This window comes from Coregonus clupeaformis, unplaced genomic scaffold (assembly GCF_020615455.1).
Source record: "Coregonus clupeaformis isolate EN_2021a unplaced genomic scaffold, ASM2061545v1 scaf0750, whole genome shotgun sequence".
Lineage (NCBI taxonomy): Eukaryota > Metazoa > Chordata > Actinopteri > Salmoniformes > Salmonidae > Coregonus > Coregonus clupeaformis.
Genome location: NW_025534205.1, coordinates 49078 through 112236, shown reverse-complemented (window position 1 = coordinate 112236; position 63159 = coordinate 49078). Strand labels below are relative to the sequence as shown.

The following is a 63159-nucleotide window of genomic DNA, read 5'->3' as shown; positions in this document are numbered from 1 at the left end:
CACATCTGCCACCAATACGACTTAACGACGTAGAACGACTTGCTGACAAGTGGTCCCTTACTTCAAGATCGAAGCTTGATAAAGGCTACAAGTTCTTCGTTGAAGGTTACCTGTTTGATTATGAAGGTACGTGTTTATCTTTATTTAGCTTAAATTAGCCCTATGCTAGCGAAGGTTATGAGCTGACGAAGTTTCTGTTTTGCAGCCTCTTTTTAATATTACTGCTGTTTGTATCGACCGTAAAATAAGAGTCAGTAATGTATTAATGGCTAATGCTGCGCCCTTTCTCCCAATCACTGTATTGAAACAGTCTCAAGTGTAGTTAACGGTGAGGTGACAGTGAGAGGGCGATGTTACAGGTCCATGAAGAAAAATGAGGAGGCTCATCGGCTTCAGGTTTCTCAGATAAACAGTTCTCTAACATTATGATAAGATAGGTTAAGATAGATAAGTTTTCTTTTTGTTGTGTTTTGCTGCGGTTGCAGATTTAATAAGAATGATTCCACAAAGTTCCACTGTGGATCAGTTTGTTTCTCAGTCTGAGCTCTGATTTTGTATCATTAAACTTAATACACAACGAAATTCTTACAAACCGATGTGGGTTGTTGACAGCAATAAAGACTGGGAAAGATTCTGTGATAACTCAAAATGTTCAAATTTTCGATAAGTGTTGGCACTACTTGTCAAAGGTTTCAGAACAGCCAATTTTTCTTAATTAAAAAAAAGAAATTGGGTTTTGAAAATTGTGTACAGTAGTTTATAATGAAACGCGAAAAAATGTTTTGTAAGTACAGCACTAATTGTTATGTCTCTATGAACAGGTTACACTAGACTCTGCAGAGGTTCCTGTGGTACTCAATCACATGTCATGTTCCTGCTCTGCTGGGAAAGCACTATGTAATCACATAGTAGCACTTCTTTTTCAAAGTGCTCACTATGTTACCATGGGCTTTAAGACAGTGCCATTGCCTCTGTCATGCACCAGCGCACTGCAGACCTGGCACCGGCCTAGGACACAGGTCAGACATTATTTGTTACACTGATGCAGAACTTTGCAGTTTGTATTGACTTTTGACAATGTATTGTTCATCATTATTATATCACAGGGAATTGTACCAGAGGCCACCAATGATATGGCGGTGTGTAAACCAGCGGCTAAGAAAAAAACAAGTGTCAGAGCTGGTGTGAAGTGCACACTGTACCGAGCCTATGATGGTGAGTCTGAATGAGCCCCCGCCTGTACTAGAGCACAAAGACTTTAGTGCATTTCTAAAATAATACAAACATAAAAGTGATTATTATTTGTTACTTTTTATATAGACTTTCAGTGGATATTTTTTTATTTGTATTAGAAGCATGTACGAGACTGGATGAGTGTGGTTGTCTTTTTAGTGAAAAAGATAAGGTGGCATTTAATGAAATCTAAACTTGACATATCTCACTTTCATGCCAGGGCCTATTCCGGATCCTCACGTCATGGCCAGTGCTGAGAAACTGAAAGACATCCGTCCACAACCAGGGATTTGCAAATTGCTGCACGGGCTTGAGGGCCTTAATTTGGTGGACTCTAAATTTGGCCCTGTGCCATTTGGGTCTGTGCTTTCTTACCAGTGCCCTCTAGAATTAAGTAGAGATATTATTAAACACCCTGGTGCCAGTGAGTTTCCTCAGTTGCCTATTGAAGGTTACAACTTTAAATTTCCCATTGATTTTGAGCCCAACTACATACAACAATGTCATTTGGACAGCCTGATTGTGTCAGAGGAGATGTCTGCTGCTATTGAAGCAGAAACAAGAATGCAGTCAGAATGCCAGCTGTGGAGCCAGGTACGCAAACCCCGACTGACAGCCAGCAGATTCCGTGAAATATGCCATGTTCGTGGGGAGTTGTCTGCCAAGGCTTTGGCAACCCGCATTCTGAGAGGAACTCCTCAGACAGCTGCTATGAGAAGAGGGTTGGATCTGGAACCTGAGATACTGAGGCAATATTCTGATTTTTGTGATGTCTCTCTGAAACAATGCGGGGTCATCATCCACCCTGATTCACCTCACCTTGCAGCCAGCCCGGATGCTAAAGTCTTCTGCCCAACAGAAGCACCACCATTTGGTCTTGCTGAGGTTAAGAGTTGCGATGTTGAAAATGTTACCCAAGTTAAACACCTGATCACAGTTAAAGGCCAGGCCTGCCTTAAGAAGAGCCACAAATACTACTATCAGGTTCAAGGCCAACTCGCCTTAAGCGGACTTCAGTGGTGTGACTTCATTACAGATACCCGCACTGACTTCACAGTTGAGAGAATCTTTAGGGATGAGGAGATTATCCACTCAATGCGACAGAAGCTTGATCATTTCTATTATAACATCTACATGGATGTCTTCTTAAGTTATAAAACATAAGGCAGAATTTTATGTGTAAATAGTGTTAAGGTAAATGTGGAAGGTGAACCTTTGACATTTTTTTCTTTAACTGCAAATTAACTTGTCATATACTGTATATCTCCTATGTACTGAAACACACATTTTGAAAAGGATTGTGATGTAAATGTCGACATGTTTTTCTTTAACTGCAAATGAACTTCATTGTGTTATATACTGTATATCTATGTATTGAAATACAAATTTTGAAAAGGATTGCGATGTTGTAAATGCTCTTACCAAAATCAAAAAGGATTGGAAGCAGTTGCTTGCAAACATATATTTAATAGTTCCATCAGTGCCATGACACATAAGCACATAACATGGTTAATAGTTGGATATTTTTACAATATATCACATTAGGTTCATTAATAGCTATGAAAAAGTTATTACCCTTAACAAAAACATACAGTATAACATTAGATCAATTAAATTACCAACAAAGTTAATTCATATTTACATTTTTTTGTACATACAATACAGCAGAGGTGGGACAAAGTCATTGTTATGCAAGTCACAAGTAAGTCTCAAGTCTTTGCCCTCGAGTCCCGAGTCAAGTCGAGTCAAAGATGAGGCAAGTCCCAAGTCGAGTCAAAAGTCAAAGCCATCAAGTCTCAAGTCGAGTCCAAAGTCCTACATTTTAGTTTCGAGTCATTTCAAGTCCTCTTAGCAAGCCTTTGCAAGTCATTACAAGTCCTCGTAGCAAGTCTTCTCGAGTCATAAGGCGCAAGTCCAAGTCAAGTCACGAGTCATTGATGTTAAAGTCCAAGTCGAGTTGCAAGTCTTTGTACATTTTGTCGAGTCGAGTCTGAAGTCATCAAATTCATGACTCGAGTCTGACTCGAGTCCAAGTCACATGACTCGAGTCCACACCTCTGCAATACAGTAATATAAAAGTACTTCTATTTACAGCCCATCTAGCTTACTCAGGAAATATACAACTTCCAGTTGACAAAAACATCAGACTGGTTTGTCTCCTTTAATGTCAAGAGGTCCCTGATAGTTCGACATGAGGCAGCAGATGGCCCACAGCTGATTCACTGAACCCACTGTGGAAAGAGGAACAAGCCCATCCCAGATATGGTACTCCTTCACCCTCCGTATGGCCCTCTCGACTAAAATCCTCAGCCGGGCGATGGCCTGGGTCTTAAGAGTGTCCTCCCTGCTGAGCTGAGGAGATTTTTTTCAGTGGAGGGATGACGAGTGTTGCCCCCACTTCTGACAACATCCTCTCGATCAGGAAACCCTTGTCCGCCATTAATTCATCTCCGGGCTGAAGTAAATGCAAGATCTGACATTTCCGCTGTTATTTCCATGTCGGAGATGGAGCCTGTGTAGAGCTTTGATACAAATGTGATAACACCACATGGAGCTACACCAATCAGCCCTTTAAAGGTGGTGTGATTTTTGTAGCTCGAAAAGGTTTCTGACTGTAGTGCGAGGGAGGATGGTGTTTCACAGCGGATCTCGGTGCAGTCTACTATAACTCTCACCTGAGGGCAGTAGAGCTTGAACTTATCAGGCATTGTGGCCTGCACCTGCTCTCTTGTCATCCACACCGGCAGTGAGCCAAGAACCTGGTAAAGGTAGCTAGTCCATGTTAAAATGATGCGGCTAACTGTGGACAGGCTGACCTCAAAGATGGTAGACAAGGTTTTCTCCTGAAGCCCAGCTGCAACACGACACAGAAACATAAATAGTTCATCAATAAGTGGAAGTTTTCGGTGAGGGCTAGGTGTCACATGTGCCGCTTTGCTGTGCCTTAGACCAGTATACAAGCCGTGAAGCAGAGGGATAAACAGAATCCCAAAACACGGTGAAGACCTCCTTTGAGCTGAATCGTGTGTAGTAGCGATAGTCCTCATCTGTGACACAAAAATTAAAAAGGAGTGGATGCTGCTTCTTAACTGTCAGGTGCTGGATCTCAATTTCTAGGGACAACACTTGCAGCTCCAACTCTCGAATTCTTTGAGTAGCACTGTCCAGTTTACCTTAAGGGGAAGAAAAAGCATACATGTTGGTAGGTTAGTTATTACTCATCTATCCCATCCCATTTTCAATAAATAAAACTGAAGAAGCTTCTAAGATGGATGAGGTTTAAAACGCCAAGTCTTTTCACAGAGAGACCAGTTACTCCAAATCGTAGTATAAAATAGTATTTTTACTTAACTGCCATATACTTTTACTTTTTTTGCCAAACAGATACATGGTTACTCTTATTTGTAATACTAACCAGGAGAAGGACGGCAGGCATAGTCGTGATCGTTTGTCACTGCAGGCAAAGCACCCTCTGTGCTGTCAGGCATCTCATGATCAGAATCATCCAGGACAGCAACACCAAGACGCTTTCTTGCTCGCTGGTAAACTGACTCCCGAGCTTGTGAGCCGCCTCCTATATGTGTGAAATTAACCATATGCTTGTCATGATACATTTTGGTAATCACTTTTCAGTCCCTAAAATGACAAAATGTAGCAGCTATATTGCATCAGGATTAAATTATTAAACATTTTGTACAAGTAATATATTATTGGATTACAGTAGTATTACGTTTAACGCTGTCTACCTATCCTTACCCCAATCATTCCAGTGGAATCTAGACGGCACTGATCCCTGTTTAATACGGATCCGTCCACTGGCCGATGTGTATCTATCCTCAGGGGGAAAAGTGCTGACTGCAAACAAAGGTGCTCCCACGAAGAATCTTAAAACTTGGTCCCTCATCTCTCCTGATCGCCCTCACCCAACGGGCACGTATTTCTCCATCAACAGGGAAATCGTGAAAACTCAGATACGGGAATTTCTGTTTGTTGTTTGAACAAAATGGTACACTGCAATAGCATCTTCTCGAAGATTGTGCCATGCTTCGGTGTTGGATGGGATACTGTTGCGATACAGACACCGAGAGAAAAGAAACAGCTAAATTAACATTCAGCTTTGACCAGGAATCAATATTTATCTAGCTATCATGCACAACAGTATTTGAATAGGTGAGTTACTATACATTCATGAATAAACTAACTGCCTAACAAAGGGTTAGATAGCTAGCTAAGTAAACTTGTTACATTACAGCCAGGCAGCAATGTAACGCTACCTTTTAACGTTATCGGTATCTGGTACTAAGTTGTTGTTAGCTAACGTTAGCCCACTTTTAAGTAACTAAGGCAGTGAACAATTATGAATTAACAATAACGTTAGCAAGTTACAAACCATTGCATATACGTAAACATTATTACTCTTAACTTTACTAATTTAACTTAAACGTACCTTTTGGAATTTCTTCAAGTAGCTAGCTTGCTAGTTAGTGGTCAACAGTTGTATTTTCGTTGAGAAGTCTCAGGTTACGGGCGAACGGAAGTGAAGTTAACCTGCTACGCGGAAAGGCGGAAGTTAGATGACGTCATCGTGAAAAGGGCCTATTTACCCATGATACATTTAAGCAATGGCCCCGGGGGTGTGGTATATGGCCACTATACCATGGCTAAGGGCTGTTCTTATGCATGACGCAACGTGCCTGGATACAGCCATTAGCCGTGGTATATTGGCCATATTTCACAAACCGTTGAGATGCCTTATTGCTATTATAAACTGGTTAACGTAATTAGAGCAGTAAAAATAAATTGTCATACCCATGGCATAAGGTCTTACATACCACGGCTGTCTGCCAATCATAATTTAGGGCTCGAACCACCCCACATTTAATACTGTTTTGATCCTCTTGAACATGCCCAATGTTATTTCGTCCATGCTATCTGGGATCCTTGGGACATCCCTAACCCCCCATTGAAGTTGAAACGTAAAATAGTTAAGATGAAGGTTAGGGTAGGAACGTCCAAAGGATTCCAGATACCACTGACCACTATTATTTGTAGATCAGTCAGGCAGTCACAATTTACATGACATCACGGTTGATGCACCTTAACAGGGCCAATATCTTATCTAACGGTTTACCGCCTTAGTAATGAGTGTCTTTGCTTTAACAAAACACTAGATAGACAAGTGTTTGTTCAAAAATCTGATTTAATTGATATGCAGAACATTGTAAGACAATTTCATTCAATGACACTGTTACTTTGTCAAAGGTACATTGACCAAAAATATGCAACTCTTCATTGAGCAAGGTAACAACTACATACATCTAATCATCCTGTACTTCATAGAGAGACAAAATAAGGACTAAAACAGGATCTCATCAAAAGGGAATGATTCTCAAATGTATGTACACATTTACATATAAAAACATGAAGTCTTATAAATGCTATCAAGGAATATGTTTGAAGACTTGACTGTGACAATAAATACTTCTCAAAACTCAATTGAAAGGCTTGGCATGCAAAACGATTTTACACAAAATGCCTAGGGAGAAGGGAAAACGGGAAGAATTCAGGGGTGGAATCATTAGTCCAAAACGTTTTGCAACAGAAACAGTTTACTCCAAACGTAAAACAAGTTTCTATTTGTCAAATTCCAGTAGGTCCCTCCCTGTTTGGTTCCTAGTGAATACACCCCAGCATATATACCACTGCCTTGTTGCTATGAGGCTGTTTCATGTGCATCAACACCACAGAGGGAAATACTATATTTGAAATCCTCCACAAAAGACAAAGAAGGAAGGCAGTGGATAGCTATAGTGAGGGGCCTTATTCCATTTTGACTGGTCAATTCAGGAAATCAATTTAAATCAACAATGTGTGAATTCATGCATTGCCTAAGGACATATTTCCATTTACAGTGACCAACCTTGAATCTCTAAACACTGTTCGTTTAGCCTAACACCCTTTGCTTGGGATCAGTAGAAAAACTGTAAAGTTAAGTGTATTAACAGAGCACAGATTATTAACAAGCGATGACTCAAATGCATAAGCCTTAAGTAGCATGTTAAATATGACCTAAGCGAAGTGTGCAGTCAAGTTGGAAATGACATAATACGGAAACATATAAAAACATTTTCATTCAAATAAAAACACATACAGAAGTAAAACTGGGGGTTTGAGCAGTTATAAGAAGGTAGGCACATTCTTTTGATTATCCTTTTCCAGCATTGGAACATTCACACAGTTAATAGTCACAAGGACCGTTCATGTTCTTTAGGAAATCAGCTGCAAAGAAAAAAAACAAAAAAAACACATATGGTTATACAAAAGAAATCAACAGTCTGCCAACAGATAAAACATAATTGAAAAGCATTTAACAACATATTTTTGGGGGTAATGACATATTTTGACAGTCGATAAGGCAAGCACAGTGCTGCTATTCCAGAACACCAAGGGAGGACAGGTTACTCACCGTTTTTACCGTCTGCTTGACATAGTCCTTTCTGCTGGTCAGGTCATGCTCTGGGTATGTGTCGTACACCTGGGACAGAGAAGTTGTTGTGTTAAGAGACTTTTACAGGTAAACCAACCATCACTGTGATATCAAATCAGAGGGGTTTGAGGAGCAAACATACTTTCTGGCAGATCTTCTTCATGGTCATCTCCTCCAGGTTGGCGTCTTTCAGCAGCCTCGTCACAGTCTCCTTCAGCTGCTCATCTGTCGGAGGCTTCTTGATCATCTTGATCAACGGCTCATCGTCATCCGAGCTGTCGAGTGCTGCTATTTAGGAAAACAAGCAGACAAAAACATAACAATAAGCACTAGCCTCCTGTAGCTCAGTTGGTAGAGCATGGCGCTTGCAACGTCAGGGTTGTGGGTTCGTTTCCCATGGGGGGCCAGTATGAAAAATGTATGCACTCACTAACTAAGTCGCTCTGGATAAGAGCGTCTGCTAAATGACTAAAATATCAAATGTAGGCTACAGGTTGCCAATGACGTATGAAATGTGCTATAAAAGTCAATCTACAGATTCTTACCATTGCCCTTGTTGGCAGTCTCTTTCTGTTTGTTACTGCTGCTGTCTGCTTTCTTGGTCTTAGCTGCTGGCTTGGCCGGTGCTGCCCTCTTAGCTGCTGGTTTCTTTTTTGGCTGAGGACAAATCAATCCATGAGTTCACTCCATTACATCGCTCACCATTAGTTCAAGATAAAAAGGCAAATGAGTAAAAACCCTATCCAGAAGACATAATAGACATGATCTATTACATAATAATTACATACAACAAACCATTAAAATATGGACACAAACCCAAACGGTTGACTTTTGTATTCACAAGATTTGCTGTGAGTTTAGCAAATCCAGAATCTGAGACAGATTGACAGAAGAGTCTCACCTTCTCAACTTCACTCTCGCTGTCTTTCTCCTCCTCATCTTCTTCATCCTTGTCTGAATCAGACTCGGACTGGTCGGAATCTTCCTCTTTCGTCTTCTTTTTGGCAGGAGCTGCCTTCTTTGCTGGTTGTGTACGCTTCTTGGCAGGTGTTCTATTGCCCTTGGCTGCTGGATTTGACTTGGGCTCCTGATTGGTAGGAGAGAAGGGACTTCTGTGGTTAATCTTTGAGTGACAGAACAGGCGGACAGTTCACTTTCTACAATATTTATATAGTGGCACTAGTATCGTGCAAGATCAAATAGGGAAAATATCAATTTCCAATGGACAATACCTATCAGTTTACATTACAACATTTCAGTTCTCTTCACCTCTTCGTCGTAGTCATCAGAATCATCGGTATCTTCATCGGTCGTCACCTTTTCCCTCTTTCCCGATTTCCCGCTCTTCTTTTCAGCTTCTGACTCATCTTGTTCTACTGTGACTCCTTGCTCGTCGTCATCATCACTGCTGGAATCAGTGACGATGGCTTTGGACTTGCTCTCTGCTTTGGCCTTCCGGGGGCTGCTGGATGTACTCTTCGCCTTAGCCTTGGTCTTGCTCTTAGAGTCTTTGGTTGAGATATTCTTCTTAGACTTCTTCTTCCTCTTTGAGATCACAGGCTGCAGATGGGAAGGACAGAACTATAGGTAGGGCCTATACATTTTTTTAAGACCTCATTGGTGAACAGACAGTTTGGTTTTGTATTCTGTTTGACAAGACAACAAACTCAAGAAATGTGTATCTATCTAGCTAAAGAGCAAAGACCAGTCACTCACACACACACACATGAAAACTACTGTTAAGGACAGTTTATTTAAAAAATAAAGAAGGCATGTAACTCACTTTTCCTGATATTCTGGGACTCATGAGGAAAGTCATGATCCTGTCGATGAGGACTGACTGGTTTCCACCCTTCTCCAGGTCTAACACTTTGCAGATGGTCCTCAATCTTACGCATGTTATCCTGAATCACAGCACACATAAATACTAGTCATTAGTTTGCTTGTGTATTGTGCAATAATAATGGAGCAAGTTTGATCCACAATCACAATATTTCAGATGTTTAAACAGGTTACTTCATTAAACCTGTTAGATGCAGTTTATCATAGCGCACTGCGCTTTATTACAAGCGACAATTTTAGTACTCATCACTGCATTCTCTACCAGAAAGTTGGTTGGCCCTCTGATGTCACATAGGTTGATACATTGCTGTTTTCATTTATAAAGCCCTTTTACAAAAAGTCCCACTTTGCCCAACATCATTCCTAAACTTTAGACACAAGTTACTTGACCCGGTCTCAGGGATGGTTAACTCTGGAAATTCCTTTGGTCTCTACTGAGTTGGGTAAATCAGCTTTTAGTTTTTGCACCTTATTTGTGGAACAATCTTCAAAATGTTCTTAAATTGGATGTGTTGGTGCCTCTAGGGCAATTCAGAAAGCTGATTGAGGACCTTATTACTGATTAATGTGTTTGTTTTTTATGACCGTGTTTTTCTTTCTGCTTGCATTTTGCATTTATATTTTGACGTGTGTATTTTCTGTAATTTATGTAATTCAGGGCTCATCTGTAAAAGAGACCTTGGTCTCAGTATGACTCCCTGATAAAATAAAAGTACAACATCTATATATACACACACATTCCTACTGTTGTTTCACAAGTCCTAACTGAGCAACCCTTTCTCCTTCTTACTTCATCATCCTCTCCTTCTTCTTTATATAGGGATCACTGTCAACCTCGAACGGGAAGCCATTGAACAGCCGCATGTTTTTCCTCATTGTGGCAATCTGAGGAGAGAACCATCAACAATGACACAACCGACTAAGAACAGCAACTCTAGAGTTGTTCTACCCACACAGGGGTGTCCATTGTGACAGAACTCTTTCCCTTTTAAAAAGTGTAAGATACACTTACCTTACCTGGCATATCAAAGAGAATTGTATGAAGGGGTTTCAGATCTGGAACCTTCAGCTTTCCGAGGTGGTGGTTCACTCGCGCAATGTCTCCCAATTTATCTCCGCCACCTGAGAGGGAGTGAAAATTAGGGTTGTACTGTTAAATGCTGAGCAGAGGGCAAAGTGGTGGTGGGGGCATGATATTAGATCCCAGCAGGGCTGATACATGATACAGTTGCATCCCAATACATAGACTACGAGACTGATGAGAAATTGTTTACAGGCTTCATTCTGTCTCATGTCAACAAAACTTTGGAAAAGTTATCTGTGCTCATCTATAGCCTTTGGTGATAAAGAGACATGTCCGACTTACCATTTTCAACTTTCAGCACCTTCGCAGGTTTTGCAACTTGGAAATCAAGTCTTTGCACCGTCTTCTTCTCCCTCTTCCCTTCAACTATTTGAGATACAGCTGCAAGAAGAACAGAACAGGTCAAATAGAATTCAGTGCTGCTGGCTTCGTCAACTGTAGCAAACCAGGTCTCTGTGCATGCAATAACTAACAAGTTGGACCCATGCAAAGCTGAGGAAGGTAAAGGAGGGATGATAACTAGCTAGATACCTGTCCTGAACTATAAATTAACATAATGTAGGCCTATATTGAGCAAAACTAGTTCATAAATATCATTGACTTATCATACTTATGTCTCTACTCATTTCATTCCGTGGTTTTCGGGCCTTATCTGGTGAGTCGGCCAGGTCTTCAACCTTTGGTTCTTTCTCTACCTCCTCCAACAGGGGACAAACCTCCATCTCTTCATCCATTGTTTCAGTCATGTCAGTGCACTTTGTAACATCTGCTGACATACCCTGTTTTGGGAAGAAAGTAGTTCCACCATCAGTTTAGCCAGATATCCCTGGAGAAGCACCCAACTATAGTCCCTCCTTTTTGTGAACAATATTGACTAAAACATTAAGCTAACGTTAACTAGTCAACAACTTTCCCTCGGACTTGAAAATGTCATGTCTGAGAACATTGTTAGCTAGCTAGTTTTTGTTCTATGACTGTTTGTGATTGCTAACCCCTTGAAAAATCGGATGAAATTAGCTATCTAGCTAGTTAAAATTACAATCAATCACAATTTAACCACCACCAGATTGTTGTCATTATTAGTATACATAGCTAGCCAGCTACAACAGTACATTCAATCTTGTGGAGTTTAACTTTTTAAAGTGTGGCGCCCGGAGACATGATTTGGCGCGCAGGTTTGTTTTGAACACAACAGAGAGCTAACGTTAGCTAACCAGCCAACTACGTACAGTACCCATTTCTCAAAGTTTACCACCACACAGACTGAAAACTAGCTATCTCGATATTTGCTAACCTGTTGAATTGACAATGATGTGGTTTGGTAGAAACCTATCAACAGGATAGTTAGCTAAGTTAGTAAATAAATTCCCGCTGATGCTGCCTGACTTCGCTAGTTAGCTACCGTTAGCTCAGTCTTCTTGTCAGCGTAACAGTGAGCCAGCCAGTCAGGCAGTTCTATTTTAGCTACAGAATGCATCTAAATGTGGATTATTTGTTTCAGTTACAATGACACTTAATATGACCATTCTGGCTCATTCGAAATCTATAGCTAGCTATTACAGTATGCCAATATATTCAATACTTTACCTTGTTTTCAAAGATTAGGTTCCAAATGGCGGGGTTGTTGCAGTGTGGGCGTCACTGGGCAATAATTTAGATGACGTACCACACAACGTTAGAAATGGGTCAATCATGACTAAACTAAACCACACAATATTAGAAATGAGCCAATTAGGACTAATCTAACAGCCAACGTCCTTATTTCCCTGGTTTTATTGGTGGATTGGATAATACACTCAATGAGGGGATTCGATTATCTGGCCCGAGTTACCCCGTGATATACCCCGGTGGGAGGAGTTTGCAGCAGGTGAAAAGTGATTGCATTTGTTTTGGAACTGGGTTGCCTCCCGGGCGTCAGCCAGGTGACCCGTTCAAAGTCCGCAGTGAAGTAGGCTCAAAATTCGTGTTCAAAACAACTGGTTATTCGGGAAAAAAAACACGCTCCAACTGGGAAAAATCGATTTGAATGGCCATCCAACTCCGAATTCAAACTCTTTCTAGAGCTCCGACTTTTCGACCTGAATATCATTGACGTCAAAATTGACCTTGTATTTTTCCGAGTTCCCAGTAGTTTTGAACCAGGCATAAACACTTGGAGTAATGAGTATCATTGTGTTTTTTAATTACATTTTGTACATGCAAAAGTGATTGCTTTTCGAAAATAGATTTGATGGAAAATAGATATGTTTCTGGACGAGGCTGCCTTCTTGACAACATGACCAAGTGGCGCAGATTACTGTTCGAGTTGAGATGGCGCTCCTCCCTCACGGTTTTTGCCCGTTCGCATTGACCGGTGCAACGCGGCTCAGGTTAATAGAACTCCCTCAAGAGTTAACATTTTGGCATGTCAATTCATCAGTTAACTACACTGTACAGTACTTTGAGCTGCTACCATCTTTACCTTGTTGCGCGGGAAAACAGCGGGGGCAAGGGACTCACCTGGTAAAGGGGCTGCAGGTAGCTTAGTGGGTAAGAGCGTAAAATCTGTCGATGTGCCCTTAAGCAAGGCACTTAACCCTAATTGCTCCTGTAAATCGCTCTGGATAAGAGCGTCTGCTAAATGACTAAAATGTAAAGGTAGGCCTAAAACTTGATGACACGATTGCTGTATTTGGGCTATTTCACAATATTAGTGCTTTTTCAGAATGGGATTTTTTCATTCTAGCCCACTGACTATTTTAGGCCGGGTTGCTTTCTGGGGTTAAAATATAGGTTTATTTGACTGGAAATAAAATAGTTTACCTTTATTTTTTTTCTGCATCTTTGATGCATGGTACACTCTTTATGATTTGTATGGTACACTCTTTATGGTTAGCAAAAAGAAGGTGCCATAACCACATGGTACCGTCAAATTAAATCTCTGACCAGGAGTAAAAAGACAATCTCCATCAAAGTTGACAGGCTCGACCCAGACAACGCTATAAATGCCAACTTTTCATGTCACCACATCATTACCACCACTAAACCTGTTAGACCTACCTGCATTTTTGCCAGCTATGCCACTCCCTACTGCTGAACCATGGGAAATGCACAGGAGACTACTCTCCATTCCAACCAGAAAAGCCCCAGGTCCTGACCTCATCAGTGGCAGATTCATCAGGGAAGTTGCTGTTGCAATATCCACCCCCCTGACTTACTTCTTCAACATCTCCCTGTGTGAAGGAGTGGGTCCACATCAATGGAAGGAGACAATAGTGGTACTCCTGCCGAAGAGTAATCCACCAAGCATTGACCAGCTATGGCCCGTCTCGCTCACGCCCCTTCTGGCAAAGGTGTGTGACGGTTTTGTTGCTGAATGGGCACCACAGGATATCCAAAAGAACATCTCCAAACAACAGTTTGGCTGCCTCACGGGATGCTCAACCACCCAGTGCCTTGTAATCATGGCAGACCAGCTGTACAGAACAGCAGACACCAGAGGCACCTCCAGCACATGACTACAGCAAGGCCTTTGATCTTGTGGATCACACCATTGCAATGAAGCACCTTTTGCAATTATCTGTCCGACCAGAGATCATGCCATGGATTTGAAACTTCCATTCCGGCCGTAGCCAGGTGACAAGATCCCATGAGACTCTATTCCAGGCCCAGTAATTCTCCTGTGGCCTCCCCTAGGGCACACGGCTTGGTCCAATTGTATTCGTGGCTCACGTCAATGGCGCATCAGAGGGTACCCTATCCAACTCCTGGGCCTTTGTGGATGACCTGAACCTCAAAGAATCAAGACACATATGTGACACTTCCACCATACAGCAGGACCTCTACCAACTAGCTGACTGGTCAGAACAAAACAAGATGAATCTCAACCCAACAAAGTGCAACGTCATGTACACCTGTTTCAGCCACAATCCTGACTCACCCTCCGCCATAATCCATCTCCGGCCACACACTTGAGGTGGTGTCCAGCGCCAAAGCGCTCAGTGTGACATTCCAAGCCAACCTAAAATGGGACACACATCTCCGACATTACCACCAAAGGGAACCGAAGGCTCTTCATGATGAACCATCTTCGCCACTTCGACCTTCACCCTGAAGACCTTCTGACAGTCTACACCTGCTTTGTCCATCTAGTTTGCGAGTACGCCACTCCAGTATGGCACCCAGGTCTCACAGCCCACCAACACAACCAACTTGAGAAGAGCCAACGACATGCAACCAAAATCATCATGGGCACCACCTATACCTTCTGCATGCAATGACCTGGGCTTGCAGTCCTTGGAGTCCCGTCGCACCCACCTCTGCAGATCCTTTGCCCAGAAGCGTGCAAAATTCAAGGATTACAACAAATCGCTGCCTCAGATGAAAGGTCATGTCAGTGACAGATCTACCCGATCCAGTCACAAACTGAACCTTCCCCCTATTCAGACTGACAGATACTACAACCGCCCTAAACCTTACTTTGTGAAACTGCTTAATGCTGCTTAAATGTAATATTGTATACTACATCTCATATTTTTTATTTGATTGTATTTACATAGGCCTATGTATGCTGCAATTCAGCTTTTTAGCTGATAATGTGACAATTCAAAATAAACCTTTAAATATAATATATAACCATACATTATTATTAGGATGTCCCTTTAGGATAACTTTTTTGGTTCCTATACCTTTCTACCTGGAACCAACCTTTACCTGGAAGCAAAAAGGGTTCTCCTAAAGGGATACTATTAGTCAAAGAACCCTTTATAGTTCTAGGTAGGTAGCCCCTATTTTCTAAGAGCGGTAGGCTTTCTTGGATTTATTTTACAATGTCTTCCATGCAGGACCCCAGTTGAGAAGAGAATGGTCGCATTCGGACAGGTACTCCCAGTAGTTGGTGAGTTTGGAGCATTTCAAAATCGCCTGTTGGTGGCAATATCGATACCCAACATATTCATGGCCTTTCACATGTTCAGCAAAGTTTTCACAGGTATGAATTTTCCTCACCACTGCAACACCGACTGGATACTCGCCCGTGGACCTGAATTGACCTATGACCAACAGAAAAACCTCACACTTCCAATGAATGATGTCGGGGAATATGAGAGCTGTGGTATGTTCACACCGGTGGACTTGGACTTGGAAACAATTCAAGAGCAAGGAATCAACAGCACCATATATTGTACAGATGGGTGGGTTTATGACACACCCCAAGGAAACCCCACTCTGGTGACAGAGGTAGGGATGAAAGCAGTCATTGCATTACCCCAGCCCAACTCCTATTTAACTCTATGCACTACCTGGTGAGAAGTTCAGTTTTGTGCAGATAACCCAAGGTAGTTTGGTTCTGTTTACGCTATTTGATTTGGCAGCTTGACAATAGTTTTCATAATGTCATTCATTTTCTCCTAAAAGCTTCATCAATCACTATGTTCTGCGTTTTAAATCCTGTGTCCCTTGAATGCAATTGTTGTATATCAGAGTTGGCACCTTAGTTATGCAAGTATGGCCTTGCCTTGTTCATGAAGTCAATGCTTAGGTCTTGTTTTGAACCTTATTCACATTTATATCCACGGATATCTGCTAAATTGTGAGATTAGGCATGTATGGCGCTTTTATTATGAAAAGAAGCAATCCATTTCCTGATTCTCAAAGGCAACTAAATTCTCTCCTCTTTCCCTTCCTCCTCATCAGTTTAACCTGGTGTGTGACAACAAAGCTGTGAGTGAGGCATCACAGTCCATCTACATGGCCGGCCTCCTAATAGGGTCCCTGGTGTTTGGTCCTATGGCAGACAGGTAAAACACACACACACAACCCACTTTTAAATTGTCAAGAGTTTAGTGAGGAGGTCACCCCAAAAATGTGAAATACCCCCGCAGGTTTGGTCGTCGCTTCGCCATCCTCGTTTCCCTGCTCTTCCAGTTGCTGTTGGGCGTGGCCGCTGCCTTCTCCCCCAACATCTATGTCTACATCGCCCTTCGGTTTGTGGTCGGCATGACAATATCAGGCATTGCCATGAACACATTTGTGCTAGGTGGGGCAATACTCCCAGGTTGTCTCGAGAGTTGTCTCTTACCACAGAAGCACCAATCTCTAATCTCAATTAGCCAAAATATAACACCTTGTACTGTCTACAATCATCAAACAGTGTGTTTGACTATTGAGCGTGCTGACAGCCCCAAACTGTGTGATAGTTATTTTCCTATTTTGAAGGGGCTGAGTGGACCAGTACATCTAAGCGGGCCCTCTTCACCATCCTCTCACAATGTTGCTATGCCGTGGGGCTGATGCTGCTGCCGGGGATCGCCTATGGGGTCCACAACTGGAGGGCCCTGCAGCTGGTGCTCTCCAGCCCCGTCTTCCTACTGGCTGTCTACTTCCGGTGAGCCTGACCTTCATACCTTATGGTGGCTTGTGCATGGGCAGTGGGTGAAGGGAAGGAACAATTAAATTGCCACCAGATATTGACGTAAGGTCAGATTTTTTGATTTATTTCTATGAGTTTGTGTCTTCTCATCATAGGCTTATTTATGTATTGTGTAGTTACCTCTTTGGAAGTGATATGTGGATGACCACACACGTTTTTGATTTGTAGACCAATATTGTGTGTGTGTGTGTGTGTGTGTGTGTGTGTGTGTGTGTGTGTGTACGTACGTGCTAGGATTCTCCCAGAGTCAGCCCGTTGGCTACTTACTCAAGGCAGGCAGATGGAGGCCAGGCAGGAGCTCCAAAGGGCAGCTGCGGTCAACAGGAGAGAGGTCCCCCAGTCACTACTCGACATGGAATAAATTCACTTTGGAGATACATAATGCAAGCATGTAAAAAAACAAAACAATGAAGTTGCATTTGTGGTATATATTATTTAGTTGCATCTTCTTCTAGCTGGAGGCTGAGAACACGTCTACAACGGGCAGTATGATGGACCTCTTCAAGATACCCAACCTGAGGAAACGTGCTCTCACCATGAACTACATTTGGTTAGTATGACCCACGACTTTGTATTTAACTAACTTAACATCTGTTATGATCAATATTCAAAATACTGTTTAAATGCATTAATTCACAACCATTCCAGGTCATTTTATTGAAATGTATCAAGAGTTTACTGTATTGACATGTAGTGCATTCCTTCATGCCCCATCTTGTTTTTACAAGCAGTTTTTCCCCCCTCTCCCTTGGGGCAGGTTTGTGACCAGCCTGGTCTACTTTGGCGTGAGTCTTAACGTGGGCCATTTAGGCCTGGACATCTACCTGACCCAGTTCATCTTTGGCCTGGCAGAGATCCTTGCTCGCCTGGGCTGCTACACCCTCCTGGAGAGCCTAGGCAGGAGGCCCTGTCAGGCAGGCGCTCTCTTCTTTGGCGGAGCAGCTTGTCTCCTAATTCTTGCTATTCCGGAAGGTGACTACCGAAGCCTTTTGCCAGTTATGCAAATGATCAAACACCTACCCTATCTGGGTTTATAGTGTGTAGTATTCAAATTTTTTATCTTTGTCGAATTTCCCTGAACTTGGTGTAGTTGGCGTTATATTCTGAAACATACCTGTTGGTGGTACTTGTTTGTCTTATTTTGACCCTTAGACCTTCCAGTATTGGTGACAGTCATTGCAGTGACTGGAAAGTTTGCTATAGCAGTCTCCTTCACTATTGTCTATGTATATACTGCTGAGCTCTATCCCACCGTTGTAAGGTTAGTTAAATTCCCAATGTATACTGTTTATTACAGCAGAATAATATCCTAATTCTTCATACTGTGTATACATGTCAAGTTTTCTCCTCATCCGCTTTTGGATACATTTATTGCAACGTCCTTCTTTATGTCATCCTTGCAGACAGAACGGTGTGGGTCTGAACTCCATGTGTGCCCGTGGGGCGGGGATCCTGGCCCCTCTGATGCGTCTGCTGGAGGTTTACCACCAGGCCCTGCCCATGCTCATCTGTGGCATTCTTCCCTTCATTGGCGGGGGGCTGTGCTTTCTACTGCCGGAGACCCTCAACACTGAGCTCCAGGACTACACAGACCCACTCGTGGAGAAGACCATGTGGGTAACCCCTCAGTTTTAGAAATTTAGCTGTTTTAATTGTGAAGTATGTGAATTGAAGCAAGCGCCATACTTACTGATTTTTACTTGTTGATCTTAGAACATCTGAGAGCGGGACTATTGAAAATGGACTCGGTGAGGAGGAGAAACCAACCGAATTGAGGAGCTCAATTCTGATCACTGTCTGGTCCATACTCTCTGGAGGTGTGAGTTAGTTAGTTATTACTCTAAAATATCCCTTATTTTTTTGTAAATGATACCACCTTTTGGGACTGATAAAATGTTTTATGAATTAATAATAAAAATAATTGATGTTGTGTATAAAATAAAACGGACCTGTCACAATATTAATCTTGGTGATACCTCTCATGAACAGCAGATGGTGCCAAGTAACTTAGCAATGGGAGAAATGGTACAGATATTACAGTGCCTCTGGAAACTGCCCCCAAATTGCATAGATAAATGTTAGTGGGACTGCAGGTACAGTGGGGAAAAAAAGTATTTAGTCAGCCACCAATTGTGCAAGTTCTCCCACTTAAAAAGATGAGAGAGGCCTGTAATTTTCATCATAGGTACACGTCAACTATGACAGACAAAATGAGAATTTTTTTCTCCAGAAAATCACATTGTAGGATTTTTTATGAATTTATTTGCAAATTATGGTGGAAAATAAGTATTTGGTCAATAACAAAAGTTTCTCAATACTTTGTTATATACCCTTTGTTGGCAATGACACAGGTCAAACGTTTTCTGTAAGTCTTCACAAGGTTTTCACACACTGTTGCTGGTATTTTGGCCCATTCCTCCATGCAGATCTCCTCTAGAGCAGTGATGTTTTGGGGCTGTCGCTGGGCAACACGGACTTTCAACTCCCTCCAAAGATTTTCTATGGGGTTGAGATCTGGAGACTGGCTAGGCCACTCCAGGACCTTGAAATGCTTCTTACGAAGCCACTCCTTCGTTGCCCGGGCGGTGTGTTTGGGATCATTGTCATGCTGAAAGACCCAGCCACGTTTCATCTTCAATGCCCTTGCTGATGGAAGGAGGTTTTCACTCAAAATCTCACAATACATGGCCCCATTCATTCTTTCCTTTACACGGATCAGTCGTCCTGGTCCCTTTGCAGAAAAACAGCCCCAAAGCATGATGTTTCCACCCCCATGCTTCACAGTAGGTATGGTGTTCTTTGGATGCAACTAAGCATTCTTTGTCCTCCAAACACGACGAGTTGAGTTTTTACCAAAAAGTTATATTTTGGTTTCATCTGACCATATGACATTCTCCCAATCCTCTTCTGGATCATCCATATGCATTCTAGCAAACTTCAGACGGGCCTGGACATGTACTGGCTTAAGCAGGGGGACACATCTGGCACTGCAGGATTTGAGTCCCTGGCGGCGTAGTGTGTTGCTGATGGTAGGCTTTGTTACTTTGGTCCCAACTCTCTGCAGGTCATTCACTAGGTCCCCCCGTGTGGTTCTGGGATTTTTGCTCACCGTTCTTGTGATCATTTTGACCCCACGGGGTGAGATCTTGCGTGGAGCCCCAGATCGAGGGAGATTATCAGTGGTCTTGTAATAATAATAATAATAATAATAATAATAATAATATGCCATTTAGCAGACGCTTTTATCCAAAGCGACTTACAATCATGTGTGCATACATTTTTACGTATGGGTGGTCCCGGGGATCGAACCCACTACCCTGGCGTTACAAGCGCCATGCTCTACCAATTGAGCTACAGAGGACCCACGTATGTCTTCCATTTCCTAATAATTGCTCCAACAGTTGATTTCTTCAAACCAAGCTGCTTACCTATTGCAGATTCAGTCTTCCCAGCCTGGTGCAGGTCTACAATTTTGTTTCTGGTGTCCTTTGACAGCTCTTTGGTCTTGGCCATAGTGGAGTTTGGAGTGTGACTGTTTGAGGTTGTGGACAGGTGTCTTTTTATACTGATAACAAGTTCAAACAGGTGCCATTAATACAGGTAACGAGTGGAGGACAGAGGAGCCTCTTAAAGAAGAAGTTACAGGTCTGTGAGAGCCAGAAATCTTGCTTGTTTGTAGGTGACCAAATACTTATTTTCCACCATAATTTGCAAATAAATTCATTAAAAATCCTACAATGTGATTTTCTGGAATTTTTTTCCTCAATTTGTCTGTCATAGTTGACGTGTACCTATGATGAAAATGACAGGCCTCTCTCATCTTTTTAAGTGGGAGAACTTGCACAATTGGTGGCTGACTAAATGCTTTTTTCCCCCACTGTAAATAAAAAGTCTCAATAGAACAATAGTATACTATTGATATATTAACTCTGTAGCCATATGAAAGTGTAATTTGTTGTAGACACTGAACAGATAAACCTGGATCCTGATGTCCTGCATGTCACATAGGACCAATGGTATCCTATTTTATACATATTCTTTCCATGCACATTGGTGAACAATGTGAAAAACGCCACCAATAGATGGACAGTAATTGCATGTCTGGAGAGCTGTGGAGGTGCAGTCACAGCAGACAAAGCCTGTCACAACACTTCCATAATTGCCAATAGAAAGTGAAGAAAATAACTGAGGGCTCTCTGGGGTCAACGGAAGGTGAACTGTGACAAGTCAAAATGGGAATTCAGGAACCTACTTTTCAAAATAGTGTCCTGGATCTGTACAAATAGATGTGGATATTTTAAGCACCAACATCCTACAAAAATGTACTTTGACATTTCCCCCCTGCCTTGGCTTCCTCTCATAGAACAAGGAAGGGAAATAAATCTCATTACAGAACTGAAATTGCAGGTAAAAATTAAATTGAGGACCCCTGGCTCTGTATGATTCAAAGCATATGATTGGGGGACTTTTGCAAATGCAAATGACCTGAGAACATTCAATGGTGCATGGAGATGTGCCCTTTTTTACTCATGAGCAGCTTTATCAGAGACATGTTTGAATGGACAAAAATATGTGTTGCAGTTAGAAAACCTTTGAGATGGGCCACATTTTCTGATGGAAGAATTTTGTGAAATTGTCTAAAATGCCATCTCTCTGGAAATATCAATCTGCATAACATATCATTGATGATAGGCCAGCGTTCAAAACTCTCATGAAATATTTATTTTCAAGGTTTCTAATATGAATAGGCTACATTTTATTTTTAAAGACCCATAAGACATTTATATGCGGTATATTCAGAAAAGCAGAATTCGCTCCTAGCACCACTCCTTGCGTGTGTTCGTTGCTACTCAACATTTTGAAAAGCACCACGAGCCAAGAGGGTTAGTACTATCCGGAATCCTTGGGACGTCCATACCCTTAACCCTAACCATAACATTAACCCCTACCCTTAACCATAACCCTTACCTAATCCTTAACCATTTATTATTTCAACTTCAATGGGGGGTAGGGACGTCCAAAGGATCCCGGATACAAGAACCGAGCCAAGAGGGTCTAGTGCGCGGTGCGCATCTGCGGTCTTAGAGCTGTTAGAAACGCACGGAGTTTTTTCATGTTTTCTTCGAATAACTGGCGCTCTTTTTCACTTATGCTCGCAAGAAGATAAGAATCATGACCAACACTAGTGTCAAAACACATAACTGTTTGTTTTACGCAGAGTATAAAAAGGAACTTGGCTGACGGAAAACCCAATTATCCCCTTTTATCAAGATGACAACTCTCGATATATAGACAGGTAAGACCAATCTTCTCCCCTAGTTATGTTAAGTCGGCTATTCTATTAGTTGGGCTAGTTTCGTGGCTACTACTGTAGTTTGGTGGTCCACTTGATACAGTACAGCCTAATCTTTCAGAAATAATCCATTCCAGTAACCTACTATCTCGGACAACAAATAACTATTTAATACAAAACATATTAATACTTTAATTCAATGTAATACATTATTGACAGCAACTTGTATATTGCATATTTATTAATGATTCATATAATAACCAGAACATCTGCAGCTATTTTTCATTCGAAACACTCATGTGTTGCTCTGTTATTACATAAGCCAAACTGTTCACCCCCCTTACAAAATGTAGGTAGTTGTTATTTTATTTGGGAGTGAAATTAAAACCATTAATACATTTCGTTTTCATTATGATGTTGTGCCAGTAATATAGTATTGTTATGTAGTTAGTGTGTAATAGGATGCCATTTTACAATGTTATTGTCTTGACGCCCCCATTTATCCTGCTTTTTCTGTCATGTATGCTCATCAAATATATACCAAATTATTCTGCAATGACCACATATTCATTAATGTGATTTCTTGGATGAAAATCCAATTTACTCATGATTCTACAGTTTTATTTTAATGTCTCATTATATGCATTTGCTCACACAGCCATGTAGAGACATTAGAAACATGTAGAGTAAACATAATCACTATCTCCATACCCAGTAACTTGTGTGGTAGGACCATTACGTTTTTGATTTAAATAGCAATTTACATTTTGCCCCTTTTGGATTTGTTATAATATCAATTGGTATAGGCAGTATTCTCTTCCTCCTCTCACTTAAAATGGAGGAAAATCATCATCCTTCACTATATGGTAGTTCCTTTCAATCATGACAGGTGAGCAATCATGACAGGTGAGCATATTCTACAGTATCTGCTCTGATATCCATTTTTCAGGATTCATCTTTTAAATATGTGCGACTTAAAATGACCACTATGACGTTGTTAGATAGCAGATAGTCTTACCAAAGGGAATGAATGATTACAGGAATAGGAACATTAGTTATATTAATTAGGTAGGCCAGCTAAAATATTTAAATCTCCACAAAGAACTTTGAAGAAGTAGGACACGGCTAGAGGCTCTTTCCCTGTCTTCATTCCCTGTCTTCCCCCTCTCTTTCTCTCTCTCTCCCCCTTTCACTCATCTGATGTCAGACACCCTCTGCTCTTGGTAGGAGCCGCCAAAGAAATGTGGATTCCTTCAGGAGCAGAGGGAGTTTAACTGAGGATTAGAGATAACTAATGGCTGCTTCTAGCCAAGTTGTACATTGTATTCCCTTGCCACATGGCTAATAGGCTACACATGGGATAGATCAAGCAGGGACAGAGTAGAGAATTCCTCTTGGAATGATTATGAAGATTCTGACTGACATGTTAACTATTCTCTATGTGGTCTTAATTGGCTTCGTGCCAGTCACTATTTTGAACCTAAACAAATGTTGACCTCAGTGTTTTACCCTTTCCTTGACACCCAACTGCACTCCTGGTCCCCTTCAGGTTTTCCCCTCCACCCCAGGCAGGCCTGTGCCCGCCATGATGAGCAGCTCATCCAGCCCAGCTGAGTTCTACGGGGACAGCACCTCCCTCCTGTCCATAGACTCCAGCGTCTTCTACAGCGAGCCCCCTCCTGTCTGTGACGGCCCACTGGACTTCTTCACCATCAACGTGGGTGGCAGCCGCTACGTTCTCTCCCAGGAGCTGCTGGCATCCCACCCAGAAACCCGGCTGGGCAAGCTGGCCCTGTCCACACGGGACTCTGCCCTGGAGCTCTGCGACGACGCTGACTTCCTGGAGAACGAGTTCTTCTTCGACCGCAGCTCACAAACCTTCCAGTATGTGATAAACTTCTACCGCACAGGCCACCTGCATGTCAGGGAGGAGCTGTGCGTGCTCTCCTTCCTTCAGGAGATTGAGTACTGGGGCATCGATGAGCTCCGCATCGATCCCTGCTGCCGTGACCGCTACTACCGCCGCAAGGAGCTCAAGAAGAGCCTGGATGTACGGAACGAGGCTGAGGCCGACGAAAGCGAGGACGAAGAGTTCAACGGCGCTGCGTGCCCGGATCTCCGGCGGCGCCTGTGGGACCTGCTGGAGAAGCCAGAGTCTTCACGAGCGGCACGCACCTTTGGCACGCTGTCCATCATCTTCGTGGCGGTGTCCATTGTCAACATTGTGCTCATCTCGCTGGACCTGGGGGATGTGGGAGGGAACGGGATCGGTGACGAGAGCGGGGGCGATGACGGGGGTACACCTTTCTTCGTGGACGCACTGGAATATGTGTGCGTGGTGTGGTTCACCGGCGAGCTGGTGCTGCGCTTCGCCTGCGTGCGCGACAAGTGCCGCTTCACCCGTAGCGTTCCCAATGTGATCGACCTGCTAGCCATCCTACCCTTCTACGTGACGCTGGCAGTGGAGAGTCTGCACGGTGGCTCCACAGAGCTGGAGAACATGGGCCGCGTGGTGCAGGTGCTCAGGCTCATGAGGTCCCTCCGCATGCTCAAACTGGGACGCCACTCCACAGGTAATGTAGTCGTCTATCCATACATACAGTATAAGCAGCCATTTTAATCCTGTCATGATTCCTAAACCTGATGCTTCTACCCATCATTTGTCATGCCAAGCTGCAGTAGTCCAGGATGTCAGATTGTCCAGGATCTCAAAGTTGATTTTGAAGGTAGCAATCCAGTCGAGATACATCATTATTTTCAAATGATACAGTGAGGGAAAAAAGTATTTGATTCCCTGCTGATTTTGTACGTTTGCCCACTGACAAAGAAATGATCAGTCTATAATTTTAATGGTAGGTTTATTTGAACAGTGAGAGACAGAATAACAACAAAGAAATCTAGAAAAACACATGTCAAAAATGTTATAAATTGATTTGCATTTTAATGAGGGAAATAAGTATTTGACCCCTCTGCCAGGGACGGCCTGTTCAATAGGGCGATATGGGCGACGCACTGCCAAACGGGAAAAGGAAGGGATTTTTTTTCTAATCAATTATATCACGGCAACAGTAGTTATCAGTGTTCACGTCTGATCTGCCAGCCACTAAATGTCAAATCAGGCTAAAGTCGTGCTTCAAATGGCCCCGCCCGTTTTTGGGGCGATTTCAGTCAAGTTGAAAATCGCCCAGAAGTCTCTCATAGCCTGTCATGTAAAATCTATTTTTTTCAAATTTCAAAGCTTTCAATACATTCTCTATGGGTGTCTGTGGGCTTGCACTTACGCGCTTTCATCATACGTGACGTAACCATGAACGTAACTAAGACAATAGCGGCTAGCAGCGTCTCTGTTGCGACCTGCAGTGTGGCGTTATTTTATGTTTTTAATTTGTAGACTTAGTTTACAAACATTCTGCCAACCATGGATTTCCAGTGGTTGGTTTTGGACTGATCTTGTTGATCGTGTACATACCCGCTACGAACGGACTAAATAATGAAAACGCTGCTGGCAGCGGAATCCCAATACAGCTGGGAGACTTGGCTGGATGACAGAGTCCCGGACAGAGAAGTGGAGCCGGCCGGCTTCACCCTGGTCAGAGCGGACCGCGATCCTGGTAAGAGAGCGACTCTGTACCCCGACATTGAACTGCTTTCTGTGTCATTGCGACCTTACTATCTGCCCCGTGAGTTCCCCCAATTGTTTGTTACCGTTGTGTACTGTTGATAATCACAAGTTTACTGGAGAACTGAGACCAAGTAGAGACTTTGGACAGGGTGGATATGGTATAATAAAGGCAGTTTATTCAGAGGTAAAGATATCTGGAATCGCGTGCACGGACTCGTTCGTCAAACTCTTAGGGAGAAGAGAGCCCCGAAAACATTGTGTGCAGACATTTTATACAATAAATGATGTAGGTTGAATCTAGTAGTTCTGATCTTCTGATTGGTCCTGATGAGTTGGGCGAGGTCCCCTCCACTGTTGCATTGGCTCTGAGTCGGGTTCTCTGTCTTCAAATGTTCAGCCTAAAGAGAGGGGATTTTTGTGTGTGTGTGTGTTTAACAGTGATGATGTGTGTGTGTGTGTGTGTTATCAGTGATGATGTGTGTGTGTGTGTGTGTGTGTGTGTGTGTGTGTGTGTGTCCTCAGAGCAAGAACTCGTGAGTTGGAAGAACTGAGAGACCTATGGCGTGGGTGTTGTCCTTGGCCACCTGCTGACAAGGCTGACAAGATAGGACTCTTTTGTCCATTGTTATAGGATAGGAACAGCATTGATTGAAAACAAACGCCCAACACAAAATGGGTCATGCACAAGATTTTAGTCAGACCAAGCTATAACATTATATATTTACTACGACAGTACATTCAACCAAAAGCTAATATAACAAAGGCATCAGAGATTATTTATAATCTGTCACAGAAACTGGAATCCATCTCCCCAGATCAGTCAATAAATGCTTCTGGTATTGACTTATATGCTGCCCCTGTCTTCATGTTGTTGCTGGACATATCTTTTTTAAAATGTGTGTAGGTCACCTAAATCATCAGAAAAATTGCCCCTCCTGAGAATTTTTTCAGGAGCCGCCACTGCCCTCTGCAAAACATGACTTAATACTTGGTGGCAAAACCCTTGTTGGCAATCACAGAGGTCAGACGTTTCTTGTAGTTGGCCACCAGGTTTGCACACATCTCAGGAGGGATTTTGTCCCACTCCTCTTTGCAGATCTTCTCCAAGTCATTAAGGTTTCGAGGCTGATGTTTGGCAACCTTCAGCTCCCTCCACAGATTTTCTATGGGATTAAGGTCTGGAGACTGGCTAGGCCACTCCAGGACCTTAATGTGCTTCTTCTTGAGCCACTCCTTTGTTGCCTTGGCCGTGTGTTTTGGGTCATTGTCATGCTGGAATACCCATCCACGACCCATTTTCAATGCCCTGGCTGAGGGAAGGAGGTTCTCACCCAAGATTTGACGGTACATGGCCCCGTCCATCGTCCCTTTGATGTGGTGAAGTTGTCCTGTCCCCTTAGCAGAAAAAGCATAATGTTTCCACCTCCATGTTTGACGGTGGGGATGGTGTTCTTGGGGTCATAGGCAGCATTCCTCCTCCTCCAAACACGGCGAGTTGAGTTGATGCCAAAGAGCTCCATTTTGGTCTCATCTGACCACAACACCCAGTTCTCCTCTGAATCATTCAGATGTTCATTGGCAAACTTCTGACAGGCATGTATATGTGCTTTCTTGAGCAGGGGGACCTTGCGGGCACTGCAGGATTTCAGTCCTTCACGGTGTAGTGTGTTACCAATTGTTTTCTTGGTGACTATGGTCCCAGCTGCCTTGAGATCATTGACAAGATCCTCCTGTGTAGTTCTGGGCTGATTCCTCACTGTTCTCATGATCATTGCAACTCCATGAGGTGAGATCTTGCATGGAGCCCCAGGCCGAGGGAGATTGACAGTTATTTTGCGTTTCTTCCATTTGCGAATAATCACACCAAATGTTGTCACCTTCTCACCAAGCTGCTTGGCGATGGTCTTGTAGCCCATTCCAGCCTTGTGTAGGTCTACAATCTTGTCCCTGACATCCTTGGAGAGCTCTTTGGTCTTGGCCATGGTGGAGAGTTTGGAATCTGATTGATTGATTGATTGCTTCTGTGGACAGGTGTCTTTTATACAGGTAACAAACTGAGATTAGAAGCACTCCCTTTAAGAGTGTGCTCCTAATCTCAGCTCATTACCTGTATAAAAGACACCTGGGAGCCAGAACTCTTTCTGATTGAGAGGGGGTCAAATACTTATTTCCCTCATTAAAATGCAAATCAATTTATAATATTTTTGACATGCGTTTTTCTAGATTTTGTTGTTGTTGTTCTGTCTCTCACTGTTCAAATAAACCTACCATTAAAATTATAGACTGATCATTTCTTTGTCAGTGGGCAAACGTACAAAATCAGCAGGGGATCAAATACTTTTTTCCCTCACTGTATATCACACCTTATTTTTTCTTCCAGCAACTCATTAGGTGATTGTAGATGTGTGAGAGTAACCAGGATGTAAAAAGTACAGCAGAGAGTAACCAGGATGTAAAAAGTACAGCAGAGTAGTCGGACAAGATGTCTGGTGTTACTTGTAAAACAGTGTGTTGTTGTAGCCTGTAGGCAAAACATTCTGAAGAATCTGTTGAAACTATAAGAATAGAAAGATTCAGAACTTTTGTGAAACATCACAGCACAGTGGAAAAATATATGGCAGCTAGAAATCAAAACAGGATGGTCTTCAGAGATAGATGGGAGGGGTTGAGGTTAGCTGAAGGCTGGGACAAAAAACAAACAAAAGATAACTAATGTAAAATATACTGTTGTGAAATGTATGTAGTCTGTCTAAGCTGGAAGTATTGTTGTCCATTAGTTTACTCCAATTAGGGGAGGGGTGGTAGGGTTAGGGGAATATAATAAAGAAGGAAAATATATTTTTTTAAAGTATCTTTAAAATAATATATATATTTACAAAAAAATATATATATGGGGATTGGAAATTATGCAGACAATTACATAGATAGAAGCCACAATCTATCTGCAATATTAAAGCTGATCTACCCCCTAAAAAAATATCAAGATATAATCTGAAGTTGTAATCCAATTCTTAGTTTTTCTGTGATAAAACTAGCTTCTGACCCAGGAGAGATTATACTGTGAAGTCTCTTGGAGTCTGAGAGATTTTTCAGGGTAATAGAAAGCCTGGGAGAGAACTAAATAGCAAAGGTGAGAAATGGAACCAGTTGGGCTGACAGATGGGGGCCTGACAGATGAGTCCATTTGTGTATGTCTGTGTACGTTTGCGTGCGTGCGCGTGAATGGCTTTGTTTTTGGGGAGGAGTGATCTTGCCAATAACTGTAACATTTTGTAAACAAAGATATGTTTTCTATACTGTTTGACCACTATAGAAAAAACGTTATACTTATCTCCTATTTTAATATAATATAATTATTTCCTCTGCTCCTGAAGCTCTCTGGGCACAGCACTCAGGGTGTGTTCCAATCTGATTAGATAAAGGAAAAACAGATCAAACAAAAGCAATATGAAAACCTGAAGCTCAGAGAGACCGTCAAGCTGGCATTGTCCTTGAGAGTGTATTATTATTATTATTATTATTATTATTATTATTATTATTATTATTATTATGAACCCTCCTTGTTTGTGCTCTTGGAAAGCACCCATATAATCTAATAAAGGACCCAGCTAGCACATAACGTTCTGAGAACCATATGTTTCTTAGAGCTTGGTGAGAGTGTGGTTGTCCTATGGTTATTTTGCATACAACCTTCCCACAAACTTCTGTGAATGGTGCAGGATAGTTGCTTGACTTTGTAACATTCTCAGCACTTTTATGAAACTTGACAAAAAAAAGTTATTTTATTACTTTAACAAAACATGTCCTAAAAGTTCAAACATTTCATTTACATTTTGGTAATGTTCTAGGAACGTTCTCCAACTTGTTTGAAATTGTGAATGTTCTCAAATAGTTCAGAGAACGTTAAGAAACAACATTATTCTGTGGGAATTTCAGTAGTTCAGCATAACGTTTCCTACATGTTTCTTCATGGTTCTATTTAAAGTCATGTTCTCAAATTGTTCCGAGAACGTTATGAAAACTTTCCATAAAAACCACAAGAAAACTTTAGTAACGTTCAGAGAACATTTCAAGAATGTGAATGAAAAACATATACATTCTGTTCTCAGCATCAACAAAACTCACTGTATCATCCATCTTGTTAAGTGTTCCTTTAAAAGGTTTGAATAGACTAAAATGAACTGCTTTGTGTGGGTAAAAAAAACATGGCATGCTAGCTCCCTCCTGGTGGCACAATGGACTAATTCCATGGATAGAGATCAGATGAACATAGGTATGAATCACACTGATGCCGTGCCATAATAAAAAATACATTTGTTTGCATGATTAATGCCTAAGCAAATAAATGTCCATGTGTCCTATCTGTGCTTGGAATTCAAAACAGTTAACCCAAACTAAGCTAGCAGTGTTGTCTTATTGAAACATGTTCTCAGAACATTATTTAATTACCTTCAAATAACCTATAATTTCCATTCTCAGAACGTTAATAAAAGCTCCCAAGAAAACTTTCAGTGAACCATAGTAAAACATTATCAGAACCTCCCTGCTACCTAAAAATGTAAGTTCCCAGAACAGGCAACATTTTCACTTCCGTTCTCAGAACGTTTATAAAACGTTCAGTTTTACCGGTCAGGAAATGTATGGCTTCATTTGCAGAACCAATGGGAAACCAAAATCGTGCGTTCCCACAACTTCCAAAGAACCAAATGTACTAGCTGGGGGGTCCTTGCCTGCAAAACCAAATGGGCTCAAAGACAGACAATATGATATGAGAATGTAATATCAATATCATTTCTATTCATCTTTCAGTGGATTTATTTTCCATAGATCTCATTTTGATCCCATATAGTTTCACAATAGTGTTTCAGCACATCAAAAGAACATAAAAAGTATACTTACTTGGCAAACTTCACCCAATATATATTTTCTACTTGAGGAGTTTGGAGAGCTTACAAGCAATTTCATCGCGTGAATATTCCTACCACCTGCTCAGTTGTGTATATTTCGAGTTTTGCAGTTTTTTTAACTGCCAGCTTGCTGTTACATTTCCCCCACTAAATTCTCAGTCATGAGTTTCACACATCATCACTTGTCGTTTTTTACATGAGCTGTTTGTGGAATATAAGTTGGATAGATGCACTACAGTATCTTCAAGTTAGGCAAGTGAAAAGGTATTAAGACTGACTTACAGTGCCTTGCAAAAGTATTCATCCCCCTTGGCGTTTTTCCTATTTTGTTGCATTACAACCTGTAATTTAAATGGATTTTTATTTGGATTTCATGTAATGGACATACACAAAATAGTCCAAATTGGTGAAGTGCAATGAAAAAAATAACTTGTTTCAAAAAATTCAAAAAAATAAATAACGGAAAAGTGGTGCGTGCATATGTATTCACCCCCTTTTCTATGAAGCCCCTAAAAATGATCTGGTGCAACCAATTACCTTCAGAAGTCACATAATAAGTTAAATAAAGTCCACCTGTGTGAAATCTAAGTGTCATATTATCTCAGTGTATATATACACCTGTTCCGAAAGGCCCCAGAGTCTGCAACACCACTAAGCAAGGGGCACCACCAAGCAAGCGGCACCATGAAGACCAAGGAGCTCTCCATACAGGTCAGGGACAAAGTTGTGGAGAAGTACAGATCAGGGTTGGGTTATAAAAAAATATCTGAAACTTTGAACATCCCACGGAGCACCATTAAATCCATTATTAAGAAATTGAAAGAATATGGCACCACAACAAACCTGCCAAGAGAGGGCCACCCACCAAAACTCACAGACCAGGCAAGGACGGCATTAATCAGAGAGGCAACAAAGAGACCAAAGATAATCCTGAAGGAGCTGCAAAGCTCCACAGCAGAGATTGGAGTATCTGTCCATAGGACCACTTTAAGCCGTACACTCCACAGAGTTGGGCTTTACGGAAGAGTGGCCAGAAAAAAGCCATTGCTTAAAGAACAAAATAAGCAAACACATTTGGTGTTCGCCAAAAGGCATGTGGGAGACTCCCCAAACATATGGAAGAAGGTACTCTGGTCAGATGAGACTAAAATTGAGCTTTCTGGCCATCAAGGAAAACGCTATGTCTGGCGCAAACTCACGGACCAGGCAAGGAGGGCATTAATCAGAGAGGCAACAGAGAGACCAAAGATAACCCTGAAGGAGCTGCAAAGCTTTTTGGCCATCAAGCAAAACGCAATGTCTGGTGCAAACCCAACACCTCTCATCACCCCGAGAACACCATCCCCAAAGTGAAGCATGGTGGTGGCAGCATCATGCTGTGGGGATGTTTTTCATCGGCAGGGACTGGGAAACTGCTCAGAATTGAAGGAATGATGGACGGTGCTAAATACAGGGACATTCTTGAAGGAAACCTGTTTCAGTCTTCCAGAGATTTGAGACTGGGACGGAGGTTCCCCTTCCAGCAGGACAATGACCCTAAGCATACTGCTAAAGCAACACTCGAGTGGTTTAAGGGGAAACATGTAAATGTCTTGGAATGGCCTAGTCAAAGCCCAGACCTCAATCCAAATGAGAATCTGTGGTATGACTTAAAGATTGCTGTACACCAGCGGAACCCATCCAACTTGAAGGAGCTGGAGCAGTTTTGCCTTGAAGAATGGGCAAAGATCCCAGTGGCTAGATGTGCCAAGCTTATAGAGACATACCCCAATAGACTTGCAGCTGTAATTGCTGCAAAAGGTGGCTGTACAAAGTATTTACTTTCGGGGGGGGGGGTATATCAACTGATACAAACCCCCAAAAATTCCATTTCAAATTCCAGGTTGTAAGGCAACTAAATAGGAAAAATGCCAAGGGGGGTGAATACTTTCGCAAGCCACTGTAAGAGTTAATTATTAAGGTAAATTATTCTACACTTGAAAGTGTGCACCTGCCACACTCTGTAAGATTTGCATACCATCAAAGAGTGTATACTTTCAGCATTCTCTTCCAACAGATGGCGTCATTCTAACGCATCAGTGCAGACAGCCGTCAGACTATCTGACATTAGACAATGCACTTTCAGGTGTATGACCTGAATAAGTAATCTGTCATTTAATCTCCTGAACTGATGTATAATTGACCCCAGCCCTCTGTATCCCTGTGTCCCCCAGGCCTCAAGTCCCTGGGTCTGACCATCACCCAGTGCTACGAGGAGGTGGGTCTCCTGCTCCTCTTCCTCTCTGTGGGCATCTCCATCTTCGCCACGGTGGAGTTCGCCCTGGAGCATGAGATCCCCGGCACCACCTTCAGAAGCGTGCCCTGTGCCTGGTGGTGGGCCACCACCTCCATGACCACGGTTGGCTACGGAGACATCTGCCCCGACACCACCCTGGGCAAGGTTCTGGCCTTTCTCTGCATCCTGTCTGGCATCCTCATCTTGGCACTGCCCATCGCTATCATCAACGACCGCTTCTCTGCCTGCTACTTCACCCTCAAGATGAAGGAGGCGGCGCTGCGGCACGGGGAGGCGCTCAAGAGGCTGGCGCGGGGTTCGCTGGGTGACGCGGAGGTGGGTGGGGCAGCAGGGGGAGGAGGGATGAACCTGAGGGATGCTTACGCCAGGAGTGTGATGGAGATGCTGAGGCTGCAGGGGAGGGAGAGGGCCAGCACACGGAGTAGTGGAGGGGGCGAGCTCTGGTGGTAGTGTGGAGGACGGACCACAAGGGCAGCTGTGGAGAAAAAGCTATGGAAAAGTCAAGTGGGTTAAAGATGGAATCCGCAGTAGGGGGAAACAACGCTACTGGCTGCCTCACCACTGCTGTTATTGTTTTTGTTGCTGAGCTGAGGAGCGTCGAGCAGCATGGTAAAAATAAAAATCGGTACATATTGTGCTCTTTTATCGCACGTGCAATGATGTCAGAGGGGGGAAAACAGTGCAAATGGACGTGGGTGTTTCACCATTAAGGATTCCAGCTTTAAGAAACCATCAGAATATGACAACAATGTGTACAATGTATAGGACATATCTAAAGGATGATGGGTGGACAATTACTTTTATGTCACCTGAAAGATTCGCCACAACTTTCATGGCTAACCTTTCTTCAGTGTTATGTTCTCTGACACAACTGTTGCATGTTCTGTCTCCTCTGTATGTCACATAGACAAGATGTACAGTATAGACTGAATGTTGTTATATTGTGTTTGATATTTTATAATTTCTCTCCATTGAAAGATGCAGTATAGAACAGCACAACATGATTTCATTGGAGAGCAATAAACAGATTTTCCTTCTTCTTCACCCCTGTCTCTATTTCCTGCGGGTCACAGGAAACAGTCAGGTACTTCTGCTTCCATCACCACAGGAGTTCATCAAGTAGTCTCTCTCTTTCTCTCTCTCTATCTCTCTCCCTCCCTCCCTTCAGCCTTTCTATTTGTGTCAAATGCGGAGAGATCATCCAGCTCATTTATATCCGTGATCATTTCATTTGAGATGTGGAGTTGTGCTTTGGCACAGCGGATGTACTCCTAAATGGCACTTAAAGTGTGATGTCAGGAAAATGGTGTGCCAGTGTAGGTGATTTTGTAAGTGATTTTCCTTGTTGGTGAGAGGACAGGTCGTGACTGACAACCCACAGGGCACAAACTGGTTAAATCAGCGTTGTTGCAACTTAATTTGCCAAAGTATTGTGACATAGAATCTATGTGGAAAATACATTGGATTTGACAAAAGTAATCAATTGTTGTTTTGAGGGTAAAATGTTTGTGAAATTTCAACCACAGGATTATGTTATCATGGTAACCAATTTTCAACACACACAAACCAAATGTTGAATTTGTAACTTTGAAACAACGTCAGATCTTCAACATAATATCCACTATAAGAAAAAAACTATAGGCTGGGTAGCACCTCCTACTGGAGAGTTGATCTATCTACAGCTATCCTTTTGGTCTCCCATCCAAGTTATTATTTTTTTTACCAAGCCCTGCTTAGCTTTGATATTTGTCACTGACTATTACCAATGTGCTATGAGAATGCTTGTTGAGAAATCTCCACTTTAATAGATTCACTGTTGCTATCAAAGTCATTCCAAAGGGTAGTTTTAACAGAGCAAATGAAATGTAACCATACTTTTTCAATCATATATCATCAGTGATGCTATTGAGGCCTATATAGCATTTGGGAAGTAATTGTTTAAACTAAAAATAGACAAATGAAGGCCTAGGGTTTCAAGCTGTGGTTGATTTCAAATGGAATTTTGATTAGTAATATAATAATATATATATATTGGATTCACGTCAAAATCAAAGTTAAAGAATAAGACTAAATCAAATCAAACTGTATTTAATTTGATTTAGTCCCATTCTTTAACTTCGATGTTTGGTTGAAATGGAGATGTGAATCCAACATATCAATTATGAATTTGTAGACTAAATGGAAATAATGTCAGACTCGTTGGCACAGATAAAACTATCCAAGCAGAAGATACATCTCCTTCAAATGTTGATATTTGGTTGCGTTGACAACCAAACAATATTCAATATCACTTTTGCAGTACAATAAAAACCCTATTAATTCCGCTCCAGCCATTACCACGAGCCTGTCCTCCCCAATTAAGGCGCCACCAACCTCCTGTGATTCTTATGTAATCATAGAAAGCATGCAAGTTCAAGATAGCATGTAAATGTTACAGGTCTGTGGAGATTTTCACAATTGCTATAATAATCTGTGCAAAATCTCAAACAGCTCTGACCACTTGTACCATGTATTTAAATAATCTCAATTGCAATCCAGGTCATTTGGTTGTGCTAGTAGATGAAGCACAGTGATAACACATTAAATTGTATAAATAAATAAACAAAATATCTAACCTTGTATTCCCATTTGAACATTGTTGTGCTTTTAAATGGTTGAAAGCACAGTGATAACTCATTTTGGTGACAACTAAACCAAAAATCGGACATTGATTTTCCATTGGAATTTGGTTGTGCTTTTAGAAGTTGAAAGCATTGTGATACCACATTAGGAATTCAACAAACTTTCTGAGTGGGTGAACATAGGTTGTAATCTCATTGATCAACGTATCAACCAAATATTACCCAATTCTCCACGTTGAAATGAAGTGATGTGCCCAGTGGGAAGAGACTGTGCCATCTCCATAACACAATCCAACCTGCCCTCAGAGTATAATATTTTCTCTATGTGGCACTAAAACAAAATGTTTTTCTCACATTCCTTCCCTGCAGTCACCTATAAATACTGTAAATGATATACTGTACTTACATAGGGATTATATTTAAGCATATAGGGAAAACCTTTCCAGACCATAGGCTTTTTAGCCTATTCCAAACCTCTCCTTCAGCTTTCTCCGAAACTGAAGAGCTTTTTCCGAACATTCTCAAGAAAGTATTGTTTTTACTCCTGACAGTCACAGAAAATCATTTGGCCACTTAGATTCCCTTACATGGCTATTGGGCCCCAGAGCCAGCCCCTTATCTCTTGGACATGTAGGGGAAGCTGTCTGGGTGACTAACTCCCATGTAGGAGTCCCTGATATCATGGCCAACCTGCACAGATGTCAATGCATCATGGGCCGGTCAACATATGAGGACAGTCTAAATATTATGCCTGAGACATTGGGCATACAGTACTGAAGTAGTGATGAATGTTTTCATTAAATGGAACAGAATGGATTGCATGCATATTGTAAAACTACATGGTATGGCAGCCATTTTGAGATAAGATGTAGAAGAAAATTGATGCACAGTGAACCCTTTCCCAAATATTTCTGGCCAAACACACACACAAACAAAATAGCAGTAGTTCTCACTTTGCAGAGCAAATGTTTTGTATTTGAATTGTGATACATTGTTTTATCACAAGGGACCTCTGGCCTACGTATTTGTCTAGACCAGTGGTTCCCAACCTTATTTTTAACCTTAGCACACCTTGATGGGATATCAAATTCTGTGGCACACCTAAAATCTCCCTATTAATTTAGTGGTAATGACCTCCATTTCATCTGAGCCATACTGCAAATCATCTATTTTCTGTGACAATTTTTTGTAAATATAGGTTAAATTGTGTTTATTTGAAATATTTTCATAGTTTTGATAGTTCCTTTCTCATGATGGTTAATTTATGTGTTCCCCTTTATGAGTATCCGCTAATCTGAAATACTGTAGGTCTTTAGTTTTTTTTTACGGTTTGGGCTACAGACGAGCGGTTTTCTGCATTGCAAATGTGCAACCACGGACACAAAGCCATGCTCCATTTGTTTTTATGGCAGACGCTGTGGTATAGCCAAGCACAGAGCTATAATAAATAAATGCCTCTGGCTAAGCCTAATCAGACTTGACTGTTCTAACGTTTTTCACAGATGAAGCAAAATTATACAACTGACTTTGGTTGTGATGCGCACCCCTTCCAATTATACAAATGTAACAACAGCCTGAGAAACAAGTTAGGATACAGATCCCATTTCATGTATTATCCAATCAAATCAAATCAAATTTTATTGGCCACATGCGCCGAATACAACAGGTGGAGACATTACAGTGAAATGCTTACTTACAGCCCTTAACCAACAGTGCATGTATTTTTTATAAAAAAGTAGAATAAAACAACAAAAAAGTGTTGAGAAAAAAAGTAAAATAAAATAACAGTAGGGAGGCTATATATACAGGGGGGTACCGGTGCAGAGTCAATGTGCGGGGGCACCAGCTAGTTGAGGTAGTTGAAGTAATATGTACATGTGGGTAGAGTTAAAGTGACTATGCATAAATAATTAACAGAGTAGCAGCAGCGTAAAAAGATGGGGTGGGGGGGCAGTGCAAATAGTCTGGGTAGCCATGATTAGCTGTTCAGGAGTCTTATGGCTTGGGGGTAGAAGCTGTTGAGAAGTCTTTTGGACCTAGACTTGGCACTCCGGTACCGCTTGCCATGCGGTAGCAGAGAGAACAGTCTATGACTAGGGTGGCTGGAGTCTTTGACAATTTAGAGGTATAGAGGTCCTGGATGGCAGGAAGCTTGGCCCCAGTGATGTACTGGGCCGTACGCACTACCCTCTGTAGTGCCTTGCGGTCGGAGGCCAAGCAGTTGCCATACCAGGCGGTGATGCAACCAGTCAGGATGCTCTCGATGGTGCAGCTGTAGAATTTTTTGAGGATCTGAGGACCCATGCCAAATCTTTTCAGTCTCCTGAGGGGGAATAGGCTTTGTCGTGCCCTCTTCACGACTGTCTTGGTGTGTTTGGACCATGATAGTTCGTTGGTGATGTGGACACCAAGGAACTTGAAGCTCTCAACCTGTTCCACTACAGCCCCATCGATGAGAATGGGGGTGTGCTCAGTCCTCTTTTTTTCCTGTAGTCCACAATCATCTCCTTTGTCTTGGTCACTTTGAGGGAGAGGTTGTTATCCTGGCACCATATGCATGCTGGCATGCTATTTTAGGCTTAGGGGTTAGGTTTAGGGTTAGGGTTACAATTAGGGTTAGGGTTAGGGGTTAGGTTTAGGGTTAGTCTTAGGTTTAAGGTTAGGGTTATGGTTAGGTTATCTGACCGGCACTAGTGCTCCTAAATCAAAATTCTATGTGCATTCCACATGTCACGTTTAGCCTATAATTGACTGTTAAAAAAATTATCAAGATTAGTTTCAAGGCACACCTTTGAGTTCCTCAAGGCACACCAGTGTGCTGCAGCACACCGGTTGGGAACCACCTGTCTAGACAAGAGAATCAAGGAAAATAATCCACATCCATTTCCAGAGTGCATCTCAGTACACTCATTCAATATTATTGGAGGGATTGTATAATTTCGACAATGCTCTATCCTCTGTATTTGGGGAATAAATGACAAATAGGACTGGCATCAACCCCAGTAAAATGTTTTGTGTTGTCAGGAAATTAATCAACATGAGGGTGATAATAGTCCTTTTGATGCCGCATCAGATGAGTCCCGTTTGAACAGGCCCTGTGAATTTTTATAAAACACACATGAATCTCAAATAATAAGGGAGTCAATCAGACAGAGAGCACCAGTCAGCATGCTCTCCGGTGAGGCGATAGGAATATAATTAATTTGCATGTGTTTGATCTACAGAGATGAGAACACTATCCATGTCCCAGCTGGACACGTACTCCCAAACCTCTGGAAAAACGCACACACACACACACACACACACACACACACACACACACACACGCAGTCAGGCAAGCTAATTAGTAGGGGATGTGTGTGTTTTTGTTGAATTATCCTTGTGGGCCCCATGAGGAAAAATGCTATTTTAGGCTTAGGGGTTAGGTTTAGGGTTAGGGTTACAATTAGGGTTAGGGTTAGGGGTTAGGTTTAGGGTTAGTCTTAGGTTTAAGGTTAGGGTTATGGTTAGGTTAAGGGTTAAGTTTAGGGAAAACAAGATTTGGGATTGGAATAAATTATTTGGTCCCCACAAGGATATCAAAACAAAACTGTGTGTGTGTGCGTGCATGCATGTGTGTGTGTGGGTGTGTGTGAGAAAGACGGTTAAGAGAAGGGAGAGAGCTGTTTATTTTACTGCATCCTTTTCCTGGATTCTTTTTAGAGGATAAATCTCTTGGGTTTTGCTAGCAGGCCCAGTACAAGTTACTTACACTAAACAGACATACACCACTCAACAGATGTTACCTTTTAAAAGAGTAACTATCGAACATAGCCAATAGCCACTTTTAGTTTCTCATACAGGATGATAGTAAAGAGGAATATAAACTGTTTTAGTTTGAATGCTAGTTGTGTCTAAGTACTTGGACCCCAAACTCAATTCCTATTTCATGGTTCTGGAAGCATATTCACTAACAGTTCTTTCCCTGGGGTAAATCTTTCTGCCTGAGGGGAACGGTTACACATCCTGCAGCCCTGCAGCTGTGTTTAACATACAGCAGGTTTATTCAGGAAACACTGATAGTGAATATAGTTTACATTACTGATCACAATATCATACTTTCTTACTATAATGTATGTGAAATGTATGTCGAGATATTTTAGTTTCTATAAAAAAAGATTCCATTTGATAAACAATCCTGCCTTCTCTGCTTTTACTTTCCCCGTATATCTCTGCCATATTCTCTCTCACTCGTTCTTACTATTTTAAGATGACCATAGAGTGGTTCAAGGAGGGATATCGTTGCTTGGACTGGCAGAAGGACACGGGCCGGGCTATGTAGTACATCTTATTTTAGGGGTTATGGGGTGAAAGTGAGACATGAGAAGAGATTGACCAGTCATTTCTGGTATTATTTCACAAATAAGTCAGAGTAGCAGAGGACAGATGTGAGTATTCAGTGTGTGTGAGATCAATAGGATATTTATTTTACCACGTTCCCCCCTTTCCTCCCTCCTACTCATCTCTCATTTTGCTGTACTAAAGCCGTGTTGGAAATATGACACACATTCTACTGTAGGTGAGTAAAGTAACAATATTAAAGCAAAAGGGCCTTGTTACACCATTGTTTATTACCTGTGTTGGCGTTTATAAACATTGTTGACGTTAGCAACCAACTTTTTCATTAAGGTCATTTGAAGCGGTTCGGACTTGCAACTTCATGGCTAGCACAGAGCCTCAATCTGAAGCAGGACAGTGCAAAAGTACAAATGAGGGCCAGGCATCCCAGGGGAGAGAGAACAAAACACGCCATGAGGCAAAAACACTGCTAGGACACTCAAGGAGAGAACACTGGGCCAAGAGCACTGAAAGTTATGGAGAAATGTCCTGCTATTGCTTCAAAACTATCCTCACCTTTTAATAGTATGGTTATAAAAGAATGGACTCGCAGAACCCAACTCTTGCAATACCGAGCCTGTTGCTTGTTGCTGGGGGTATTTCAAGTGTCTCGTGTGTGTTAATATCTTGTACTCCACCATGGCTGAGGCCCTGAGCACAAGTATTTCATCCCAAACTTCAAACGTAGTCTCATTAAACCCTTACATCACACAGTCCTCAAGGAAGCACAGTGCCCTGCTTTCCAGGGTCCCTTAGTTCATTAGGATAGGCAGTCCACTCTCATGGCAAGTCTTTAGTAATGAAGATCCAATGCCATGTTCTATAAATTATCAGCAAAAAGGTTGTTTAGACGGTGACCTCTGAATGTTATAATCAGGGTTTAACCATTTGGAAGTTGTCTGACTAAAGCCACATTTATTTATTTGGGGGGGGGTGCTATTACAACAGTCAATTGCAAGTATTCTTGGACTGAGTGAACTGCTATTCAGTACTGAGGTTATAAGTAGTGTTCTACATTGTGGTGGTGCATGGTGAGAAAGGCATGCAGCAGTAGTGTCCCAGTCCTGTTCTCCTCAAGCTCCACCCACCTGTCTGACCTCTGTACCCAAAATGGAATATCCTTTGCTTCGTCCCTGGAAGAATTCACCCCTCCTGTCTAATGTAACTGGGTTAATGAGCTATCCCAAAATGGGAATACTAGCACCTGGAACATCCCCCATTTCCCCTAACAAAGCCTACAGTAACTCAAATTATACTAAATTGGTGTGATATCACTAGCACAGTGTTTGCTTTAGATTTCTGATGTATTATTCATGGGGTTGTTATTGTTCATTTGCAATGTTTTTGTTTGGTTCAGTTCTTTCATATTTCCTGGTTCCAATGTAAATGTAGTGACCGCCTATGCTGAAAGACAAAATACATAATTATACTGAACAAAAATATAAATGCCACATGCAACAATTTCAACGATTTGACTGAGTTACAGTTCATATAAGGAAATCAGCCAATTGAAATAAATTAATTAGGTCCTAATCTATGGATTTCACATGACTGGGCAGGGGCACAGACATGGGTGGGCCTGGGAGGGCATAGGCCCACCCACTTGGGAGCCAGGCCCACCCACTGTGGAGCCAGGCCCAGCCAATCAGAATGAGTCTTTCCCCACAAAAGGGATTTATTATAGACAGAAATAGTCCTCAGTTTCATCAGCTTTCCGGGTGGCTGGTCTCAGACGAACCCGCAGGTGAAGAAGCCGGATGTGGGGGTCCTGGGCTGGCATGGTTACATGTGGTCTGCAGTTGTGAGGCCGGTTGGTCGTACTGCCAAATTCTCTAAAACGACATTGGTAGAGAAATTAACATTCAATTCTATGGCAACAGCTCTGGTGGACATGCCTGCAGTCAGCATGCCAATTGCACTCTCCCTCAAAACTTGAGACATCTTTGGCATTGTGTTGTGTGACAAAACTACATATTTTAGAGTGGCCTTTTATTGTCCCCAGCACAAGGTGCACCTGTGTAATGATCATGCTGTTTAATCAGCTTCTTGATATGCCACACCAGTCAGGAGGATGGATTATCTTGGCAAAGGAGAAATGCTCACTAACAGGGATGTAAACATATTTGTGCACACAATTGGAGAGAAATAAGCTTTTTGTGCATATGAAAAACTTCTGGGATCTTTTATTTCACCTCATGAAACATGGGACCAACACATTACATGTTGCATTGATATTTTTGTTCAGTATACATTGGGTTAAGTAACGTTACTTTTAATGCTTTCATTTACAAGCGCAGAGGCGATGTTTTCAGTCCAGTGAAGATGTGAGCGATTAAAACACACATATTAAGGGCTCTCATGTTAATTTATGGCTCAATATTAGAGCAGCACTCTCGGTTTAACTGAAGTGTGGTGGAGGAAAAAGGCATGCGAGTGCCACTTGGAGCTTGAGTGAGCACTCAGCATACAGTTTCAGCTTTCTGTGTCAGTGGGTGGAATATGTAATCCATGTATGATCATGTCAGGGGAATCTCTAAAAGAGAAGTGGGCTGGATAGACTGCCAGTTGATATTTAAAATGAGAGGAGATTAACACTTTATTTGATAGAGAGCTTTGGATTAGGTTGCCTTTTGATATTGATATACAGTGCATTAGGAAAGTATGCAGACCCCTTAACTTTTTCCACATGCTGTTACATTACAGCCTTATTCTAAAATGGATTAAATAAATAAAAATCCTCATCAATCTACACACAATACCCCATAAAGACAAAGCGAAAAAACATGTTTTTATAAATTTTTGCAAATGTATAAAAAATTAAAAAACGGAAATACCTTATTTAAATAAGTATTCAGACCCTTTGCTATTAGACTCGAAATTGAGCTCAGGTGCATCCTGTTTCCATTGATCATCCTTGAGATGTTTCTACAACTTGATTGGAGTCCACCTGTGGTAAATTCAATTGATTGGACATTATTTGGAAAGGCACACACCTGTCTATATAAAGTCCCACAGTTGACAGTGCATGTCAGAGCAAAAACCAAGCCATGAGGTTGAAGGAATTGTCCGTAGAGCTCCGAGACAGGATTGTGTCGAGGCACAGATATGGGGAAGGGTACCAAAAATGTCTGCAGCATTGAAGATCCCCAAGAACACAGTGGCCTCCATCATTCTTAATTGGAAGAAGTTTGGAACCACCAAGATACTTTCTAGAGCTGGCCGCCCGGCCAAACTGAGCAATCGGGGGAGAAGGGCCTTGGTCAGGGAGGTGACCAAGAACCCGATGGTCACTCTGACAGCGCTCCAGAGTTCCTCTGTGGATATGGGAGAACCTTCCAGAAGGACAACCATCTCTGCAGCACTTCACTAATTAGGCCTTTATGGTAGAGTGGCCAGACGGAAGCCACTCTTCAGTAAAAGGCACATGACAGCCTGCTTGGAGTTTGCCAAAAGGCACCTAAAGGACTCTCAGACCATGAGAAACAAGATTATCTGGTCTGATGAAACCAAGATTGAACTCTTTGGCCTGAATGCCAAGCGTCACATCTGGAGGAAACCTGGCACCATCCCTACGGTGAAGCATGGTGTTGGCAGCATCATGCTGTGGGGATGTTTTTCAGTGGCAGGGACTGGGAGACTAATCAGAATCGAGGGAAAGATGAACGGAGCAAAGGACAGAGAGATCCTTGATGAAAACCTGCTCCAGAGCGCTCAGGACCTCAGACTGGGGCGAAGGTTCACCTTCCAACAGGCCAACGACCCTAAGCACACAGCCAAGACAACGTAGGAGTGGCTTCGGGACAAGTCTCCGAATGTCCTTGAGTGGCCCAGCCAGAGCCCGGACTTGAACCCAATCCAACATCTCTGGAGAGACCTGAAAATAGCTGTGCAGCGATGCTCCCCATCCAACCTGACAGAGCTTGAGAGGATCTGCAGAGAAGAATGGGAGAAACTCCCCAAATACAGGTGTGCCAAGTTTGTAGCTTCATACCCAAAAAGACTTGAGGCTGTAATCGCTGCCAAAGGTGCTTCAACAAAGTACTGAGTAAAGGGTCTGAATACTTATGTAAATGTGATATTTCCGTTTTTTATTATTTATAAATTTGTTAACATTTATAAAAACCTTTTTTTTGCTTTGCCATTATGGGGTATTGTGTGTAGATTGATGAGGGAAAACAATTTAATCAATTGTAGAATAAGGCTGTAAAGTAACAAAATGTGGAAAATGTATTGCCGAATGCACTGTATGTTTTAATTGGAACAGCTTATTTAGTGTGAATGAAGTGAGGATTTCCTCTTGTAAATTAACTCTTAATCATACTCACAGTTTGATACCTTCATCATTCCTAAACTATGAGTGAAAATCCTTTCAATCAAGTCATGGTGAACCAGTCAGAGTTAGGATTATTCCTTGTGGAAACCTTGCCTTTGATCACCTGATGTCTGAATGAGTGTCACCAGGCATCATCTCCACACTCCAACAGCATCATAATACTGTAATGACCCAGCTGGGTCATAAAGTAAAGGAGAGACGGGCACCAGGTGTACAGGCAGAACACAGGTTTATTCCTGAATGGGCTATTGTTCAGGCCACAACCCACGCCGCTAAACCTCGAACATACACAAATAGAACATGTCAAATCAAGGGTCCCGAACAGAAGCGAGAGAGATGAGACCGTAACCTCTATTTAAGCATTCCAAAACCCCGCGGGATTACCCATCATACCCCCCCAACCTTTCCATCTGTCCTGGCATATTTAACCCCTGCTAGCACCCATGAGAACGATAACACATCCATGAACACAGAACACAATACAGGGTTGTTACATAGCCCCCCCCCTTTCTAAACCCTAGCCCCTAGGGTTACAAAACAAAATCCTTAAAACGACCCGGAGGTCGCATCAGTCTCTTGTGCCTCCCCTTGACTCTCACTGGTGGACCCCCAGAACACTCATCTGCCCCAATGTCATTTCCAGCGCCCTCCGAAGAGGCAGCCCCCGTCCCAGGCTCAGCTTGCACTAGAGTCTCCTCGCTAGACTGTCCCCGTGTGCTCACATCAGAGTCCTCACTTCCATTCCCTACCGTTTTCCTCCCTCTGTAGGGCGCCAATCGATCCCGGTGGACCACCACCTTCCTGCCCCGTGGGGGAACCTCCACCCGGTACGTCACCTCCCCCACTCTCTCTATCACCAGGCACGGCCCCACCCAGGCACTGTCCAGCTTTGGGCACCGCCCCTTCTTGCGCGTGGGGTTGTGAAGCCACACGCGTTCTCCCGCTCCAAAGTACCTCCCCCTAGCGCGTGAGTCATAGTGGCGCTTTTGGCGCATTCCTGCGTTCTCGAGTTGCTCTCTTGCGAAGGTGTGAGCCGCTTCTAACCGGTTCTGCAGTCGACGAACATAGTTCGGGCCAGGCAAAACCCCGTCGTCGTTATCAGGAGGGTGGCCAAACGTCAGTTCGGCTGGGGTGCGCAACTCACGACCTAACATTAGTAGCGCTGGGGAGCACGCAGTCGATTCCTGAATTTGATTTGATTTGATTTGATTTGAACAGCCGACCTACATGCCATAAGAATAAACGGTAAGTGGGTGTCCCAATCTCTCTGGTGTTTTGAGGTAACGATAGCCAGCTGTTGTGCTAATGTTCTGTTAAATCTTTCCACCAGCCCATCACTCTGGGGGTGAAGCGGAGTAGTGCGCGTCTTCTCCGCGCCTAACCGTCTACACAACTCTGAGAACACCCGTGACTCAAAGTTTCTCCCCTGGTCGCTGTGTATAGACTGTGGCACCCCGAACCGACTGATTATTCCCCCTACCAATGCTTCAGCTACTGTTTCTGCCTCCTGGTCTGGGAGAGCGTAAGCCTCTGGCCACTTGGTGAAGTAGTCCATAGCAGTTAGAATCCACCTGTTACCGCTGTCTGTGGTTGGAAACGGTCCAACTATGTCTACCCCCAGTCTCTCCATGGGCTCCCCTACTGGGAATTGTTGTAGGAGGGCGTGTGACTGACCTGGAGGTCCTTTCTTAGCAGCACACTCATCGCACTGCCTGCAAAAGTCCTCCACATCCCTCCTGTGCCTGGCCCAATAGAAGCCTTTACGTACGCGCTTTAACGTTTTGGAGACCCCAAAATGCCCTGCGCCTACTCCACCGTGAAGCTGCTGTAACACGCTCCCTTGCAGCCTTTTGGGAACCACTACCTGCCACGTCATTTCTCCAGTAGCTGGCTTTTTCCACCCCCTCTGGAGCACTCCCTCAGCCACTCTAAGGACTGAGAATTTAGCCCAGAGTCCTTTGGTGACTGGTGATAGAGGGGCTACTTCCCCCCATGGCGGTCGTCTTCTCTCTTCCACCCACCCCAGCACAGGACGCAGCTCTGCGTCCTCCTCCTGGCGACGCCTCCACTCCCCGACGTCCACAGCCTCAAGCTCCCGGCACTCTGTTCACCCTCAGCTGACTCACCGTGGCGGTGACTCCCTCCTCCATGCACAGTTCCCTCTCTCGCTCCACCCGTTTGGCGCAGTACCCACAGCCGTCCTCAGCACACGGGCAGCGGGACAAGGCGTCTGCATTGCTGTGGCGAAGGCCGGCCCTGTGCTCCACCTGGAAGTCGTAGGGTTGCAGCTCCTCCAACCAGCGGGCGATCTGACCCTCTGGCTCCTTGAAGGAGAGAAGCCACTGCAGGGCGGAGTGATCCGTCCGCACCACAAACGGCAGGCCCCCCAGGTAGTACTTGAAATGGCGTACTGCTGCCACGACAGCCAAAAGCTCCCTCCTTGTCACGCAGTAGCGTTTTTCAGCCTTATCAAAAGTTCTGCTGTAATAAGCTACTACGTGCTCCCCGTCAGAACCACGCTGAGCCAGCACGGCCCCCAAGCCCTCATTGCTTGCGTCGGTGTCCAGGATAAACGGACGGTTTGGGTCTGGTGAGGACAGGACAGGGGCCTCCACCAGGGCACGTTTGAGGGCCTCAAACGCCCGCTGGTGCTCTTCGGTCCACTGAAAAACAGTGTCCTTCTTGAGAAGGTGGTTCAAAGGAGCTGCTATCCCCGCAAACCCTTTCACAAACCTACGATAGTAGGATGCCAGACCCAGGAAGCTCTTAACCTCTTTTTTTTCCCCTTGGAATTGGCCACCCCCTCACAGCCTCCACTTTGTCTGGCATCGTGCTGATACCCTCACCACCCAGCTGATGACCCAGGAACGCCAACTCCCTTTGCATGAAATGGCACTTTTCCAGGTGTAATTTTAGCCCCGCCCCCGAGATCCTCTCCAGCACTCGCCTAAGTGCCCCCAGTGCCCCCTCAAACGACGTGCCGTGTACCAATATGTCGTCTAGGTACACGACACACTCGTCTCTCGGAACCCCCGCCAGCACTCTGTCCATGAGCCTCTCAAAGGTGGCAGGAGCATTACAAAGCCCGAAGCACAGCACCTTGAACTGCCAATGGCCCCTATCCGTGGAGAAGGCCGTTTTTTCACGTGCCCCAGGCGAGAGGGGCACCTGCCAGTAGCCACTGCGCAGATCAAGGGAAGAGAACCACGAGGACCCTCTGACGTGGTCTAGCGACTCATCGATCCTCGGTATGGGGTAAGAGTCTTTAATGGTGACAGAATTTAGGCCCCTGTAGTCCGCACAAAACCTAAGTTTACCCCCTTTCTTAGGCACCATGACAACCGGCGCGGACCATGGGCTATCTGATGGCTCAATGAAATCAGCCCGCAACATGTCAGCAATAGCTGTGGCTGCTGCTTCCCTCTTGGCAAGGGGAATGCGACGGGGCCGAATTTTAATGGGTTGGTTGTCCCCAGTGTCGATGTCGTGCTGAACCAGGTGCGTTTGCCCTACCTCATCTTCCCCCCAAGCGAAGCTATCTTTAAAGTCAAACAGCAGCTGCTTTAACTGTCTCTGTTGTCTCTCGTCCAGACCTTGACAGTTTTTCAGCCACACAGCCTCAACGGCGTCGATAACTTCCTCCTTCCCCCCGTCGGGCTGATGGGGTGAAGGAGCCAGTGTGTTTTGGGCTACTGGGATGCCTGTGCTTGCACCATTATGGGGAGTGAAGGTCGTTGCCGCCGGAGACAGCTGCTGGGATGGCACAACGACCAAGGGAGCAGCCGGGACGACCAGTGGAGTTTCGGCAAGCTTGGAGGAAGACGGAGGGACAGCCCTGCCCCCTGCTGGCCCTCCCGAAGGCGACATTCCCACTGTGGGCCCCCCCGACAGCCTCAAAGTGCCCGAAGCTAAGTCCAACTGAGCCCCACAGTTTTTCAAAAGTCCATTCCCAGTATACAGGGGTCCTGTACCGCTGCTACCCACACCGGACACCCCACAGTTCTCCCCCCACAGTCACAGACACCCGACACTTCCCTAACATGGGGGCTAGCTCCCCGTGACAGTCCGTAGCTGGACAAGGGTCGGCTCCACCCGCACCCCCAACAGGTAGTATGTCTGGTCTCACCAGGGTTACTGTAGAGCCCGTGTCGACCAGGGCCAAACATTCCACCCCCTCTACCTTGACGATGACATTGCAGAAGTCCCCAATGGTGGTACGTCCCACCACAACTACCGGACTAGGAAACACGGTGGCAGCTACACCCTGGGGAAGCAGGTCCCCACCCTCTTGCCTGCACTGCTGGGTACCTCTTCTGCTTACTGTGAGTTCGGGGGCGGAGGAATGGGCCCGCGCTGCCCCCTGCGCGAGAACCCGCTGTCGTTTCCCTGTTGACTGGAGAATCTGCCACACTCCCGCTGAATGTGGCCAGGCTGGCCACAACCCCAGCAGACAATGGAAGTTGAGCTGACACTGCGATGTTGTCTGGAGCCCCTCTCAATGACAAGCGAAGCGGTCTTGACTAACCCTCCCAACTCGTCGATCCACTCTGGTTTGGTGACCCCCGGCACCCCGGCCGCCGCTGCTCTCACCTCTGGTTGACTGGCAACCTCCACTCTCAATCCCTCACCCCAGATCAGCTCCCTCTTCCTGGCTATCTCCACTGCAGCCCGCAGAGATGCTGGGTCCGACATCTGCACATGCTTACCCAGTTCGGTGGGGGAGAGCGCTCTAATAAAACTGTCCCGTGCCAGCTCGTCTTGCACCCCAATCGGCATAGTTGCATAAGCCCGCCTGGTCAGGCTCAGAATATCACTTGCCAACGCCTTTAATGATTCCCCCTGAAGTCTCTTTTTGTTATTCAGTTCAATCCGCAGCATGTTGGGCTGTGCATCGCTGCCGAAACGGCCCCCAATGCCTCCACTAGCGCACCGTAGTCGCCCCTCTCGTCCGGGGCTAGCGTTAGCAGGCATTCCGACGCCTCCTCTGACAGGCTCAGGGCAAGCTGTAACCCTTTCGTCTCGTCAGACCACCTCCCGGCTCTAGCCAACAACTCGAATTGAGTGAAAAAAACTTCCCATTTACCTTGTCCATTGAACTTTGGAAGTTTAGCCGCTACCGTGGCTAATGGCAATAGGGCGCTGCCATCTCTGTTTACATAAGGAGGTCCAGCCATTTCCGCACGCGGTGACGTCGATATCTCCGTCGCCGTGACGTCTGTTCTGGTCGAGCGGTTTGAAGGAAAACCCGCCCGTTCTGCCATCTTGCTGACTGACAATTTAACTCCCGCCATGTGGCTCTCCAGCTCTTCTACAGCCGTCATCGCCTGACCCTCCCGACCGGGTACACCCGAGCCCACAACGGACACTTTGTCCGACTCTTCCTTAACTTTCCGCCTCGCCCCGATCATCATGCCCGTAGATGCGAGTCACGCTAAAGCTAACCACGGCCTATACTGAAACAGCTAACTCGCCTAATCTCGATCTATCCCGTCGTTCGAAAGCACTTCTGACACCAATGTAATGACCCAGCTGGGTCATAAAGTAAAGGAGAGACGGGCACCAGGTGTACAGGCAGAACACAGGTTTATTCCTGAATGGGCTATTGTTCAGGCCACAACCCACGCCGCTAAACCTCGAACATACACAAATAGAACATGTCAAATCAAGGGTCCCGAACAGAAGCGAGAGAGATGAGACCGTAACCTCTATTTAAGCATTCCAAAACCCCGCGGGATTACCCATCATACCCCCCCAACCTTTCCATCTGTCCTGGCATATTTAACCCCTGCTAGCACCCATGAGAACGATAACACATCCATGAACACAGAACACAATACAGGGTCGTTACAATACAAAACAAATTGTCCTTTTAGAGTGTGTCTCTGATTAATCCTCACAATGTATGCACTGACACATCCAACCTGTACATGTCTAGAATTAGCTTACCCTCTTCAAATCCTAACCATATAGGAGGGTAAATGCTAAACTGACCTTTACTGTCTAGCTAGGGGCAACATTTTCCCTCTCCATGTTTGTTTGTCCTTCCCTATTTTCCAGTTGTTCAGTGACTTTCAAATTTTTTATGTCTGAATATAGCGACAGACATAAGACTACATTCAAAATGCCAGCCTGAGATAAACCAGCTTCCAACCTAAGTGATACTAATTAGTTATTGTGTGAAACACTTTGTTCAACGGGACAACTGGATTTTAAATATCATCCAAAATATTTCGCTGTGAGCCTCTAGGGCCCACACATTTTGGGAAAGGATTTGCACACTTGGCAAAGCAGTCCCAAGCTAAAAAGACGAGAGAGAGAGTAAAGCAGAATGACTTTACTAGAGTCTGAAGGAATGACTCACTTCCTGATTTTAATCCAACATCATAGGCATTGCCGAATCAGTCTCGTACTGAAACTAAATGTTCATATTTATCCAGTGCCAGAGTTAGCTCAAGGGCTAAATATACGCTTAAATGGCTTAAATATCTTTCCATGCTTAAGCGATGTTGCAAGGATATTGAATGCCAAATAGCTAGCTTAAATGCTAAATATATATTTCATATGACACCAAAAAGATTTCTAGGGGCTACAAGTCAGCTTTTGTTAACTTTTTAAGCCTATGGATCTAACTGGTTTTCTGTTCAAACATCATTGACAGGTAAGGACTAGCCTTGTACGACCATCCATATTTACATTTACATCATTTAGCAGATGCTCTTATCCAGAGCGACTTACAGTTAGTGAATCCTATGAAGCCTTTTCTCTCCCAGCTGCTTTGAGGTGGCATTTGGTAGACCAGCCCCTTTGTTTTGCTGGGGCACTTCTCCAGGTGAGACATGGTAATGAGGTTAAGGAACCCTGTCTGTTGTCAGTACGTTAGCCCGTTTTGTTGCTGCTTGTTCCAGTAACACATGCAGGTGTGTTCTAACGTGTGCCTTCCATATGCCATGCTGGTATCTAATCAGGGCGAGAGGAGAGATGGGTGGCACCTCACAAAGGCTGCTGATTAGGTGTGGGTATTTCTGTCCTGAAAGCACCTTCCAAATAAGGGTTAAGGTAAAATAAAGTGTAACCTATGATTATCTTAAAAGAGATTGGATGCCATTCAAATGACTTCAGCCCCACTCTTCTAACTCTCTCTGATTTTATTTGGTAATTGTAGGGAAGAATGTAGGACACAGAGCTTGTCCTTATGTATAAAATTATCTAGGATTCAATGTTTGTGACATTGAAAGCAATAGCAGCAGCAGCAAGGTTTCCAGTATCTGGCATATCCTGAGGGAGAGTGGCACTGGCACACTTGTGCAAAAAACTACTAGATTCAGGCCCTTTGTTTTCTCTTTATACACATCTTTTAAAATGTTAAGGCTCTACGAAGGTTTGAAATTAAACTTTTCTACATGATTCTCTATTTATAATGAAAACCCTCATTTATTTATACAAGCCACAATAGGCTTCTGATTGTTGCCAGCAAAATCCTCACAATGCTCTGACAAATTATTTATAGTATTGTTTGTGGTTGAAATTGGTGGAAATCTCAACTTCATAGCCTGTCACACTAGCTGTGAACTCCCATATGTGTAGATGGAAGTCCATTTATTATTATAATTTTATTATTTGAGGTTATTGATTTATTTCCAAGCCAATAAAGTAATTTGATGTTTTCCACATCCTAGTTGTATACTGACATCTGGTGTCTGTTCCTCAGTAGCATACTTTGTGTACTGAAAATTAAAGTGGCTATCATTATAGTTTTATCCACATGGGGTCATTAACGGATTCAAACCAACAGAATGAAAACAAGGTCGATTTCTGTTTCACCATGATGATAGTCTAGGGCTATGCCTACTTCTCAACATGTGCTCACAAAACAGGTTTATATGAAGGAGGTGCCATTTTTGTAGAATAAACACAAGTAGGTGTGGACATGGATCTGATTTTGGGTCACACCAGTCTAGAAAGAGGTAATGTTGCAACATTTCCCGAATGTAGCCTACTGTAGAACAAACTCTATTGTGTCATGCAGAAAAGAATAAGGACTTGGGTCAACAGTGGTGGTTCTCTTCTTCATTTTGTGCCATTAAACCCCTACAACTCATCCAGAATGCCGCAGCCCGTCTGGTGTTCAACCTTCCCAAGTTCTCTCACGTCACCCCCCTCCTCCGCACACTCCACTGGCTTCCAGTTGAAGCTCGCATCCGCTACAAGACCATGGTGCTTGCCTATGGAGCAGTGAGGGGAACGGCACCTCTGTACCTTCAGGCTCTGATCAGTCCCTACACCCAAACGAGGGCATTGCGCTCATCCACCTCTGGCCTGCTGGCTCCCCTTCCTCTGCGGAAGCATAGTTCCCGCTCAGCCCAGTCAAAACTGTTCGCTGCTCTGGCACCCCAATGGTGGAACAAGCTCCCTCACGACGCCAGGACAGCGGAGTCACTCACCACCTTCCGGAGACATTTGAAACCCCACCTCTTTAAGGAATACCTGGGATAGGATAAAGGAATCCTTCTACCCCCCCAATTGTAAAGTGGTTATCCCACTGGCTATAGGGTGAACGCACCAATTTGTGAGTCGCTCTGGCTAAGAGCGTCTGCTAAATGACGTTAATGTGCCCTTGAGCAAGGCACTTAACCCTAATTGCTCCTGTAAGTCGCTCTGGATAAGAGCGTCTGCTAAATGACTAAAATGTAATGTAAATGTGTTTTGGCATCTTTTGATCCCTAGACCTCTATGGAGATTCACTCAGGTGTACTTTGACTTAACGGTGTGATTTGTGGATAATCAGTTATGAGAATGTTCCCCAGTCATGTACGACAGTAAGATACAACCAAAACATGATACCAACTATTCTCTATTTGTGCGAACATCTGTTATTGTGACCATAAATGATAATGAAGTGTAGCTGAACATCCAGTATCAAATGCATGGGGGTGGAGACGCTTAAACAATTTATTGGTCCTCACACTGGGTAAGGGGAAGAGCAAAACATGTTTTCCACAAACTATTGTCAACCAGTGTAGTGTAGGCCACTGGGGGCAAACCCCATAACATAACACTGTAGAAAATGGACATGTGTCCTTTCCAACTGCGACCACACACACAGGCAAGGCCCAACATTGAACAGGGAGGTGAAATGTTTTTTAGCATAAATTGATGGAATAAATAAAGCAGTACATTTAAATGGGGAAAGTGTAATCAGCTATGAAACTACACTGAACAAAAATATAAACACAACATGTAAAGTGTTGGTCCTATGTTTTATGAGCTGAAATAAAAGGTCCCAGAAATGTTCCATAGTCACATAAAGCTTATTTCTCAAATGTTGAGCACAAATTTGTTTATATCCCTGTTAGTGAGCATTTCTCCTTTGCCAAGATAATCCATCCACCTGACAGGTGTGGCATATCAAGAAGCTGATTCAACAGCATGATCATTACACAGGTGCACCTTGCGCTGGGGACGATAAAAGGCCACTAAAATATGCAGTTTTGTCACACAACACAATGCCAAAGATGTCTCAAGTTTTGAGGGAGTGTGCAATTGGCATGCTGACTGCAGGAATGTCCACCAGAGCAATTGCCTGATACTTTTATGTTAATTTCCCTACTATAAGCCACCTCCAACAATGTTTAGAGAATTTGGCAGTACAACTGACCAGCCTCACAACTGCAGGCCATGTGTAACCATGCCAGCCAAGGACCTTCACATCCAGCTTCTTCACCTGCAGGATTGTCTGAGACCAGCCACCCTGACAGCTGATGAAGCTGTGGGTTTGCACAACCGAATAATTTCTGCAAACTGTCAGAAACCGTCTCAGGGAAGCTCATCTGTGTGCTCTTTGTCGTCACCAGGGCCTTCACCTGACTGCAGTTTTGCGTCGTAACCGACTTCAATGGGCAAATGCTCAACTTTAATGGTCACTGGCACACTAGAGAAGTGTGCTCTTCACGGATGAATCCTGGTTTAAACTATATGGGGAAGGTGGCAAATAGCGTATATGGCGTCGTTGACAATGTCAACGTTGTGAACAAAGTGCCCCATGGTGGCAGTGGGGTTATGGTATGGGCAGGCATAAGCTACCAACAACGAACACAATTGTATTTTATCGATGGCAATTTCAATGCACAGAGATACCGTGACGAGATCCAGAGGCCCATTGTCATGCCATTCATCCGCTGCCATCACCTGTTTCAGCATGATAATGCATGGGTTCCATGTCGCAAGGATCTGTACACCATTCCTGTAAGCTGAAAATGTCCCAGTTCTTCCATGGCCTACATACTCACCAGACATGTCATCCATTGAGAATTTGGGATGCTCTGGATTGACGTGTACGACAGCGTGTTCCAGTTCCCGCCACAATCAACAGCCTGATCAACTCTATGCGAAGGAGATCTGTCGCGCTCCATGAGTCAAATGGTGGTCACCAGATACTGACTGGTTTTCTGAGCCACTCCCCTAATTCTTTCAAGGTATCTATGACCAACAAATGCATATCTGTATTCCCACTCATGTGAAATGCATAGATTGGGGCCTAATGAATTTGTTAATTTACTGATTACCTTTATGAACTAACTCTGTAAAATCTTTGAAATTGTTGCATGTTTATATTTTTGTTCAGCGTTTTGTATAGTAGTATGTCGACAGAATTCCCAAATGGTGTAGCTACTAACTATATTCTATTGAAACCTTTATCTGATGAGGAAAATAAGCATGCATACATACACCAAATTGAAAAAACACCGTGTTTATTTTAAGACACCAAAAGGCCTGAATACTCAGGAACATTATAAAATACTTCGTTGCGAAGTGGTCATGGTAAATCACTTGACACAGACAATGGGAAAATGATCAACAGAAATCCGCATTGGAATTCAAAGGTGAAGCACAACAGTGTCCCATCATTATTATGAAAAATACACCGCCCCCAGACAGTTCGAAGAGACATGTAGTCGGAACCATTTGAAATGTCGCCTGCCTCCGTCTCTTACAGGGCTTGGTAGCTGGTTGTTGATCCCGTTACTTCTGTGTAGCTGCCGTCGACGCGGTCACAGTGTTGCCTTGCTGGGGACGTTTGGAATTCATCCTGGCATGTGTGGCGCTAGCCTATTATGCTAACTAGTAACATAAGACCTTTGCTTGGATCGGGTCGTTTCAAATCTAACGGACCAAAACAAAACAGGCAATGCTGGCGGCCTGAGATCAACGTAGGTCAACGTAAAGTGCTCACTTGGTTGACATAGCATTCACTTGGTTGACATAACTAGCTACTAACTAAAGCCAACGAATAGTGAAAAGGAGAGTCCCCACCCATGAACAAAAATCAAATGAACCATCAAAAGGTGAAGTGAGGTTCAAATAAACATGGCTAACGTTAACTAGTTAGCTAACTCATTGGCTAAATGAAAAAAAGCCTAAATTAACGGTCACAAATTAGACAGACATTCTAACGTTACCGCCATTACATATTTAATCGTTCTCAACATTTATAGTCTAACGTTATAGCTAGCTAGCCATGTCAGCAAAATAGTATTTTCGTTTTGTCCGTAACATCTCGATAACGAAAACACATCGTCCGCATCCTCAGCATTGCAGATTGTCCGAAAGATCCCCACACTCAGTTGTAGAGAACTGCAGCCGCCTGACTGCTTCTTTGATTAGATTCCCAGACAATATTAATTCCTGAAGTAACTGATGTGGGTCGTCGTTCTCTACAGCTGCGTTGATCCTCTTTCGGTTCCAAGGTTTGAAATTATCCCACTCCTGGTTACTTGAGCCAGGGAAGCTGTATGGACTAGCTCTGTTACTACGTTGCCCCCGGTTTCGAATCCGTATGCAACACCCGGTACGTTTTTGCAGGGCCACGCCATTGTTGTTGTTAGCTTGTTTGATGTTGCTACTGCTGCAGTTGCTGGTGAGACCGTGGAGACATGACATCGTCTTTTGATTAGCACTATTGTTGTGAAGCTGCAACGCCTCGCCGATTTTCGTGACCAAAGCGTCCACTTCTTTCGAATCGACGGTAACAGACTGCTCCAAGAGGATGTAGTTCTCCTTTCGACAAGGCATTTTGTTGTATTTTGTGTGTTTATTGGCTGTATTTTCGAAATGAATGGGAGCTTAGATCGGTTCCTTCCTCTCACCACGTTGATCGGCAGAAAAGCAAGTAAGCAAGTAACCCCCTAGATATTTTGTAAACAATGGATGACGTATGATCCGGAATGTACCATTTCCAATGTGGGTGCGATCATCATTCAAATGATTTCAAATAGTGGGAATCTTCATTTATATTATTTTCCGTACAAATTATTAATTAATTAATCTTATTATGGAATTCCTTATTATGTATGACATATTTTCAAAATACAACTCTGACTATTCATATCTTATTTAAAGACCGACCTGCACGATTCCCCTGATTTTATTCCGTCTTGGCACATCCAGGCCAACTGGACATAATACATACCTTGTAACTGTCTAGCTATGTTATGTGGGTCAAATAAACTATGTTTTTACAATAACACAAATTGTCATAAAACTCTGACTTATTTCTTGGTGCGAATTGCTATATTCCACAACCCATGAAATCAAAAACCTTTGACTCATAAGTATTTTATCATAATTAGCAATCATTCAATTGTTTTCATGCAATATTCTTTTCAATATCATCCCTCCACTCTAAAATGCTGCATATTTCAAATGTTTGCTGGATTGTTGAAATAACCATAATTGATTAATGTTCGGATTACATAAATTGCAATTATGACATTATGGTAATAAACAATTATATATTTTTTATTCATTATATGTGCAGATGTACCTGTCAATGCATCATAATGCACTATCTATTATGCGCAAAACGTGCTGTATGCGTTTAACCAATGATTTACGTCAGTGGTTAGAACATGGAGTACATTTCGGATTTCTCCGAATCGTGCTGAACTCGAATGCTCCAGTCAAAGAGCGCCCTCATGACCATATAAGGGGCGACTATCGTGTTCACGTGGTGCGTGTCTGTACTACAGCCTGTCCCTAGACCTGGTGCTGCTTTCCATTTTCAGGTCATTCGGGTACGTGGCTGGTTTCCTTAACACTTCGCAAGGCATAAAATAAAGTCATTATGGGGAATGGATTTAGTTTATACGTGAAAGATGTTTACTAGGTTCAGAGTACAATACAATATATCGATTTCCTCATTCTCTTCCGCTATGACTGAGACATGCAGTAAACAACTGGCTGGTCAACATCAATTCCTGTTTGTCTGTGGTCTGTACTAGCAACTGGTTGTGTTGCAGGAATGTTCCCATTTTACTAGTATGACTCTGTCCTCGTTGGAGAGGGGGAGGGGAACTGGTGAAACAGTGTATTGAGTGTACCGTGTCTATTCATTTGACTTTGATAGGACTTGGAGCTCTGCCAAAGCAGGGGGTTATTGGGTTTCTTCCTTCCATTGAGTATGTGCTGACACCATATAAGGGTCTTCCGAGTATTGCATCCACTGAAAAACAATAATAGAATTATTACATTGTTCAACATAAATTAACCCTGAGCTAACAGTCAAGTTACTCATCGGAGTTTGACAATGAGATCATGTCCTATGGAACATACAGTTCAGAGATTACTTTGTAATGTGTCTCATTTGGGCTGAAACTCAACAAAAGTATGTAGTTGGCTTCACTCAATATTTGGTAGAGTTGAACTTGATGGATATGTAATGTGATGCTCCCAGAGATCTTGTATTAGAATACTTGACCTTTAACATATATATCTTTGATTCAGTAAAAGAGAAGAGAGCATCCTCTACTTTTACTAATATATCATTTCCCCAATAAATAATTTGGCCCTCTGGTGTGTTTGCCATGAACTGAACTTCATCTATGACTTCATCTAAAGTGCAATTCGCTATCCAGCTCCCTATCACATGGCAATGTTTGCATCGTGAACATGATGCAGTGAATGACATTGGCTGTAGGACTCACTTGGCAGAGCTGCAGTGCATGCTGTTACTTGAGAGAAAGCAACACTCGGCAACTGCCAATCATAAAGCTCTCTCACCATATGAGATTGAGCAACAAAGATTACATGCTGTCAGCCCATAATATTTTCAGGAGCATAGTGACCTTACTTCACCTGATGTTCCTGTAATTTACAGGCTATCAATCTGTCAAGAGTTACATCAGTGTCAAGTCACATAACAGCCTCATAATACTGAGGGGTTGTGGAAGTAGATTCCTGGTTGTGGAATTCAGTGCTGCACAATTTCTGTCCACAGTTGTAGTCCAGGTACCTTTTATTTACCACACCCTTTTGTCTGATTAGAAATAATGGCGCACCCTTAATATTGAAGGCCATTAAAAATGTATCATAATACACACCCAAGTTCTGAAGTACTATTCATGTTTTATCTCAAACGGCTGTCAGTGGGTATTCTAACTCTAATGGGGAGGAGGGAGTGTGTCAGAGTCAATTTCACATTCATTTGTCAGTGCTGTGAGTACCATCACCTCAACCTGAACTCCCACCAAAGTCCCACTTTTGCCTATAAACAGCGTAGCTTGTTTTCCACCCTTAATTTAGGTCCTTAAATGTCATATCTAATTTGGTTAGGGAGAATGCATGCACTGTGTCAGTCATTAAGGGATCCTGCTCAGAGGCGGTGGATAGTTTGCTCGGTGTGCTGTTGCTCCACGGCGCAACCATCGACTGGGACCCCCTCAGTTCTAGGAATCTGCTCCATGGAGAAAGACAGAGTGTTGGACAAAATCTGAGACCCTGTGTGCTAACATAACATAATCAGTTGATGACTCAGTAATGTATATAGATGTGTGGCAGTCATTGGGATGGATGATGCTTGTACTAGATAGGTGGTGATTGAAATGAGATGTGATTGAAGGAAGGGATTAAGAATGAGTCACTACTTAATTACAAAGTATTGTAATTAACAATATTTTAAAATGCTTTAAACAGTTTCTTACCCCGAAAGATATCCACAGAATTATGGGGGGAAGCTATCTGGATCTTAAATGGCTGACCCTGAAATAGCATGTTAATAGTAGTAGCTAATTCCAGGTCCATGTACTCTTAGTAATTTAGACTAAAGTTAGCTATTGCAGGCACGGAACTACAGCCAACTTTCAATGTCAGAAAACTATTTAAGAACATTGACATTTAAGTGACCATATGGGCCTACCTTTAAAAGGATAGTTCAACCAAATGACAAATGTAGGCTACATAATATTATGGGTAATTAGCACAATATTGTGTTGCCATAAAACTTGGTTTGAAGTTACTTTGATTTGATTTAGGCATACTATTTGAAGAATTCTTACAGAGCTCCTGCTTCTTCCATTACTTTGTATTAAACAATTCTAATGCTATACCGTGGGTATGAAATCTAAAACATATGTTTTGGTTGTATGTCAGACCTTGCTCTACTGCTATTGGTGCAAAGATCTGTATTAAAGTAAACAGAGAGCATTGTTTCATTCGATACACAGCGCCACCAAATGACCCCATACGGGTTTGTACTGTACATCCTGTACCACTGAGTGTAACCCGTCTGCCTTTTGATTTCTACCTCTCAAAGTCATGTAAGGTGAAAGTACAGTAAGAGACGTTTGGGAGGTGCCTGCCTCTGAAATGCTGTCCTCTGGAATGAGGACAATAATGAGCATGGACGGGTTTATTTTGAAATACTACAAAGGAGCAAGAGGTCAACACAAGCACTATAACACTACTACTATTACTACTACTACTACTACTACTATTACTACTAATACTACTACTGCTGCTACTACTACTAATGTTAGTAATAATAACACAAGTAAAACTCAAGTATAAAACAAGGTTCATACATGCCACTCAAGCATTCTATAAACAGAGAAAGCGGAGAATTGTAGATTAAAACATTAATTAGATTAGAACATACCAGAACATGCTGTATTTATAGAACCGATATAAAATATATAGACTAAACATACAAATGAAGGACTCGAGAGTCATATTCCAGAACATGTGGGCTGCGGTAAAATAATCTACTTCAAAGTGTGAGATAAGGTTTAGGAAGGATTTGAGAAGTGTTATTGTATGAAGGTTAAGAGCTACCATTTCCACATAAACCACTGCTTCATTTATAATACTATATCAATGCCTCTTTTTCTTTCATTGTTGTCAAAGCACAAGTCATGCTACTGCCAAGTAACCTAGGCGATAATCCTTGTGCTTCACAGTAAACTTGTAAACAGGGAGAGTGTGTGAGAGTTCCTGTGAGCGTAGATTCGTAGTCCTATCCTCTTTGTAGTGGGCTAGCTGAGATTAGCTAGACATTTTCCCACTTCCTGCTAATGCAAGTGAGGTGTTTCCTTGGTGCACAACCAAACACAATGAACAAAGTGCTAAAGGCATGAAAGAGCCTTTACCAAAGCTTCCTTTCGTGACCACTTCACTTAATTCTGCGTATGTATTTTATTTGACAGGAATTGCACATAGGGGTATTCCATAGAATTTATATGCATATGGATTATCCATTTGACAGTAGAGAATTGAAAACTTAAACTGATTCTAACAACTCTTCCTCAAAAGCTTATCTAAAAAATGGCCCAATCTGCTCCTCCCAACTCCCAAGGACAACAGACCTGCTTGGACAACAGGGGCTGTGCTCTAATACTGTGACTAAATTAATCTATTTCTCTCCTTTCCTTTTCTCCTATTGATTGATGGATTAGTTGGATATGTTTCCATTATTGTTTTCACCTATTGCCTCCTGCTGCTTTGGAGAAGTGGTCATCATGAAGGAAAGCAGATAAGGAAACAATGCTCTTTAGGCCAATTTAGACACAGCCAGGGGTTTGGAAAACTTTGAGCACAGTGAAGAAGAAGACATCTTGTTAGAACAAGCCTATTCGAGGATGTAACTATGCCTACTCTGGCCAACATGGGGGATATGGAGACAGTGAACCAACCACATGGGTTTGTTATTTAAATGCCTGCTTGGCGTTTACTGTTTTTATTGACCTCCCAATGCTTCACACTGAGCAAACATAATCCCTGTGTATTTGTGTTCATTTTGTTTTTATGCAGGGTATTTGTGTTTGTGTGTTTAATCAGGCTCTTAGATCAGTGGATCAGGGTCACAGGAGGGGGTTTCTAGTTGCTATGAAACAGCAACACATTAGGAGATTAATTTAGTATCAATTCCAGGGCTGTTTGTGAGAGCGGCTGTTTGTGTCGGTGTTTGTCATAGGGTAAATCAATTTGAATTCAATTCGTTTTTGACAGCACCCCTTTTAATTTGAACGAAACCTTCCATACATATTTGCCCATTATAGAAGTGGCCAGAAAGTGACTTTTTGGACATGAATGCCAAAACATTCAAGAGATAAAAGTGTTCGAAGTTGACCCCCTTTGCATACCTCATCATACCATGAGACATCCATGTCTTAATCACTGGAAAAGATAAACGGTTGAGATTTATATAATTTAAAAGCTCACAAATAGGGTTGTCAAACTATTTTATAATTTCTTGAAAAAAATAATCTGAGGTTTTTGTGTTGTGCCCGCCATCGGTTGAGACACAACATGGTCTTGGAATAGATGGTGGGTATCATGTTTTGGCTGATAAATGTACTAAAATGGGAATAAAATAGAAACTTTCAAATGGTACCACAAAAATGGTTGGAGGTCCAAATATCAGATAATCAGATAATGTTGACTTGAATGGAAATATCTGTTGTTTTAAATTATACTGTCAATCCTCCATTGGAACCTATTGAAATCATAGAAATAGATAATAGAATAGACTTGACCATTTAAGTCAGGGGTGTCAAACTCATTTTGCCCCGGGGCCGCATTCGGTCTTCAAAGAGGTCCGGAGGGCTGCACTGAAAATGTGTTATTTCCTCACCGTCAAAATTGGATAAAAAATAGTCCTCTATCCATGTTATTATTATTTTTCTGACTGTCTAGCTTTCATTTCAGTGATTATTTGTAAGCTCAACAAGGTCAATAAACTGTATGAATGTAGGACCATTATCATTTCTACACAATTGCGATTTGGTTTTAGTCATTTTAAAGTATATTAAGTTTGTCGTCCCCCCCCACCCCCGTATGTTTGATACGCCTGATTTAAGTTAACATTAGACAGTTGATGGACCGGCGGCCATCTTTGTGGTAGTAATGGGAAGTTACCATTTCATTTCAATTTCAGTGGTGTACCAGTTAAATTGCAGTGGTGCAGCAGGCACAACACAAAAACCTGTCAAATAGGGTCTAAGCTACAACATATGTGAACGAAAATAATCAAAGTTTGATGCGTTTATAGATAATTTACGTTAAAGGCAAAAAAAATGTCATTTTTTATCAAATACAACAAATTCAAGAAATTATAAAATAGTTTGATAACCCTGTTTGTAAGCTTTTAAATTATATCAAACTCAACTGTTTATCTTTTCCAGTAATGAAGACATGGATGTCTTAGTGTATGGTGCTGGTGGGGTATGCAAAATGGGTCAACTTTGAGCACCTTCATCTCCTGAATGTTCAGGTCCAAAAAGTAGCTTTCTGACCACTTCTTCCATGGGCAAGCATGTATGGAATGTTTTGTTTAAATCAAAACGGATGCTGTCAAAAAGTGATTGAATTCAAATGGATTTATGCA

At 42.9% G+C, this 63159-nt stretch overlaps 4 protein-coding genes across 5 annotated transcripts; 2 read left to right on the top strand and 2 right to left on the bottom strand.

Annotated features, from left to right (window-relative positions):
* Nucleotides 1–6413: 6413 nt before the first annotated feature.
* Nucleotides 6414–12388, bottom strand: LOC121570019 (protein DEK). Of its 2 annotated transcripts, none has more exons than XM_041881467.2 (12): nucleotides 12234–12388; nucleotides 11257–11425; nucleotides 10929–11027; nucleotides 10575–10684; nucleotides 10353–10447; nucleotides 9504–9624; nucleotides 8990–9280; nucleotides 8622–8807; nucleotides 8266–8377; nucleotides 7863–8005; nucleotides 7700–7768; nucleotides 6414–7512 (listed from the first exon to the last, which is right to left on the bottom strand). In XM_041881467.2, exons 2-12 carry the CDS (start codon nucleotides 11420–11422, stop codon nucleotides 7501–7503), a joined length of 1404 nt encoding a protein of 467 aa, XP_041737401.2. In that variant the 5' UTR covers nucleotides 11423–11425; nucleotides 12234–12388; the 3' UTR covers nucleotides 6414–7500. The 2 variants fall into 2 exon arrangements, with proteins under 2 accessions (XP_041737401.2, XP_041737399.2); XM_041881465.2 differs by having other exon boundaries at nucleotides 7863–8008; nucleotides 12234–12383.
* Nucleotides 12389–15488: 3100 nt separating this feature from the next.
* Nucleotides 15489–18883, top strand: LOC123485598 (solute carrier family 22 member 13-like). Its single transcript, XM_045216615.1, has 10 exons — nucleotides 15489–15863; nucleotides 16320–16423; nucleotides 16508–16662; nucleotides 16842–17010; nucleotides 17290–17410; nucleotides 17511–17605; nucleotides 17813–18027; nucleotides 18208–18316; nucleotides 18459–18668; nucleotides 18769–18883. The coding sequence occupies exons 1-10, from the start codon at nucleotides 15489–15491 to the stop codon at nucleotides 18881–18883; spliced, it is 1668 nt and encodes a 555-aa protein (XP_045072550.1).
* Nucleotides 18884–21938: 3055 nt separating this feature from the next.
* LOC121570656 (potassium voltage-gated channel subfamily V member 1) lies at nucleotides 21939–34217 on the top strand. Its single transcript, XM_045216606.1, has 3 exons — nucleotides 21939–22351; nucleotides 23898–24921; nucleotides 33091–34217. Exons 2-3 carry the CDS (start codon nucleotides 23934–23936, stop codon nucleotides 33621–33623), a joined length of 1521 nt encoding a protein of 506 aa, XP_045072541.1. The 5' UTR covers nucleotides 21939–22351; nucleotides 23898–23933; the 3' UTR covers nucleotides 33624–34217.
* Nucleotides 34218–55235: 21018 nt separating this feature from the next.
* On the bottom strand, nucleotides 55236–56683 carry LOC121570657 (GSK-3-binding protein). The gene has a single exon (XM_041882131.2). It carries the CDS (start codon nucleotides 56571–56573, stop codon nucleotides 56088–56090), a length of 486 nt encoding a protein of 161 aa, XP_041738065.2. The 5' UTR covers nucleotides 56574–56683; the 3' UTR covers nucleotides 55236–56087.
* Between the last annotated feature and the right edge of the window lie 6476 nt (nucleotides 56684–63159).

Excerpts from the sequence above, each read along its gene's own strand:
- LOC121570657 (XM_041882131.2), bottom strand. The coding sequence starts at position 56,573 with ATGCCTTGTCGAAAGGAGAACTACATCCTCTTGGAGCAGTCTGTTACC.
- LOC121570656 (XM_045216606.1), top strand. The coding sequence starts at position 23,934 with ATGATGAGCAGCTCATCCAGCCCAGCTGAGTTCTACGGGGACAGCACC. Across the intron at positions 24,922-33,090 it reads ACTGGGACGCCACTCCACAG|GCCTCAAGTCCCTGGGTCTG; the intron begins GTAATGTAGTCG and ends TGTGTCCCCCAG.
- LOC123485598 (XM_045216615.1), top strand. The coding sequence starts at position 15,489 with ATGGTCGCATTCGGACAGGTACTCCCAGTAGTTGGTGAGTTTGGAGCA. Across the intron at positions 16,663-16,841 it reads CATGAACACATTTGTGCTAG|GGGCTGAGTGGACCAGTACA; the intron begins GTGGGGCAATAC and ends CCTATTTTGAAG. Across the intron at positions 17,606-17,812 it reads CTCACCATGAACTACATTTG|GTTTGTGACCAGCCTGGTCT; the intron begins GTTAGTATGACC and ends CCCTTGGGGCAG.
- LOC121570019 (XM_041881465.2), bottom strand. The coding sequence starts at position 11,422 with ATGTCAGCAGATGTTACAAAGTGCACTGACATGACTGAAACAATGGAT. Across the intron at positions 11,028-11,256 it reads TGAAATGAGTAGAGACATAA|CTGTATCTCAAATAGTTGAA; the intron begins GTATGATAAGTC and ends TTCTTCTTGCAG. Across the intron at positions 9,281-9,503 it reads GTCCCAGAATATCAGGAAAA|CCTGTGATCTCAAAGAGGAA; the intron begins GTGAGTTACATG and ends TCCCATCTGCAG.